Genomic DNA, 72,089 nt, shown 5'->3' with positions numbered 1-72,089 from the left:
CCCAAAAGGTAGAAATGAAGAAAAACCAAACGCAGGATCGCCAAAGTGTTAGCGCTTACTTCCCTAACAGTAACGCAGAGTAAAATACATAGCAAATTGTATACAACATAGCTTTACTGCACAACAAAAACCTACAGAACATTATTGACACAAATAAATTGTACTGTATTACTACAAATTTTGCATCATGTAAGCACACGCTACAGTCCCCTGCTGAATACAGTTCGACTCCTCTAAGTAGAGACGACTAATGACTCCTAACTGCCATGATGCACCAAGAAGTCACTTGCACGACTAAAAGCAATCCCACTTAAACTAACCATCATAGGTGTTAAAACACCGTTAGAGTTCAAAGGTCTAAACCTTGGTTACAAATAAAAAGTAAATAAACTACGACTAAAGCATCATGGTCTAACAACTGGAACAAAGCCCCAGATAGACAACAATTTTTACACTTTTTTCAATACTCAATCTTTTTGTGACACGTTTTAAGCCTGTGAGTCAAGTCAAAACTTAATTTTCCTAATGTTGGGATCGGAGAGCACACACACAGAGAGCCAACAAGAAGAAGGAGATAGACACAGTGTGTGGCAGGGCGGTCCTCACACTACAATGTGTAGTTATGAGTATAGTTATTATGAATGAGTAAATGAATGGCTGTACATGGGCGGCTGAACAACGGGCAGCCAGGCACACGGGCCTTTAACCCAACAATCTCCCACTTAAAGGCAGTGTGCCTTTAAAGTGGCCAAAGTATAGCAAAAGAAGTCAAGCCATACCCATCAGCGATCTGCAGTGTGCAAACCGCTGTGAGGCTAACGACTTCGTGAGTAGATCAGCAGGGTTATCGTCAGTGTGTACCTTGACAAGCTCTATGCGCTTGTCCTCTAGCACCTCTCGTATGAAGTGATACCTCACCTCAATGTGCTTTGTCTTCGCATGGAAGACAGGATTCCGTGCCAATGCTATGGCACTCTGGCTATCACAATGTAGAATCGGAGCATCACAAGCCATACCAAGATCTCCCACTAGTCGTGAGAGCCATACGGCCTCCTTGGCAGCCTAAGTGGCAGCCATATATTCAGCCTCTGTAGTGCTCAAAGCAACGCATGGCTGTAAACGTGATGCCCACGAAACCGGTCCACCTGCAACTGTGAACACATAGCCGCTAGTAGACTTCCTCGAGTCCACTGACCCTGCATAGTCTGAATCTGTATATCCGCAAACAGACATATCCTTCTCACCATAACATAGGGACAACTCTGAAGTCCCTCTCAAGTATCTGAGAATACCTCTCACTGCATCCCAATGACGCTTGCCCGGGTTAGACATGTATCTGCTAACCACACCAATTGCATGAGCAAGATCTGGACGCGTAGCCACCATGGCATACATCAAGGAACCAACAGCTGACGCATAGGGAATCTGAGACATCTCTGTAGTCTCCAAATCTGTCTGAGGGCAGTCATCATGGCTGAGTTTTACATATGGAGGCAACGGGGTACTAATGGCCTTCCCCCCTTCCATATGAAAACGCTCAAGCACCCTGTCAATGTACTCTTTCTGACTAAGAAAGAGCATCTTGCGCGAACGATCACGAGTGATCCGCATACCCAAAATATGACTGGCATCCCCAAGATCCTTCATGGAAAAGGTCTCATGTAGCCTATGTTTCAAGGCATCCACATCAGAAATACACTTCCCTGCGATCAGCATGTCATCCACATACAAAACCAAAACAATAAGACTACCATCTGCAGCCTTGCGAGTATAGAGGCATGGGTCCTCATAACTGCGTACATAACCCAATGAACTCATGAATGCATCAAACTTACGATACCATTCACGAGATGATTGCTTCAGCCCATACAAGGTCTTAAGAAGCCGGCATACCATCTTCTTTGAACCATGAATAACAAACCCACTTGGTTGCTCCATGTACAAATCCTCGTGCAAGTCCGGATGTAAGAAAGCTGTCTTTATATCCATTTGCTTCAACTCCATGTCTTCTGTAGCTACCAAGGCAAACAACATACGCAAAGTAGACATCTTCACCACTGGGGAGAAGATCTCGTCAAAATCAATGCCCTTCTGTTGCTTGAATCCTTTAGCCACAAGCCTTGCTTTGTACCTAGGCTTTGCATCCATTGAACACAATTTTATCTTGTAAACCCACTTGCATGGTAGTGACTTCTTACCCTTTGGCAAAGGAGTAAGCTCCCACGTTTTATTTTGGATCAACGAATCCATCTCTGACTGCATAGCCTGCTCCCACTTGAGCTTGTCAACACTAGACATGGCCTCATCATAACATGATGGCTCCCCGCAATCATTCAACAATACATAATCCATAGAAGGCACAAAACGCTGAGACTGTCTTGCACGCCGCTCTGAACGCCTCAAAGACTGTGCAGGAGGTGCATCTGGCTGTCCCACATCTACATGATCTCCCAACAAGGGCTGATCTGGCTGTCCCACATCTACATGATCTCCCAACAAGGGCTGATCTCCCACTTGAGGGTCAATGGGCTGCCCACGAGCAGCCATGGGACCATCATACCGATGACCATCCTCCTCAAATATCACACGCCGAACCTCAACCGTTCGCGGTGATGCTCTATACATAGAGTCCTCATGAAAAACAACATCATGGCTCCGCACAATCTTCCTGTCAATAGGATCCCACAATCGATAACCCATCTCACCAGAGCTACCATAACCCAAGAAGATGCATCTCTTGCTCTTTGGATCCAATTTGCTGCGTTTTGCCTTAGGTACATGTACATAAGCTTCACAACCAAAAACACGAAGGTGACCATACGAAGGTGGCAAACCTGTCCATACCTCTTCAGGCACTTTGAAGCCCAAAGGAACACTAGGTGAACGATTTATCAAATGCACAGAAGTGGCAACAGCTTCAGCCCAAAATCCATTTGACAAACCAGCCATAGAAAGCATACTACGGACTTTTTCCTGTATAGTCCTGTTCATGCGCTCTGCCACACCATTTTGAGGAGGTGTATAGGGAGCACTAAGCTCGCGCCGTATACCCTTCTCAACACATAATGTTGTGAAAGCATGAGACATAAATTCACCCCCATTGTCCGTACGTAAGCACTTCAACTTACAACCTGATTGGTTCTCAACAAGAGCCAACCATTGCTTAAATATATCAAACACCATATCCTTCTTACGAATGGGGTATGCCCATACCTTCCTGCTAGCATCATCAATGAACGTAACAAAGTACATAGCACCTCCAAGAGAAGCATTGGGCATCGGCCCACATACATCACTATGCACCAAAGCTAGCTTTTCCAAAGATCTGTGTGGAACACTTTTCTTATGAGAAGACCGAGCATGTCGACCATAAAGGCAATGCTCACAAAACTCAAAACCACCAAAATCTGAAACGGGAATGTAATCCGCACGTGCCAACAACTTCAAACCTTTTAGTGACATATGCCCCAAACGCTGATGCCATAAAGAAGCAGGAGGTTGCTCAGTGATCCCCACAATGTGATCAGCCACACTAGCTACACAAAGGGAATACAACGTATTCCTCTTAGCACCTTTAACCAAAACAAGGCTACCCTTAGTGATCTTCCAACCTCCATCACCAAAAGATACATTGAAACCAAGTGAATCCAACTGACCCACACTAATCAAGCTTTTTGCAAGAGCCGGCACATGACGCACACGCTGCAAGACAAACGAAGTAGAGTTTGGCATAGCCAAATGAATATCCCCAATGCCATGAATCTGCATAGAACGCCCATCGGCAATCCTGACAGTACCTGTGCTCGAAGCATCGTAGTCATGAAACCACGACCTATGAGGCGTAACGTGAAAAGAAGCACCACTGTCAATGACCCAATCCATAGGCATACTACGCTCATGAGTGAGAAGAAAAGCGTCATCAAAATAGGATGCAAGCAACACATCACCAAGCTCTTCACTAGTAGCACTAGTCGGAGCACATACATGGTCATCTTGAGAGCTACACTCTCCCTGTGTTGCATTTAACTCCTCAATCTTGACATTGGATTTAGGCTTGTCCTTAGCATCATGGTCTTTCTTCTTACCATCTCCATTTTCCCTTTTCCACTTGTAACAATCCTTTTTGAAATGGCCTTTTCTACCACAATGAAAACATTCCACATCCTTTTTACTTGTGCCTGCACGGGACTTGCTTCTAGATTTACCCCTGTTGGACTTATACTTGTCCATAGTCCTGCCTCTGACAACCATTGCACTAGAAGACTTACTACCTGCATTATTCTTTCGATTAATCTCTTCCGTGAGAAGACTAGACTCCACATTAGTACTTGTCAACTCATTCGCAGGAACCGAGTTACTTATGGCTGTCCTAAATGTGTCCCATGACTCAGGCAACGTGACAAGTAAAAACAAAGCTTTTACATTTTCCTCAAACGTAATTTCCTGCGTAGCAAGTTGGCTGAAAATTGTATTGAACTCATTCAAATGCGCATTCATGGAAGCACCTTCCTCCATTCGCAAATCAATAAGCTTTTTAATCCAATACACCATAGAAGCAACCGAATGCTTATCATACATATCGCAAATCCGCGGCCATAGCTCATAAGCTCCACCCTGTGCATCTTTCACATTGTAATAAACAGACTTTGAAAGGGAAAGCCTAATGGTAGACCTGCACATCTCATCCAACTCCTCCCAATCATCCCTCTCCATGTTCTCTGGCTTAACTCCCTGCAACTTTAGAGGTCGAATCTGTTTCTTCTGCACCAAGACATCCCAAATCTGATCTTTCCAATATGAGAAGTTAGCACCATCCAACTTCTCAATATTGAAAACTGTGTCCTCTTTAGTGCCCATTACAACAAGAATGCAACAATGAGAAACCTGTAACCAACCAACAAACTGCCACAACAAAGTAGTGTTGCAAATCTGACAATACCTGCTGCTCAATCAAAGAGCAAACGCATAGAGTATAAATCAGCCCATAATATGGTCAAAAAACGTACGTAGAAATCCACAAACAAATGCATAAACCCGTGACACCTGTAACTCAACCGGCCTAGGCAAACTGTGCCACAAAATGCATCAACAATGAGCTGTCATAGAGGCATAAACATACTCCATGTCTGAATAACCACAATAGAGACATAAGCTGACCAAGCTTACACAAATCCGTGAGCATAAATGGATCCAAGTGAGCATATAACCAATGCACAACCTCAACGAAGTCCAATCTCTACTGTCAACCAAGTACCCATCCGTACTCAAACCGCAACACTGCAAGCAAGAGCAAACCCGCTCTATGTATAAGTGAACCAAATCTCCACAATATCATGCATAAAGAGTGTCTGTCAAACTGCCATATCCACATCCATCAACATACATAGATGATGTAAACCTGTAGCTCAAGAACACGCATAAACAGACTGCCGAGAAGAGTAGAAGCTCCCACTCAAACCACAACCATATACATGGCTGTCCTACAGTCAAAATACATGTTTTGTAACCACAGAAGAGACCTGTATCCAAAGCTCCCTGTAACCTGTAACCTGTAACCTGTACCCGTACCTGTACCTGTAGTCGAAGAAGACAATGTCGCCAAAACTCCCACTCTTTCTGTGTGTATGAGGCCACTCCAAGAAGAGGCTACACACTCTCAAATGAGCTGTGGGCTCACGTAAGTGGAAGACACTACAACAATGGCACCTGTAATGGCTATGGAAGCTCTGGCAGCAGAAAACTACCAAAGAGAGCTGAAAAACGCAGCTCCTAGTCTGTAGCTCGGATGGGATTTCTGATGGCACGAATGGCTCCGAAAGGGGGGTTAAACCCCAGGACGCCTACTGAAAATCCTCGCGGAGTGCTAAACCTTCCAATGCCAAGCTCAGAAAAACCTTTTGCTCTTTAGAAATGCGCGCGTGCGTGCAACCGAAAAACGGCAATGAAACAGCAGCAAGTTTCAACACACTCAACAATGATGATGAAGCTCTCAATGCTCTCACTACCAAGCTCTGATACCACTTGTTGGGATCGGAGAGCACACACACAGAGAGCCAACACGAAGAAGGAGATAGACACAGTGTGTGGCGGGGCGGTACTCACACTACAATGTGTAGTTATGAGTATAGTTATTATGAATGAGTAAATGAATGGCTGTACATGGGCGGCTGAACAACGGGCAGCCGGGCACACGGGCCTTTAACCCAACACCTAAATTCTCAAGAAAATGTAAATAATATGAGTTTTTGCAAACTCTTAAAAATTTACCTCAAATGCATCCTTATGCTTACTCATTGGTTCATACAACTTTTATGAGCATAGTCTCCAGCCGGTTCAGTGGTTGACAGTCTTTTGGTGTTGTTTCAAGCTGTAGACCTGAAATTCTGTAACCTCACATAAACAACTCACAGATGATTCCTTTGGAGTGAACAATGATTTGAGATCTCACCTTGGATTCTACTTTGCTACTCCTAGGTTCTACTGCAACTACGTTGTGAAAAGTGTCCATGGACCACAAATACTTGTTTTCTCGTTTTTTATGGTTTTTTGAGTCTTGATCTTAAGACTTGTCTCATCCATCAATCATTCTCAAAATCCTAATCTAATCCTACAATCCTACAAATTACTTAGCAAGTACAATCTACTCCCAAGCTACCTCTACACAGCAAAAGACGACACTCTTAAGCTATGCGGTTTTTAAGAGAAATTTTAACTCTAGGTGAATGTAGAGGAAGTTAAGGGACAACTACACAAGATTCTCTTGTTTTTCCTAGTTTAAATCTACTCGTCCCCGGAGACGGCGCCAAATGCGAGATGGATTTCTAACCTCACTCCTATCTTATTGCAGACATAGCGAGAACCACGAACATAATTGTCAACCCATGGGACGAAGCTAACTCTACTAATGCATAGAGGCTACAAGAGGGTGTCAATCTCTTGAAAAACAATAGACAACTCACATCTAACACAAGCTACATTCAAATGACCTAAGTCATCAAAAGCTAATTGCTAATCGACAAACAAACCATAACCGTTACAGCATCAAACAACATCGGAATGTTACGAAACTTCTAGGACATGTATATAAGACCTAAGCACACATGCTTATGGTCTCAAATCGTACTTTTGATGAAGTGCAAAAATCGTGATAGTGAGTTTTTTACTTAGTCGTTTTTGACCATGAATGCATCTAAATGCTTAGCAATGATGCCCAAATACCCCGCTTATGCTTACTTTGTGATTTCCTAGCTTAAATTCCTACTTACGATGAAATTAGGCCACGGGTCGGCAACACCAAAAGCTACGGTTTACCATGATATGTTTAGGTCAATGCGTAGAACTCTTTCATGTGGTTGCAACGCAACAGGCAACATTGCAATGTGACAACCGAGAAGGGAGTAGGAAGCACAAGAAGGAGAGAAGTGAGCACCCTTAGCTCACACTTTGTTTCTATTATCCAAAACTTTACAGAGTTGGCTTTTATACTTTAGCCAAGGTCTAAAATATGCAATGTTTGGACACCCAAGCCATTTAGGACTTCACCACTTACTAAATCTGCAACCTAAACATGCTAACTAACTTGTTCTTTATAGCTTGGAACTCCCATTGATCCCGTAATACATTAAAACTATCAATGGCTTGAAATAAATTGGGAATTTACAATACATGACTATTTTGGGAAAATGTGAAAAATGTGTGACTTCAATCTTTACTGCTTATTTATGTTGATCTTTGATGTGCATCAGTAAGGCTCGGTCCTTTAGCAAATTTTGTTAATTGACGTCAGCTAGTTAACACTTTCCAACTATTCCATTTGCTCTTGGTTTTTTGACTAGGTGCGTTCATTTGTCTCTAGACTTACGTCAATTTTTGTTTTCTCTATCTTTGGATTCTTATCAACTTCCTTTCGAGCTTGCGCTCTCGTAACTACCTAAACTGGTATGATGGTTTCATTTTCCAATCTACTGGGTAGCCGAACAATTCCTAAGACATTTGTTGTGATCTTTCTGACTTGGTTTGAGTTTTTTGGATAGTTAGGGATCAAGTGAATGACTCCACAATCAAAACAATAGGAATATACTTGTGTGATATCCGTTTAAGAACATTTATTGACCAAGTGGCTACCATTGCTTTTGTGACAATTTGGTTGAGGAGCGTCTTCTTGCAATTCTTCTTGGTTGTAAACAGGCTCTGACCTAGCTAAGCCTCTATTCACAATGAACCACAATGTCCTTTCATCCATCTCATACCTTCTTTCTTCGGGTCAAAACGTAGGAGGTGGAGGTTGTAACAGCCTCACCACACTTTTTATTTCTCTTATCTTCTATCACTTTAAAGGGTAGTACCCACTGAGGTTGTTATAATACATTATAGCAGGTACAAGCGCTTGTTTGTTAGATGCTTCCATCATCAGTGTATATATCATGTCTACCGGCATTCTAGCACTTGGAAGTGGAGGTTGTTGTCCAAAGACAGGCTGTGGCCTTGAAACTCCTGTTGGTCCTTGGGAATTTTCTATAGTGTATCTAAGTGGAGTAGGTGCTACTAGAACAGGTCATAATACCTCTCCTTAGCATATTCCATGTCATAGGAACACTCTTCTCTCGTATGGTTTGTCCATTTTCTCTCAATTTCGCACAATTTAAGCTCCCTCACATCAGAATTTACAAGAGGAGCTAACCTCTTGACCATTTTGTCGACAAACTTTTCTTGATCGATAGGTGCCACTTGTTTTGCAATGGACTCACTCATATGTGAATCACTGTGCTGGGAGGATGCGTCATCCTCTTGACTCTTACAATCGTTTTCTTTATATTTCTCACAGTTATCCACCAGATAAAGAGCTTCTTTAATCAATTTGTTTAGCGTAAGGCTCCTTATCAAATGCAGATCCTTTTGAAGACTTGTATGTCTCATTCCCTGGATAAAGATCAACATCAATAGTGCTTGTGTAGAAAGTTTTGCTTTTGGATAGAACTTGATATATCTCTTGAGCCGTAATGCCGCTTTGCGTACTGATTCGCCCTCTTTTTGTTTAAATCTGTGAATTTGTGAGACCGTATTGTGAGCTATATCTTTCTACGAGAATTCTTCGATGATTTCCTCAAACATTCTAGAGTCTCAAAATCACATCTTTCCACTGAGTCGAACCATGTAGCCGTGTCATCTTCTAGAGTTAGTCCAAGTTCAGCAAACTATGTTGCAAAATCCAAAACTACCTTTGCTCTAATTACTCTTCTAAAAGCCGCTACGTGATCTCTCGAATCTTTCCCTTCGACGTATTTCTTGTTTACCCATTTCTAGATTTGGGATGGTCCAACTCGCCGATTGTCAACAAGTTCAACCATAGACTCTCCCAATCCTGCTCTCGGTTCAGGTCTTCTACTATGTCTAGGTTCTTCTTCAAAGAAATTAGTCGTTCTATTGAAGATTGGTCTTTTAGGCAGATTCACGTCATCTCTCGTTATCGCTCTAGAAGGGAATCCAGGTGGTTCCCTTTTTGGAATTCTCGTGTTTGGTGGAGGTATATGTGGTCCTTTATTGACCAAATATACACATATGTCTGATGAAGTCCATGGATTTGTGCTTTCTACAGCTCTATATTCTCGTCCGTACTTGTCAACAACTATAGACTTCTATTGATAGTCGACTCCGTATGTATAGACATATAAGATCTTGTAATCTGTCAACTCTTCTAGGTATGGCTCTGAGCACCTATATAGGTTGAACTCACTATTATCAATGTATCTATATATTCCTTCACTCTTGTGACCTTTCATCCAAAATCTCTCAACAAGATGGTCTTTATCAATTGCAAGTTTGGAAGATCCATTGTGGGCGGATGCTCCTCTATCGCTGGGATTTCAAAGCTTGTATAAGCTAAGTTTGACTCTAAAGAGAACATGGTCTCTGGGCTTAACAACTCTAGCTTGATGTAAGAAGGCTTATTCCAAACTGTTCAAGTGCTTTGGTTAGGCAAAAGTCGAAACTATGTCCAAAATCGCAACCGTTTTCTCACAATTTTCTCAAGTTGTTGGTTTTAGACACCCCTAACTTCCGGATGAATTTTGAGGCCTTAAACAATGTTGTTCAAGGTTGACACTGAAACTTGTAGAGCTACTCTGGAACTTCGTTTTGATTAAAAAAGTTTTTGAATCCGATGCCAAAAGCTCAGGTTAATAATTTTTTCTTACTCAACCTATGCCTAGAGACTTTATACGTGTATATTGTCTTCTCACTCAAATTTGCTCCAAAATTAAACTGTAGACTCCTTATATACTATGGCTACCTTAGGTTAACCAAAAATAGAGTTTTGAGGGGTCAAATAGCTTGGTATTTACAATCTGGAAGTGCCCTTGTACTCCGGCTTCTACAACTAGACTACCTACTTATTACAAATGATGTTTATATAACCATAGTTCTCAACATTTCATAACTCTCAAAAAATAAGGCCTTGTTGAGTTATGTCGCCTTGTTGACCCACGATCAACACCCTTCTTGTTGGAGAGAATGTTTACAGAGGAATTACCTGACCCTATCGAAGAAATGGAGATCCCATCTTCCCCATGTCAAGGGATTGAAGCCCAAAAAGTGACGTTAAATATTGCCAAATTGATGGATTTCATGGCTTCAAAAGTTAGAACCACCATCATGTCTAAACTATATGGAGACCCCAAGCTATTCTTAGCTCTTCAAGCTTTCCTCAATGGAGAACTAAGAGTTGGGCTACCGCAATTCGCACGGATGGATGGAGCTAGGGAGGTGCCAATAGAGGAGGAACACTTAGATCCACAACCCAACCTAGATGAGAACTATGTTGTTGAAATACCTGTTAACAAGTTGGGACAATACTTTGAAGGCAATGAATCCAATGTGACCGTACCAATCACTACCAAGAGATTAACTGTGAAGGGAATCATTGATGGTGGCACTAGGTTACCATTGTAACTAAAAACTGATGGGAAACTATGGGAAGACCTCACCTTGGGACTACAAGCATAGTGGTAAAGGTGACTATTGTTCAGATCAAGTCTTTTGACACAAAATAAGGCATATCTTCATTGTTATGGATTTTTCCAAGCACACTATGTCATCTGAGATTATATTAGGACGTTGGAAAGGGGGAAGTGGAAAAACCACCAGCCTATAAACTCGATGCCTCTATATAGCTCAGTGATCTCACAGCACCCCTATCCCCTAGCAAACACACATCCAGATACACAATCTGCAAACAGCTATTGTCCAAGCCCGATCCCGACCAACCCAGACTATATGCACTCGACTACAAAGCATACAATGACAGCTTCTACCTTTGAACCTTCAAAGCACTATATTTTGCATCTCAAAAGTGGTTGACACATAGACTCTTGTCCGATCTCTCACATGTGCAACACCCACAAATATGTTACCCTATATCACCAACACACATAGCCTTGCACAATCCCTTATACATAACACACTCGCACACAAACCAATCACATGTACTACAAACGGGAGGGATGCACTCAAATGCTATACACATAGAGACCAATCATAATTTTGATACAGTTGGTTTCATTTAGAGAATGTACAATGATGAATTGGCGTAGACACTGTACTCCTTGAGCGTAGGATCCGACTAGTCTTGCTCCCAGCTTGCTCACAGTTCCCCACTATCACACCTCGTGGCCCTTTTACTGCCTCCATGCCATCGTCTTTGACCTCCCCTTTATCTCTGCTCATGGCCTCCCTGATGTCCAGAGCTCCTACGAGCCCTCCCTTTTGGTCGCCTTCGTGACCCGCCCTTTGATACCACTGGCGGCCACCTCAGCACCTCGTCCCTGGCTCTTGGCGGCCTCTCCACTATGGCCAGCCCCTTGCAACCTCCTCGACCTGTTTCTCCCCTTACTCTCGGCCCTTGGATCCTCTTGCAATGGCGCCCACCTCCTCTTGATGACGCTGCCCTGCAGCTCCTCCCTTCATGAGTTTCAACTGCAACGCCCTTGTGTCATGCACCAGCCCGTCCCCTCAAGCCCTCACTGGCGAGGCCTCTCCTCAACTCCTGTCGTTGCAGCCATGCGAACCCCGGCTCTTACTGGCCGTCCCTTCTTGGCCCTCTCACTGAATATGGCCGCCCTCAACTGCAACTCCCCGCTTCATGCAGTCGGCCACCACCCTTCACCTCCTTGCAGCCGGCCAATAGCGACCTCGCTATTGATCGCCTTCCTCTCTATATACTGGCTTCCCTTTCACCACCTTCTGCCCACGTCTCCACTGGCGGCTCCCTAGTCGGCAACCTGTCGCCCTTTAAAAAAACTCCAGCCACCTTGGTCTTCTAAAACTGGCCCGCCTGTGGCTTCATGCAACTCCGTATGGCCTCACCCAGATGGCGCCACCACCCCCTTCATGCAATCTCCAAGTGTCGACCTTCCATCCCGCTCTGCTCGTCCACTGCCTCAGACGATTTTGCCTTCTTTTTTTCTCTTTTAAAAAAGTTGCACTTAAGCGGCCCTTCACACGGCCAAAAAAGTCCGCATTGGCACCCCGCACCAACTGCCATTGAGCAAAATCATTTCCACAACCTCTCTTCTTTGAGAAGTAGCTTCACAGCACTTACATAATCGATCGCCTATACCAAGCTTTGTTGCACATAGGACTCCATATAAGAATCATTCTTCATGTCAAAGATCACTCTATTGCATTTGGCCACAATTTAACAGAATCCCCTCTTAAAATAATGCTACTCAAGATTCTCTTCGAGAATAGTAAGATCGTTCCAATTGCTGACAAACTTGAGGTGTCATGGCTTCCAATTGAAAATTTGCTAGACTTCGTCCTTCAAGAATATAAAAAAACCCAATCTAGCTGAGCCTTGAAAATCATCTTTGACCTGACAAATGTCACACCTTGCATACACATCTTGGCAATTAGAGTCTCCTGCAGACATCTCGATCAAAATCCCATAGCATAAACTTCATGGCACCTGCATCCAGCATCCCTTGCCTCGTTCCCAACCTTGTGATATAAGCATATGTTCCTACCACTACAAGAGGTTGTGTGCTCTTGTGACGCTGTTAGCGACGGAAATACACTGGGTTTTTATAACCCCCGGCGTCGCTAAAACCGTCGCTACGAGCGTCGCTATATGCGTCGCTATAAATGTCGCTATAAGCGTCGCTATATAGAGACGCTCATAGCGACGCTTATAGCGACGTTTACACTGCAGACTATAGCGACGTTCATAGCGACACTACAGAGCCATAAATAGCGACGGTTATAGCGACGCCCGAGAGAATTTTTTTTTGGTGGTAGGGCATCCATCAACCATATTGTACTTGATTCACTTTTTAAAAAAAGTGCAAGGGTAGATAATAGACCCAAAATAGTCACCCACAAGACGCATTGTTTGCAAAATTGACAATTGTACACATCATAGGCAAAATGAATTGATTGGCAAATGTAATAATGACAATTGTACAACATCATAGGCATAAAGAATTGATTGGCAAAAGGAACTGCGGTGACAAATGTAATAATATACATGGTTCAAAAAGACGTATAAAATCCGTCTCATGATACATAAGCTATGAGAAACCCTAAACTAATGCTATCTAGCTACGGCTAAACTAACTTCGTCTAGTCAAACGTCTCATCGCGTCCAAGCGGCGTATCTGTCGGATTCTGCAAAAAAAAGACAATAAGACAGCTTTCAGTAAGTATAAACATATAACGACATTTATAAAACAATACAAAAAATAAAAAAGAGTAAACCCTAATACTAACCATGCGCCGCGAGAACTGAGAATGTCCATCAGTGCGTTTAAGCCCTTCCTGCCTGCGTACTCGTGCTCGTACGGTGTGGGATCACGTCCTGTCATCGACCACTGTCAAAACATACAAAGATTTCATTATGTTAGAATTAAAAAACTCATAAACCCTAAACTATCGAACATAAAGAGCAATGTGAAAACACTTATAAAATCGGCCTCAAATGATGCCCATCCACCGCTCCCCAAGTGGTGCGAGCTCCCTGCCTCTACTCGCGCTCTAGCTGCATCCTTTTGTTGCTTCCACTTGTCAGGATTCTCGCGCGCTGCTTTCTTCGCATTCTTCCAATCTTCTTTGGCCAGCCAATCTGGCCTGTTCCACCCATTCTTGATTGCTTTTTGCACTTCGGAACGCTTGTGTTTGCAGTATTCGCGCATTCGAATCTTCATCAGGTCTTCATTGAAGCGCTGATCCCGTGTTGGAACGGGAAACTCATCATGAAGTATGCTGATGACTCTGTTTTTTAAATCACTTGGTACTTCACTCCATTTGTTTAGTATGTAGTGTCTAAACAGCTGAGAGAAAAGACCACGCATGCGCGAGATCACCTTCTTGCCGTCATCATCCATGATGATGCCGCCGCTGAAGTCGATGGAGTAAGACAAGCCCTCTGGCCGGTGATGTGTGAACCTGGGTGTCCCGGCGGGGTCTCTAGCGGCGTGTCGATGGGGGTACGGACGTCAGGTGTCTCCACCGGCGTCTGGGCCCCGAAGCGAGGAGTGTCGAGAGGGGTGGCTCCTGGCGGAGTAGGTAGAGGTGTGTAGCTTCTAGGAACAGTTAGCCGTGCAAAACCTGGCGTAGATGGCGATGCTGTGGCTGGTGTGGGGGCGGGCAAAGAAGGGGAGGGTAAAGAGCCTCGTCGAACACGAGGCGGTGTGGAGGCATCGGTGGCGGAATCCCCACAACAACCGCCACCGCCACCACTAGAGCGCCGGTGTCTAGACGAGTGTGAAGCTCGTCTCGTCGACGCCGAAGCTTCGGAGCGCGCCGAATGCTCCGAAAGAGAGGGAGATGCGGATGGAGTAGGAACACGCGATGATGCGCCAGAGCGATGACGCTCCACGTACCACTGTCTCTGTTGTGGTGACAAAGAAGAAAGAAACTCCTCATCATCCATACTTGCATTAAACACACGAATATTTAAACTTAATATTGAATGAATAGAGTAGACAATGACGCAAAGACCATTAAATACAATGACGTAATGACGCATATAAATACAATGATGCAATGAATTGAGTGATAGAAGAGGCAAGTCGAAAACTCAGAATTTTCAATCAAAAGATGTGAGCGCGAGTAGAAAAGAGCGTTATACACCATGGAAGGTACTTAGAGAGCCAGAGCTTTTACAACACGGAGCAAAATTGTTCAAATACAATATTTGTGGCTTTAAGAGATCTCTCTCTCATCCTCGCATAACTCAGCATAACTTCCTATATCTATATAGAGCTCTCCGTTTAAACACATATCCTCTGTTTCATTTTGTAGCTCCTCTGCATGCACCCCATATAGAGTAGTAGCATCTTGATGCTCGTCTGGCACCACCGCAGCGGCTTCTGATTGAGCATCTTCTCTGATCTCCTCCATTGCTGCCGTTGTGATTGGCACATGGTAGCCTTCATACGTCCTTGCACTACAAGGGGCTACCTCTATGACGTACCACCAGTTTGATGTAGTCTTTGTAGGATGAAATATTACCTGCCAGAGCCACATAACTTACATGAGAGCTTTCAAGCACATAACTTGTAAAAGGGGGATGTTAACTATTTACATACTTACTTGTTCACAATGCTCGGGTAGTACGAAAGCGTCTCTTAGGTCAGTCCATTTCTTAGTAGAATCCACCTCAAGAAAACCAGACTCTCCTCTACGCACAGTAGCGTTGCGACCCTCCATGATTATCTTGAACCATTGCACGTCGAACAAGTTGACAAAAAATCCTCTGTAATCGATCCTCAAAATCTCTTGCAGCGTGCCGAAGTAAGTGAGTTCCGCCACCACAGGATCTGCATCAGAGGAACGTCGTCGACTAGACTGTTCAAATTTTGCCATGATTCCACAATCTTGAGTAAAACGCTTTTTGTCGATTCGTTCCACCCTAAAATGTCGACCTTTACACCATGCTGCTGTGTATGACTTATACTACAACGAACAAAGATTATGAGTGGCCGTTCAAACGTTTAGAAATAAAGTCACTAGCTAGTCGTACATTGCAAACTTACCTTGGTCGCGCAACCCCGAGAGTACTCCCACTCTTCCTCAGTCACTTCGTCACCGCATTGTTGTGCGCTTTTCAATTGGTTGTGCAACCATCTTAAGCTCATGAAGGTTGGTAGGCTCTCCAGAACCACTGGATAGTGCATCGGTGGTCGTCTTCCCCGTCTCCACTCGATTCGTGCCCTTTGTCGCTCTTGCTTTGCATCCTCATATTGTGAAATCCACTTTTGCATCACTGGATTGTGAAGCATGCAAAATCGGTTGATTTTAGCCTCTAGATCTTCCGTCATCTTCTTCTCAACACCGAGATTGCACATGACAATCCCAGATATGCGCTCATCATCTATGGTTCGCCATAGCGTGTCCCGGGATTTATCAAATCCGTCTAGCCACTCTCCAATGTACACTAGGGACTCTGATACCAACCAACCTTCTGCCATGCTACCCTCCGGACGTGCCTTTTGACGCACATATCCCTTAAGCGTTTTCATGAAACGTTCTAAGAAGAACATCCATCTGGAATGAACTGTGCCAGCTATTTCCACCTCATCAACTATGTGAACAAGAAGATGCACCTGAATGGTTAGCATTGTAGTAGGAAAATGTTTCTCAAACATACACACAAGCTCCGCAGCATTTAGTTTGGCGAATGGTATGGAGTCTACGTTGATCTCCTTTTGTGAGATCCATTGCACCAGCTTTGCAAGTTTGTAGATTGTGTTACGGATGTCGAGAGACAAACATCCCTCAATGGCAACCGGTAAAATAAACTGTAAAGTATGTGCAGCAATGATATTAAAGTCCACATTTTATGCAATGATATTAAAGTCCACTATGAACGTACCTGACACATTTTATGCCAATCGTGTGACTTCAAACCGGTAAGCTTTCCTTCTTTAGTAAAACACGTTCGGAGCGAGTGCATTACGCCAGTGGGGGTCCGCAAAGATCGAATGGTCTCTTTTACTTTGCGTTCTTTGGCTCCTGTGAAAATCCATGGTGCTTTAGGGAGTTTTATCGATCCATCAGACCCTGTTTGCGGCCAATATTGCTCCATACGATCCACATTTCTAAGGTCAACTCCGGCTCCCAAAGTATCTTTCTTGCCGGTCAGATGGTCCCATAGTAGATTACCCACATTCTTGAATATGTGCATTGGATCGAGCAAGTGATTGATCATGAGTCGGGGCCAGTATGGTAACTCGTACACTAGAGATAGTCTCTTCATCCCTGGAGGCAATCCGTCATCGTACATCTCCTTCTGCTCTAACCATGCTTGTGCAGACATCCTTGGTGGCTCTCTTCCCAAAAAGCCGTCGCGTAACACATGATTCTCTGGAAGATACGCTTGATGACCTTCGTAGATTTGCTTCTTCAGTGAGGATGCCCTACGTGCATTCAGTCTAGGTCCACATGTGACACATACTCTGTATCCGTTTGTTTGAAGCCCTGCATGTATACACATGATAATAGATCAACTATGGGAAAAAACAAGAGTTACAATGTCTGAGTGAGGAGTGTCAATAGATCACCTGAGCATTCTGTTAGCCCGGGATAGTCATGCATGGTCCACATTAGAATGCCTCTGATCAAAGCATTCCGTCGTCATGTGTGTCGGCTCATATCCACCACCTCTATGCCAATCCACAATTGTTGTAGCTCTTCCAATAGTGGACGAAGATACACATCCATATTCCCCACTTTATATCGCCCTGGCACAATCAAGCTTAGCCATAGGTGCCCCTTCTTCGTAGTCAACCATGGGGGAATGTTGTAGTTGACGATGACAACGGGCCATACACTGTAAGATGTTGATCTTTGACCAAATGGATTTACGCCATCCATAGCCAGGCCTAAGCGCAAATTTCGAGCTTCCCTGGCAAAATCCGACCATGTTCCATCTATATGTTTCCACGCTACGCAATCTGCAGGAATTCGTAGCACACCATCCGAAGATTTATTCTCCTCATGCCATGATGCTAGGGCGGCCATGGACTTACATTCGAAGAAATGCTTGATGCGAGGAAGCAGAGGGAAACCTTTTGTGGAATTTTTGTCCCGTGGAGATCTACTCGATATCTTTCGGAATCACATTTCGGACACTTCTCCATGTCTATGTATTCCCCTCTGAAAAGAATGCAGTCATTAGGACAAGCGTGGATAGAATTGTAATCCATCCCCAAGTTTCGCAAAATCTTTCTTGCTTCATCTCGGGAATCTGGCATCACATTGTCAGCTGGTAGTATGTGCTCTTTCAGCAATCTACACAACATAAAAATATGATACAGTCGTGTAAAAATCTATCAGATCATTATACATTTAGAGTTTTATTAAAGTAAACTAATTGTAATAGATCACCTGAAAAGCGCTGTGACGCTAGTGTCACTCCATCCAAACTTTGCCTGCATGTTGAGAAGAACCAGGAGTGCTTTCAATCTAGACATATGTGCTCCATTATACAATGGCGTATCGGCTTCACTTTTCATATCATCATAGATAAGCCTTTCTGAATCCATGATCGTCTCGATCATTTCATCAATCTCGGGCTCAAACATTAACTCGTTGGGAATGTGCTCTGCATGATCATCCCCCGAGCTGTCAGAGGCTACATCTTGTGGCCTCACATATGCTGCTTGACCAAAGCGCCTGCGAACACGTCTATTGGATTGCAAGATTGTTGCTTGTTGGCCAGCGTCAGAGTCCGACGAGTTATAATTGGCAACAACTCGATCTATAATAGATGGATCGAAATCGCCAAATTCGCGAACGTGCTGCAAAGAAACACGTCTTGTCCGTCGCACAGCATGCTTGCATTGATTACAAGGACATAAGACCCTCGTTGAGAGATAGGTGTTTCGGTTGGACGGTCCCACATCCTCGTCACTACTCATAATGAGGATAAAAAACTTATAACCTGGACAACAAATTTAATATTCTATTGGCATTCTTCGTCTTATCTCTCTCTCTCTCTCTCTCTCTCTCTCTCTCTCTCTCTCTCTCTCTCTCTCTCTCTCTCTCTCTCTTTACCTCACATTCTCTAGTCATGTCCAATCCCCGCACACCTCGGTCTAGAGGTGCACGGAGATCAGAACCACCGGGTTATAATCTCGTCTTTATTGGTCAATACCTATATTTGTGGGTACAAGAAATCTACACACCCACGTCTACATGATACTGCATGTAGTGGACAAAACCCCTTTGCCTCTTCTCTAGTTGTAGCACTTCACAGCATCTTAACATCTTTTCACAGTAGATCTTTTCACTGTTCGTCTAACTCTAAACCCTAAACCGTAAGTAATTCTTGCGTGGACTCGATCTAACGTAAATAAGCGTAAATCTAAATAAACATAAATCTAACTAAAAATAAACCTAAATCTAATTTAACGTAAGTCTACATCTAACCTAATCTTTAACGTCTTTTGGGATAGTTTCCTACGACGTTAAAACTCTCTTCTTCTTGTGTGTGTGTGTGTGTGTGTGTATGGGTAAACCTAAATAAACCTAAGTCTAATCTAATATAACATAAATCTAAATCTAACGTAAATTATGTTATATTAAAAACAAAGAACTAAACTAACAGGGATTATAAGAACCTTAAAACTGATTTAACTCATAATTTTTCACATAACTCGGCAAGAGTTGGCATTCTCATCACTAAAGATGTGAGAGTTAACTTCCAGTGGTGACGCTGCCTCATCTCCATCCACATCTGACGACAGCAATTGGCCCTTTAGACCGTTCTTGCTCTTGTTACTAACTTTGATGTTGCTGTTGAATGACTAGAGGTTGTCTAGATGGTCATTGTGTCGGGGATGTAGTGACTCTTGCCGCCCTGAAGATCCACCTTCTTCCCTATCTTCTGAAGACATTTCACCAGTACTTTTGGATCGACGGAGCCCACCATGAGTGAAGGCATCAATACCCTATATTCCATTGAGGGCTTTCTTCACCCGCTTCATGCAGGCATCGCAGTCTATGGAGACCTAAATCTAATCTAATATAACATAAATCTAAATCTAGCGTAAATAAACGTAAATCTAGTTAAAAATAAACCTAAATCTAATTTAATGTAAGTCTACATATAACCTAATCTTTAACGTCTTTTAAGATAGTTTCCTACGACGTTATAACTCTCTTCTTCTTGTGTGTGTGCGCGTGTGTGGATGTGTGTGCCAATAAAAAGAGATAAATGGTATAGCCTTTCTATCACCCATGCCAAGTATGATAGATTGATTATGCCATTTCCCTCTTGAATAATAGGTCTTGAGTTCAACTCCTCATCGGCTAGATCTCTAGGTCTTTTAATTTTAATTAGTTTCCTACGACGTTAAATTAGTTTCTCTCTCTTTCTCTCTCAATGTGTGTGCGTTTTTTTGGATCGTATGCATGTTTTCTCTCTCTTTTACTCTCTCAATGTGTGCGTTTTTTGTTTATGCATGTTCTCTCTCTCTTTTCCTCTCTCAATGCGTGCGTTTTTTGTTTATGCATGCTCTCTCTCTCTTTTCCTCTCTCAATGTGTGTGTGCATTCTTTGTTTATGTATGTGTGTGTGCGTTTTTGTTTATGTTTGTACTCTCTCTCTCTCTCTCTCTCTCTCTCTCAAAAACACTATGTGTGTGTGTGTATGTGTGCGTGTGAGAGAGAGAGAGAGGGAGAGAGAAAGAGGGGAAGGGAACATGAGAATGAGGAGAGGGAAGGAGCATACCTGGCTCTCCTTCCTCTCCTCGTGTGTGTGTGTGTGTGTGTGTGGAGAAGAAAAAGAGAGACAGAGAGAGAGAGAGAGAGAGAGAGAGAGAGAGGGAGAGCGTTACCTGCTCCTTGCTTGAGGGCGCCGAAAAACTCAGATAAACTCAGATCTGAGATCTGAGTTTTTGGGCGCGCTCGGTTATTTTTTTAGCCCAGCCGGCGTCGCTATGAGCGTCGCAAATTCACAAAGAAATTTGCGACGCTCATAGCGACTCCGGGAATTTTTTTTTGGAGCGTCGCTGTGTGAGCGTCGCTAATATGAATAACCTCTTGTAGTGTACCACCTGTGATAGCAAAAAAACACTTGCAGTTTTGACTAGCGATTGCTCCAACTCTGTGTACCTGGCTCCCGGCTCCATCAGATATCTGCTCAAGGTCTTTACCATTTGCCTATAAACTACCATGCCTCAACTTCCTACACTTCCATAGATCGGCACAGTTTGGCTGTACCATCATTGCCCACCCCCTCGTTGAGCATTCATGCTCAACCACAGTATTATTTAGGTAAAATAACTATGTATAGATAGAATGATCTAACATAGAGCTATAGATTGCATAAGAAAAATGATAATATAGCGGCTATATAGATAGGATAGAGATAGATAGAATAGCATCAGCCACTGCATCCCCCGCCATCACTATAACATATGCGCGGTATTATCGCTCACATTACCGCAAAAAAACAAACAAACTTGAAATATAAAAATTTTCGTACGCGGCAAATACTGCGGCAAAGCTGGCGGTAATGGTCTAGCGGTAACTGATGCGGTAATGGATGCGGCAATATTTTCGCCAATATTACCGCGGACTTTGCTGCAACAGTACCCTCACATATTACCGCGTCAGGCTTATCGCGAGCATTACCGCGAAGGGATTTATTATAAAAAAACAGATGACCGTTTGGATTGTATTTTTTTATTTATTTTAGTTATTTTTACAATAAAATACCACAATTGGACAATACATTGAGCCAAAAAAAGATTGATAATTTCATTTACATAAGTGGAATTACAATTGGGGGAGGTATTGAGCCAAAAAATGATAGGTATTGCATTTACATAAAGGGCAAAAAAAGCCCGCGTGTACAAAATAGAGTATGGTCATGTGGGATAGGGCAAATGGGGCCCGCGTATACAAAATAGAGGATGCTCATGGGGGAGTTGGCGGCATTTCATGTGGAACTCCTTGACTCTGCAAAACCATAAAAAAGAAACAATTAACACTTTGTTATTTAATATTTGATATAAAATCAACAATTTGATTATTTAGATAAGATTAAACTTACATGTTGCAGACTTCTGCACGTATTTTCGAACTCCTCTCGAGAGATCATTTGATTTTCAAACAACCAACACCAAGTTTGATACTCGGTATGGTTCTCTCTATATCTCTGCACTTCTCTGGTCGGGCAACTCATGGTAATGTTATACTGACAAAAAATAGCAACCAATTAATTAAATGAAAAACATTAGACTTTTTACAATAAAACTAGTATTTTTACTTACATATTTGTCTTTCCAAGCCGTTTTTCCTCCCGAACCATAATGCGTAGGAGTCTGATGGGATCTGGCCTCAACTTGACGCGTATACATCCTCGCACCGGTTGCCCTTTCGTCCTCTTTCTCGCCCATAGCGGTCTCCCACTCCACATCATGGACATTTCCTGGCTGATAGCTATGCTCTGGAGACTCCATTGTCTTCTTTGCCACTCTCCTCACACTAGATTTTTTGTTCTTCAGAAATGTTTTGACATGCTCTTGCAACCATTGCCTTGAGAATTGTTGCCCCTCAGGGTTGGGGAAACGCATGTGCATGGTTGTCTCTATATATGTGAGGTTGTAGGGATCTTGATGATCAAATTTGAGAAGACAATTGATATATGTGGAGTGGATTAATTGGTTGACGTGTGTGCGGAATCTCCTGCCCTGTGCTATCCCGAGATCCATCAGACCTCCTCTATGAACCTGGTAGTATAACCCACGAGCATCTGGTGAAGTCATGTCATGGTCCTCATCTTCTGCTGGAGCAGGGAGCGGTGACTGTGGAGGAGAATCTGTAGTACTTCCCCCCCCTCCCCAAAACAACAACTAGCTCCGCTCCCTCGTCGAGATCGACCGGCGCTAGCGCGCGAGCTGCCCTGACACTGACTGCCAGAAGAGCGCCGACGTGAATCTGGGATAGAAGGTGGGATAGGTGATGGATAGGTGGACGCCCGTGGCGTCTCACCCAACGGCGTCGGACCCTGGGGCATTGGACCCTGTGAAGGAAAAGTTGAACCTGGAGCTGTAGCTGGAAAACTCTTCAGGTATGGAGTGCCACCAGTCAGAGTAGAGACCTCTGATAATCCAAAAGCTGCTAGCTGCGCCGGTGAATAGTGTTGTGTAAGGGTCTGCTGTGAACCTAACCACTCAGCCCGAAGACGCAATGCCCTCTCCACATCTGGATCGGTCACAGGTACGGTGGTGGACCCACCTAGAGCGTCCCGAAACCAGTCGAACCCTGATGATGACTGTTGAGGCGACGGCTGTGAATGATAGGCAGAGAGAGCGTCGGGATATGACCTATAAAAGAGTCTTGCAAAGCCTCGAGTGCTAATAAGATATTAGTGTGTGTATTGACTAATAAGAGATTATTGTGTTTATGATTAGTGTGATCGATTGCGTGATCACTTGGACGGTCATTGGGGCCTAATACGTCACCTACGACTTAATCATGGAGGTATGTTTTTGTTTTTGTGTTGATTGTTGTTTAATTTAACATAATTAGTGTATGTTTTAGTGTTGGCTTGTGCACACACTAATTAGTGTGTGTTAACATACACTAATTAGTGTGTGCATTGGATTGTGTAATTGACTTGTGCACACACTAATTAGTGTGTTTTAACATACACTAATTAGTGTGTGCATTAGATTGTGCACACACTAATTAGTGTGTGTTAACATACACTAATTAGTGTGTGCATTGGCTTGTGTAATTGGACTAATCACACACTAATTAGTGTGTGCATTGGCCAATTCCATTGGTCAATGCACACACTAATCACACACTAAATAGTGTGTGTATTGACCAATTACATTGGCCAATGCACACACTAATCACATACACTAAATAATGTGTGTATTGGCCAATCCAATTGACCAATGCACACACTAATCCAAAATTAATTAATGTGTGCATTGACCAATCACATTGGCCAATGCACACACTAATAGCACACTGATTAGTGTGTACATTGACCAATCACATTGGTCAATGCACACACTAATCACACAAAAATTAGTGTGTGTTAATGAGCACTAATTAGTGTGTGCATTGACCAATCACATTGGCCAATGCACACACTAATAACACACTAATCACACACTCATTAGTGTGTGTTAACACACACTAATAAGTGTGTGTTAACACACACTAATTAGTGTGTGCATGGCCAATCCCAAATTTAACATATTAGGTTATGCAAGTAATAAAATCTAACAAGTTTAGATTTTGCAAGTAATTAATAATTAACAAATTTAAGTTTTGGTGTGTTTTTACTTACACTAATTAGTGTGTGCATTAGAATAATGCACACACTAATTAGTGTGTGTAAAGAACACATGCACTAATTAGTGTGTGTAATTAGTGTGTAAAGAATGTACACATGCACTAATTAGGGTGTATAATTAGCGTGTAAAGAACGTACACATGCACTAATTAGTGTGTGTAATTAGTGTGTGTGTGTGTGTATGCATGTGTGTGCATGCGTGTGTATGCATGTGTGTATGCGTGTGTGTGTGTGTGTGTGTATGCATGTGTGTGTATGCGTGTGAAAAAATCAAAAAACATAACAACAAAACTTACATGGAATTGAAGCGCTTGTTGGGAGAGGGTAGGAGAGTGGAAGAGTAGAAATGGTGGAGAGTAGAAGAGTAGAGATGGAGGTAGAGCTCAAGGCTGTGAGGTTCGCGCTCTCGGCTTTTGTGGAGAAGACGATGAAATTCGAATTTTAGGGCTTTGAACTTCACGAGGCACGCGGGTGCCCCTATTTATAAAAATATTTGAAATTTGATTTTCCGCTCCTATTACCGCGAGCATTACCGCGTCTCTAACCGCAAACATTACCGCGTATATTACCGCGGTGCAAATTCGGGCCAAATAAACAAATGACCACGTTCTGACATTATTTCTATTGATCCTCACAATCTATTGGTACTATGTTTTTTATAAAATATATATAAAATGAAAGAATTTCTAGTACTTTGAAATTGACATTTTTACCTAAATGGTTAATTTTTACTTTTTACTGATATTTTATTAACATTCTTTGGTAATTAGTGTATGTAATTTATTAATGTAGGTTGCTTGGGATGATTTTGGCCCGTCCACTAAACCGGATAGATCATGGTGGTTGGCCGAGCGATTACCATGCCCATGCGTGCGGTGCAAATGCGCCATTGCTCGACTTCGACGGATATACTTGAGCCATGTAGAAGATTATGGACTATGGGACGATCCTCGCAAGCGTGCACGGATGGAAACAAACGATCCGCGAATTGTAGCCGCTATTGACGTCACCCCTCATTGGCGTGTGGTTGGTGGAGGAGGGGAAAGGAGGGTGGAAGAGCGCATGCGCCAAGAATCCATTAGAGAGGGAGGAAGCACATCAAATTAGCCAAGTACTGCTGCTCCCTCTTATCCGAGTGACCACATCCCATCTCCTTACGTGGATGTAGAAGGTGACCATTTGCATAGAATGGTTGAGGATCTCTTTGCACGAGAGAAGGAGCATGAACCAGAGTGTGCATGCAAAGAAGCTTTTGAGCGAACGAGGAGTGAGCTACTCAAGTCAGCCTACACCGCACTATATGATAGATGCTCTTACTCCATTTCAAGGGCATCTCTCGAAGTCCTTAACCTTCAGACGATGTTTGGATGGAGCAATGCTAGTGTCGATGCACTTTTGAGGTATGTATATAGATTGTGAAGGATGCTTGTGGAGTGCATAAATTAGCTTCTAATGTACTTTCTTCTTGTGATAGATTGCTAGGAAAGATGTTGCCAGCTGGCAATCACATGCCAGAGAACAGACGAAAAGCCCGCGAAGTGGTGACTGCATTAGGGATGGATTATGATCGCATTCATGGTTGCATGAACGATTGTGTGCTCTTTCGTAATGAGCATGCCGATTGTGACACATGTCCATCGTGCGGGGAGCCTAGGTTCAAAGAAGGAATGCAGAGCAATAGAATTCTACGTAAAGTTTTGAGGCATTTTCCACTCATCCCTCGTATCCAACACATGTTTAGATCGAAGGGTACGAGCGAGCTTTTGAGTTGGCATGCAAAAAATCGCTCCACAGATGGTATTATGAGAGTGCCAGCTGACTCACCAGCATGGAAGCACATAGAGGACACATGGCCAGAGTTCAGGGATGAGCCTCGCTACTTGAGGATTGGGTTAGCTAGTGATGGAGTGAATCCATTTGGGCATAGCTCTACTTCATGGAGCACTTGGCCGGTGGTTGTTGTAAACTACAATATTCCGCCTTGGGAGGCAACAAAAAAGGGAAACATTTTACTATCACTTCTCATTCAAGGAAAGCACAAGGTAAAAAACATGGATGTATATCTGCATCCTCTTATTGATGAGCTTCAAGAACTATAGAGAGGCATAGATGTCATTGACATTTCACGGCCACCACGAGACCGCAAAGCCGTCATCAAGTGCATCCTCATGTGGACCATGCATGATTACCCAGGATTTGGAGAGGTATCTGGTAAGTATGCACATGTTAATTGTACTCTTTGCTTTAGGTTTATCGTCTCATGTGTAACGTTTGTTTACCTCTTGGCAGGATTGGCAACATCTGGACATAGTGCGTGTCCCACTTGTGGCCCTTCCCTTGTGACAGAGAGACCTCCTCTTCTTGGGAAGGTGATCTATCCCAACAACCATCGCTTCCTACCTCCTTCACATCGTAGATATGCTCCTCCTATCAATGGAGTGCAGCCGTTCCATTGGAACATGGCTGATTGGGCGAAGCATTGGGAGGAGCATCATGGTACCTCACCGCCTCCCAATGGGTTGCCAAAGGGTATGTCGAGGTACTCAATCTTCATGTCGCTCCCCTATCGGGCTTCGTTGAAAATTCAGCACTTATTGGACCCTATGCATGTATTCAAAAATGTTGGGCAAGCTATATGGGATCACATAATTGGCAAGAAGGATTCATTGGGTGCTAGGGAAGATTTAAGAGCCATTAGACGTCTCCCCCCTTCAGCCATGCCCCGCATGGGGGAGCGGGGAAAGATGATTCTCCCAAAACACTACAAGAGGCTCTTCACATTAGCGACGCTCACACAGCGACGCTCAAAAAATAAATTCCCGGCGTCGCTATGAGCGTCGCTATAAGCGTCGCTATGAGCGTCGCAAATTTCTTTGTAAATTTGCGACGCTCATAGCGACGCTTATAGCGACGCTCATAGCGACGCCAGCTGGGGTAAAAAAAATAACCGAGCGCGCCCAAAAACTCAGATCTCAGATCTGAGTTTTTCGGCGCCCTCAAGCAAAGAGCAGGTAACGCTCTCCCTCACTCTCTCTCTCTCTCTCTCTCTCTCTTTTTCTTTTACACACACACACACACACACACACACGCACGAGGAGAAGAAGGAGAGACAGGTATGCTCCTTCCCTCTCCTCATTCTCATGTTCCCTTCCTTTCTTTCTCTCTCCCTCGCTCTCTCTCTCACACACACACACATACACACACACATATAGTGTTTTTGAGAGAGAGAGAGAGAGAGAGAGAGAGAGAGAGAGAGAGAGAGAGAGTGCAAAAACGCACACACATACATAAACAAAGAATGCACACACACATTGAGAGAGAAAAAGAGAGAGAGAGCATGCATAAACAAAAAACGCACGCATTGAGAGAGGAAAAGAGAGAGAGAACATGCATAAACAAAAAACGCACACATTGAGAGAGGAAAAGAGAAAGAAAACATGCATACGATCCAAAAAAACGCACACACATTGAAAGAGAAAGAAAGAGAAACTAAGGGAGCGTCGTAGGAAACTAATTAAAATTAAAAGACCTAAAGATCTAACCGACAAGGAGTTGAACTGAAGACCTATTATTCAAGAGAGAAATGGCATAATCAATATATCATACTTGGCATGGGTGATAGAAAGGTTATACCATTTATCTCTTTTTATTGGCACACACATCCACACACGCGCACACACACAGGAAGAAGAGAGTTATAACGTCGTAGGAAACTATTTTAAAAAACGTTAAAGATTAGGTTATATGTAGACTTACATTAAATTAGATTTAGGTTTATTTTTAACTAGATTTACATTTATTTAAGCTAGATTTAGATTTATGTTATATTAGATTAGATGCGGGTCTCCATAGACTGCGATGCCTGCATGAAGCGGGTGAAGAAAGCCCTCAATGGAATATAGGGTATTGCTGCCTTCTCTCATAGTGGGCTCCGTCGAACCAAAAGTACTGGTGAAATGTCTTCAGAAGATAGGGAAGAAGGTGGATCTTCAGGGCGGCAAGAGTCACTACATCCCCGACACAATGACCATCTAGACAACCTCTAGTCATTAGACTTACGTTAAATTAGATTTAGCTTTATTTTTAGTTAGATTTACGTTTATTTAGATTTACGCTTATTTACGTTAGATCGAGTCCACGCAAGAATTACTTACGGTTTAGGGTTTAGAGTTAGACGAACAGTGAAAAGATCTACTGTGAAAAGATGTTAAGATGAAGTGAAGTGCTACAGCTAGAGAAGAGGCAAAGGGATTTTGTCCACTACATGCAGTATCATGTAGACGTGGGTGTCTAGATTTCTTGTACCCACAAATATAGGTATTGACCAATAAAGACGAGATTATAACCCGGTGGTTCTGATCTCCGTGCACCTCTAGACCGAGGTGTGCGGGGATTGGACATGACTAGAGAATGTGAGGTAAAGAGAGAGAGAGAGAGAGAGAGAGAGAGAGAGAGAGAGAGAGAGAGAGAGAGATAAGACGAAGAATGCCAATAGAATATTAAATTTGTTGTCTAGGTTATAAGTTTTTTATCCTCATTATGAGTAGCGACGAGGATGTGGGACCGTCCAACCGAAACACCTATCTCTCAACGAGGGTCTTATGTCCTTGTAATCAATGCAAGCATGCTGTGCGACGGACAAGACGTGTTTCTTTGCAGCACGTTCGTGAATTTGGCGAGTTCGATCCATCTATTATAGATCGAGTTGTTGCCAATTATAACTCGTCGGACTCTGACGCTGGCCAACAAGCAGCAATCTTGCAACCCAATAGACGTATTCGCAGGCGCTTTGGTCAAGCAGCATATGTGAGGCCACAAGATGTAGCCTCTGACAGCTCGGGGGATGATCATGCAGAGCACATTCCCAACGAGGCAATGTTTGAGCCCGAGATTGATGAAATGATCGAGACGATCATGGATTCAGAAAGGCTTATCTATGATGATATGAAAAGTGAAGCCGATACATCATTGTATAATGGAGCACGTATGTCTAGATTGAAAGCACTCCTGGTTCTTCTCAACATGCAGGCAAAGTTTGGATGGAGTGACACTAGCGTCACAGCGCTTTTCAGGTGATCTATTACAATTAGTTTACTTTAATAGAACTCATGGTGTATAATGATCTGATAGATTTTTACACGACTGTATCATATTTTTATGTTGTGTAGATTGCTGAAAGAGCACATTCTACCAGCTGACAATGTGATGCCAGATTCCCGAGATGAAGCAAGAAAGATTTTGCGAAACTTGGGGATGGATTACAATTCTATCCACGCTTGTCCTAATGACTGCATTCTTTTCAGAGGGGAATACACAGACATGGAGAAGTGTCCAAAATGTGATTCCGAAAGATATCGAGTAGATCTCCACGGGACAAAAATTCCACAAAAGGTTTTGCGACATTTTCCTTTGCTTCCTCGCATCAAGCATTTCTTCGAATGTAAGTCCATGGCCGCCCTAGCATCATGGCATGAGGAGAATAAATCTTCGGATGGTGTGCTACGAATTCCTGCAGATTGCGCAGCCTGGAAACATATAGATGGAACATGGTCGGATTTTGCCAGGGAAGCTCGAAATTTGCGCTTAGGCCTGGCTATGGATGGCGTAAATCCATTTGGTCAAAGATCAACATCTTACAGTGTATGGCCCGTTGTCATCGTCAACTACAACATTCCCCCGTGGTTGACTACGAAGAAGGGGCACCTATGGCTAAGCTTGATTGTGCCAGGGCGATATAAAGTGGGGAATATGGATGTGTATCTTCGTCCACTATTGGAAGAGCTACAACAATTGTGGATTGGCATAGAGGTGGTGGATATGAGCCGACACACAGGACGACGGAATGCTTTGATCAGAGGTATTCTAATGTGGACCATGCATGACTATCCCGGGCTAACAGAATGCTCAGGTGATCTATTGACACTCCTCTCTCAGACACTGTAAATCTGGTTTTTCCCCATAGTTGATCTATTATCATGTGTATACATGCAGGGCTTCAAACAAGCGGATACAGAGCATGTGTCACATGTGGACCTAGACTGAATGCACGTAGGGCACCCTCACTGAAGAAGCAAATCTACGAAGGTCATCAAGCGTATCTTCCGGAGAATCATGTGTTACGCGACGGCTTTTTGGGAAGAGAGCCACCAAGGATGTCTGCACAAGCATGGTTAGAGCAGAAGGAGATGTGCGATGACGGATTGCCTCCAGGGATGAAGAGACTATCTCTATGGTACGAGTTACCATACTGGCCTCGACTCGTGATCAATCACTTGCTCGATCCAATGCACATATTCAAGAATGTGGGTAATCTACTATGGGACCATTTGACCGGCAAGAAAGATACTTTGGGAGCCAGAGTTGACCTTAGAAATGTGGATCGTATGGAGCAATATTGGCCGCAAACAGCGTCTGATGGATCGATAAAACTTCCTAAAGCACCATGGATTTTCACAGGAGCCCAAGAACGCAAAGTAAAAGAGGCCATTCGATCTTTGCGGACCCCCACTGGCGTAATGCACTCGCTCCGAACGTGTTTTACTAAAGAAGGAAAGCTTACCGGTTTGAAGTCACACGATTGGCATAAAATGTGTCAGGTACGTTCATAGTGGACTTTAATATCATTGCATAAAATGTGGACTTTAATATCATTGCTGCACATACTTTACAGTTTATTTTACCGGTTGCCATTGAGGGATGTTTGTCTCTCGACATCCGTAACACAATCTACAAACTTGCAAAGCTGGTGCAATGGATCTCACAAAAGGAGATCGACGTAGACTCCATACCATTCGCCAAACTAAATGCTGCGGAGCTTGTGTGCATGTTTGAGAAACATTTTCCTACTACAATGCTAACCATTCAGGTGCATCTTCTTATTCACATAGTTGATGAGGTGGAAATAGCTGGCACAGTTCATTCCAGATGGATGTTCTTCTTAGAGCGTTTCATGAAAACGCTTAAGGGATATGTGCGTCAAAAGGCACGTCCGGAGGGTAGCATGGCAGAAGGTTGGTTGGTATCAGAGTCCCTAGTGTACATTGGAGAGTGGCTAGACGGATTTGATAAATCCCGGGACACGCTATGGCGAACCATAGATGATGAGCGCATATCTGGGATTGTCATGTGCAATCTCGGTGTTGAGAAGAAGATGACGGAAGATCTAGAGGCTAAAATCAACCGATTTTGCATGCTTCACAATCCAGTGATGCAAAAGTGGATTTCACAATATGAGGATGCAAAGCAAGAGCGACAAAGGGCACGAATCGAGTGGAGACGGGGAAGACGACCACCGATGCACTATCCAGCGGTTCTGGAGAGCCTACCAACCTTCATGAGCTTAAGATGGTTGCACAACCAATTGAAAAGCGCACAAAATGCGGTGACGAAGTGACTGAAGAAGAGTGGGAGTACTCTCGGGGTTGCGCGACCAAGGTAAGTTTGCAATGTACGACTAGCAAGTGACTTTATTTATAAACGTTTGAACGGCCACTCATAATCTTTGTTCGTTGTAGTATAAGTCATACACAGCAGCATGGTGTAAAGGTCGACATTTTAGGGTGGAACGAATCGACAAAAAGCGTTTTACTCAAGATTGTGGAATCATGGCAAAATTTGAACAGTCTAGTCGACGACGTTCCTCTGATGCAGATCCCGTGGTGGCGGAACTCACTTACTTCGGCACGCTGCAAGAGATTTTGAGGATCGATTACAGAGGATTTTTTGTCGACTTGTTCGACGTGCAATGGTTCAAGATAATCATGGAGGGTCGAAACGCTACTGTGCGTAGAGGAGAGTCTGGTTTTCTTGAGGTGGATTCTACTAAGAAATGGACTGACCTAAGAGACACTTTCGTACTACCCGAGCATTGTGAACAAGTAAGTATATAAATAGTTAACATCCCCCTTTTACAAGTTATGTGCTTGAAAGCTCTCATGTAAGTTATGTGGCTTTGGCAGGTAGTATTTCATCCTACAAAGTCTACATCAAACTGGTGGTACGTCATAGAGTTAGCCCCTCGTAGTGCAAGGACGTATGAAGGCTACCATGTGCCAATCACAACGACATCAATGGAGGAGATCAGAGAAGATGCTCAATCAGAAGCCGCTGCGGTGGTGCCAGACGAGCATCAAGATGCTACTGCTCTATATGGGGTGCATGCAGAGGAGCTACAAAATGAAACAGAGGATATGTGTTTAAACGGAGAGCTCTATATAGATATAGGAAGTTATGCTGAGTTATGCGAGGATGAGAGAGAGATCTCTTAAAGCCACAAATATTGTATTTGAACAATTTTGCTCCGTGCTGTAAAAGCTCTAGCTCTCTAAGTAGCTTCCATGGTGTGTAACGCTCTTTTCTACTCGCGCTCACATCTTTTGATTGAAAATTCTGAGTTTTCGACTTGCCTCTTCTACCACTCGATTCATTGCGTCATTGTATTTATATGCGTCATTACGTCATTGTATTTAATGGTCTTTGCGTCATTGTCTACTCTATTCATTCAATATTAAGTTTAAATATTCGTGTGTTTAATGCAGGTATGGATGATGAGGAGTTTCTTTCTTCTTTGTCACCGCAGCAGAGACAGTGGTACGTGGAGCGTCATCGCTCTGGCGCATCATCGCGCGTTCCTACACCATCCGCATCTCCCTCTCTTTCGGAGCATTCGGCGCGCTCCGAAGCTTCGGCGTCGACGAGACGAGCGTCACACTCTTCTAGACACCGGCGCTCTAGTGGTGGCGGTGGCGGTTGTTGTGGGGATTCCGCCACCGATGCCTCCACACCGCCTCGTGTTCGACGAGGCTCTTTACCCTCCCCTTCTTTGCCCGCCCCCACACCAGCCACAGCATCGCCGTCTACGCCAGGTTTTGCACGGCTGACTGTTCCTAGAAGCTACACACCTCTACCTACTCCGCCAGGAGCCACCCCACTCGACACTCCTCGCTTCGGGTCCCAGACGCCGGTGGAGACACCTGACGTCCGTACCCCCATCGACACGCCGCTAGAGACCCCTGCCGGGACACCCAGGTTCACGCGTCACCGGCCAGAGGGCTTGCCTTACTCCGTCGACATCAGCGGCGGCATCATCATGGATGATGACGGCAAGAAGGTGATCTCGCGCATGCGTGGTCTTTGCTCTCAGCTGTTTAGACACTATATACTAAACAAATGGAGTGAAGTACCAAGTGATTTAAAAAACAGAGTCATCAGCATACTTCATGATGAGTTTCCCGTTCCAACACGGGATCAGCGCTTCAATGAAGACCTGATGAAGATTCGAATGCGCGAATACTGCAAACACAAGCGTTCCGAAGTGCAAAAAGCAATCAAGAATGGGTGGAATAGGCCAGATTGGCTGGCCAAAGAAGATTGGAAGAATGCGAAGAAAGCAGCGCGCGAGAATCCCGACAAGTGGAAGCAACAAAAGGATGCAGCCAGAGCGCGAGTAGAGGCAGGGAGCTCGCACCACTTGGGGAGCGGTGGATGGGCATCATTTGAGGCCGATTTTGTAAGTCTTTTCACATTGCTCTTTATGCATGTTCGATAGTTTAGGGTTTATGAGTTTTTTAGTTCTAACATAATGAAATCTTTGTATGTTTTGACAGTGGTCGATGACAGGACGTGATCCCACACCGTACGAGCGCGAGTACGCAGGCAGGAAGGGCTTAAACGCCCTGATGGACATTCTCAGTTCTCGCAGCGGCATGGTTAGTATTAGGGTTTACTCTTTTTTATTTTTTGTATTGTTTTATAAATGTCGTTATATGTTTATACTTACTGAAAACTGTCTTATTGTCTTTTTTTGCAGAATCCGACAGATACGCCGCTTGGACGCGATGAGACGTCTGATTAGACGACGTCAGTTTAGCCGTATCTAGATAGCATTAGTTTAGGGTTTCTCATAGCTTATGTATCATGAGACGGATTTTATACGTCTTTTTGAACCATGTATATTATTACATTTGTCACCGCAATTCCTTTTGCCAATCAATTCTTTATGCCTATGATGTTGTACAATTGTCATTATTACATTTGCCAATCAATTCAGTTTGTCTATGATGTGTACAATTGTCAATTTTGCAAACAATGCGTCTTGTGGGTGACTATTTTGGGTCTATTATTTACCTTTGCACTTTTTTTAAAAAGTGAATCAAGTACAATATGGTTGATGGGTGGCAGGCATTCAATGCCCTGCCACCAAAAAAAAATTCTCTCAGGCGTCGCTATATGCGTCGCTATTTATGGCTCTGTAGCGTCGCTATATGCGTCGCTATACTCTTCTGTGAGAGCGTCGCCGGGGGTTATAAAAACCCAGTGTATTTCCGTCGCTAAGAGCGTCACAAGAGCACATAACCTCTTGTAGTGAAAGCACCGTGGATAATGGAAAAGGCAGACCAAGAGCGGACAAAGCAAGTTATTGCATCCATCAGAACTCCAACGGGATATATGCGGTCACTCAAAGGTGCTTTCACAAAAACCAAAAAGGGTGGCTCCACTCAATTGTATGGATTGAAATCCTATGATTGGCATAAAATCCTTCAGGTAAGAGTAGAACAGTTTGTGGTGTCTATGTGTCCTTATATATAGGTTGACATTCACTAAGATGTTTTATTGCTTGTAGTTTGTACTTCCCATAACTATTAGTGGTTATGGGGACACTAAGGTGAAGGCTGCAATATTCAAAGTGGGTGAGATTGTGAGGTAATGGGTTTTTTTCAAGTACTATATCATGTTGTGCATGCATGAACTTTGGAATTTTTTTTCATCTACTATATAACGTTTTGCCTTGTAGATTTGTGAGCTCCAAGGAGATAGAAGTAGAAGCCATTCCAGTGCCCATCAGCTTGCAGTAGAGGCAGTGTGTGCTATTGAGGATGCATTCCCACGTACAATCCTTGTTAGCCAAATACACCTATTGCTTCACCTTGTTGAGGAGATTGCCATTTGTGGGGTGGTTCACTCTAGATGGATGTTCTTCTTGGAGAGATTCTTGAAGACTTTAAAGGATTTTGTTAGATTGAGGTCACAACCGGAGGTATGCTAAATACAATATAGATAGCATTTATACGCTATGGAGTTACCAATAAAAATATGTGGTTTTAATGTTTTCAGGTGAGCATGGCAGAAGGTTGGGTGGTGCAAGAGGCATTTGTGTATGTCTCACAGTATCTCATCACAGTGGATCCATCATTGCCTCGTCTGTGGAGTGAAGAAGAGGATCCTAGGAAGCACTCAACCATTCCCAGTGGAAAAGGCTCACTCTTGGTCATGGATAGAGAGTTTCATGCCATAGTCAACAACTACTCTTTACTTAATGCCACTATCATGACCAAATGGGTCAATATGTACTTGGAAGCCCGCGCAGCTAGAGAAAGGGATAGAGATGCATGGAAGAGGTCCCATGGAGGTAGACGTGCACCTCCTTTTCCTAAAGAGCTTGCAAAAGATCCTGACTTGATTCAAGTAGAGTGGATCCATAATGCCATGACCAATGCCAAAGCACAAGGAGAACAAATAAGCCATAAAGAATGGGAGTATGCGTGAGGATGCTTGCGCAAGGTGAGTGTGTATATGTTATGTATGCATGTATGCAAATCACTTAATAAAATGCGATGTAACCTCTTATGCATTGTGATTGTAGGGTCTCATTTTCAACTCCATTTGGTCCGAAGGCCGACATTTTCGCACCCGCAAGATAGATGAGCGTCGGACCACTAATGATTGTGGCATGATGGGAAACTTTGACACAACAACAGATGAGGTCAGATATTGTGGTACTATAGAGAGAATAATCAAATTGGATTTCAGATCTTTTTACAAAATCCTCTTTGAGTGTCGATGGTTTGCGGGTGAGGTCAAAAGACATGAAAATGGGCTTATTATGGTGGATTCCACCCAATTCCATCGGGGAAAAACTGACAACTTGGTGTATCCTAGTAGTTGCGAGCAGGTAATTTAGGCTATGTGAAATTAACTTGAATTAAACATTTAAGTTATGTATATCAGCTTATTCTTAGTGTGTGACGTACAGGTCTTTTATGTGCCATGTATATTTGAAAGAAGACTTTGGTATGTTATTCCAGTCACGCGGCGGGGTAGATCTATCTTTGCAGAGACGGGCATTGAGCCAGTAATTGATCCCATCATGCCATCACCACAAGATGAAGAGGAAGATCATGTAGTAGAAGTTGAAGAAGGTCAGCCAAGCCTTGCAAATAGTCATCTTGAGGAGGAGGAAGAGGGAGAAAGCGATGATGATTCTACAGGAGGTGATGGAGAGGAGGAAGAATCTCTAAATTTGTTTATTGATTTGAATACTATGGGTCTAAATAAGGATCCCAGTGCTTGTAGAGATCTTATACAAGATGAGAATTAAAAAAACTCTCCACTCTTTCACTTGGTGTAGTATATGATTAATTTGCAAATGTTTCGTTATGTGCTTATGAATAGTATTTGTAATGGTTTTGTTGTGAGTTCAATGATTTATGTATAGAATTTTTAGAGTGAAAGAGAAATAAAGTGAAGTGAGCAAGCATTCTGGAGAGTGTAGGAGTTGTATTGGATTTAAATGGAAACCCGCGGGAGAGGAAGGGGGAAGGGGGTCCAGCCTGTCTTAGCGGTAATGTTTGCGGCAATAATCGCGGATATTTGCACGGTAATATGTGCGATAAAGTGTCGCTTCTGCATCAAAACGATTCTCTCTCCTCATTTTGCATTCCTCTCTCTTGTTTTGCGGTAATGGCCCGCGGTAAACACCACGATCTCTCATAGTGCAGGGTCAAATGGAAAGCTCGAAGCCTCCCCAAGCATGGTGTAGAGTCCACCTGGATCAAATATAAGGCACTGGCCTTGGCCATCCACCTGTAAAGCATGCATCTTCACATCTTTCTTTGCCCTTGTAGGCCAATAGACAGGCCATCCTAACTGCTCTTCATAACATGCAGCTTTGTCCCCCCGTATCCATAAGTCTCTCTGCCAACCATAAGCATACCTTCGATACCTCGAAGCACCTGTACCATAAACCGCTATCATGCCATCTGCTATAGAACCCTCCATATCATTATCTTCATCACATGAGCATTGAAACCTGCATAGTACACCTTGCAAAGCAACTTGCAACAACATGGCTATCAATAGCACCTTACAACAACATGGCTATCAATAGCACCGCACAAAAAAGAAAAACCCTGCAATTTGCCTCCACCTGTTGCATAGCCAAGTAAACCTGATCCCTTTGCAAACCTGCATCCAGACCCTCTGTAAATGGCACCAAGGCCCCCTTCTCATACTCAAGAACATGACCTGATAGAGATATAACCTGTTTTTCAAACACCTCATCACCTGCAAGGTTGGTGGCACCTTCCTCATTGCATGGAGCCTCTTACTCATAGGCTGCACCTGGATCAGCTTCCATAGAATCATCTGCCGGAGCTAACTCTCAATGGCCACCCACAAACTCTGGAACTTCAAAGCACACCTCGACATGCTCACCAAGGCAAGGTTGCCCCACCCCCTGCATAGACAAATCCACTTGACCTACCACTGTTTCTGCTTCTAGCTCCTGCAAGTCATCCTCGAAAACCTGCTCTTCAATTAAGTCTGATACACAATCAAACCATACCTCTTCCGCTAGCAAGGAATCACCATCATAAGACACAAGAGATGGTTGCTCGACTGGCCTGTTCACACAAGACATTTCCACACTTGCACTATGCTTTTCTTCGATCTTCAGCTGGCTGGCAGGCAACTCGCATACATCTTTCTCAGCTTCATCTACATGAAAGACATCATAAGTTTCATACCTAGAAGACAGGGATTCTGTCTCCCACATGCTATCTGTGTCCAAACTGCTGCTAGAGCTATGAGAACTGATGGACTCCTCTTTTGCACTTGTCAATTCTTGGACCACTGCTACCTTCCTTGTTGCTGGCTCTAGAACTGGCACCTCTTCTTGAAAAACTTTTACGACCTCGCTCTCTTGATGAAGCAAACTGTGTGGCACTCAATATACCTCGCTGTATTCTTTGAGACCTGGTTGGCACTTCTTCTACCTCTTCTAGCCTGGAATTAGCTTCATGTGCTTTGATCAAATGCATATCAAGAAAATGAGCTTTTACCAGCTTTTGATGCTCCTCAATCTGTTTGGGCTTCGGTCCAGTGGCTACCATGATTGCCGAATGTAGCAAACCTGCCTCCATCTTCTTCTTCATCTTTCGACTCTTTGCTTTGGCAAATCTGATGGCTTCATCATAAGTGCTTGGATCTTCATAATCGACTCTCTCACGAACATAGGGATGCAAGCATGATAGAAACCTTTCGAGCTTCAAATATTCCGCATTGGTTGCTTGGGAAGCAGCCGCCAAATTCCCCCAATAAGCTTCAAATTTATCAACAAAAGCATTGAAATTCGCACTTACGTCCTGGTGCAAACCTTTGATCTTCGCATCTGCCTCCGAAGCTGACACCACCTTTCGATACCTTTGTAAGAATTGCTCGCAAAATCCGATCCAATTCTGCTTGTGCAGATCTTCTAAGCCATCGAACCAAACCTTTGCTTTTCTTCGCAGCACCAAAGGTAGAGTTTGGAGCTTTGCTTCATCACCTAGCATCCGTAGTACTGTCAACATGAATAGCTCAAAATCGGCAAGCCAATCATCGGCATCCTCATCTCCTTTGAACACTGGCCCAAACTCCTGCTTCATCTTGACTCAAGAACACCTTGTTAGGAAGCAATCAGTGGATCCTCAGTGGGGGCACCACAATATGGAAAGGGGGAAGTGGGAAAACCACCAGCACATAAACTCGATTCCTCTATATAGCTCAGTGATCTCACAGCACCCCTATCCCCTAGCAAACACACATCCAGATACACAATCTGCAAACAGCTATTGTCCAAGCCCGATCCCGATCAACCCAGACTATATGCACTCGACTACAAAGCATACAATGACAGCTTCTACCTTTGAACCTTCAAAGCACTATATTCTGCATCTCAAAAGTGGTTGACACATAGACTCTTGTCCGATCTCTCACATGTGCAACACCCACAAATATGTAACCCTATATCACCAACACACATAGCCTTGCACAATCCCTTATACATAACACACTCGCACACAAACCAATCACATGTACTACAAACGGGAGGGATGCACTCAAATGCTATACACATAGAGACCAATCATAATTTTGATACACTTGGTTTCATTTAGAGAATGTACAATGATGAATTGGCGTAGACACTGTACTCCTTGAGCGTAGGATCCGACAAGTCTTGCTCCCAGCTTGCTCACAGTTCCCCACTATCACACCTCGTGGCCCTTTTACTGCCTCCATGTCATCGTCTTTGACCTCCCCTTTATCTCTGCTCACGGCCTCCCTGATGTCCAGAGCTCCTACGAGCCCTCCCTTTTGGTCGCCTTCGTGACCCGCCCTTTGATACCACTGGCGGCCACCTCAGCACCTCGTCCCTAGCTCTTGGCGGCCTCTCCACTATGGCCAGCCCCTTGCAGCCTCCTCGACCTGTTTCTCCCCTTACTCTCGGCCCTTGGCTCCTCTTGCAATGGCGCCCACCTCCTCTTGCTGACGCTGCTCTGCAGCTCCTCCCTTCATGAGTTTCAACTGCAACGCCCCTATGTCATGCACCAGCCCGTCCCCTCAAGCCCTCACTGGCGAGGCCTCTCCTCAACTCCTGTCGTTGCCGCCACGCGAACCCCGACTCTTAGTGGCCGTCCCTTCTTGGCCCTCTCACTGAATATGGCAGCCCTCAACTTCAACTCCCCGCTTCATGCAGTCGGCCACCACCCTTCACCTCCTTGCAGCCGGCCAATAGCGACCTCGCTATTGGTCGCCTTCCTCTCTATATACTGGCTTCCCTTTCACCACCTTCTGCCCACGTCTCCACTGGCGGCTCCCTAGTCGACAACCTGTCGCCCTTTAAAAAAACTCCAGCCACCTTGGTCTTCTAAAACTGACCCGCCTCTGGCTTCATGCAACTCCGTATGGCCTCACCCAGATGGCGCCACCACCCCCCTTCATGCAATCTCCAAGTGTCGACCTTCCATCCCACTCTGCTCGTCCACTGCCTCGTCCACTGCAGACGATTTTGCCTTCTTTTTTTTTCTTTTAAAAAAATTGCACTTAAGCGGCCCTTCACACGGCCAAAAAAGTCCGCATTGGCACCCCGCACCAACTGCCATTGAGCAAAATCATTTCCACAACCTCTCTTCTTTGAGAAGTAGCTTCGCAGCACTTACATAATCGGTCGCCTATACCAAGCTTTGTTGCACATAGGACTCCATATAAGAATCATTCTTCATGTCAAAGATCACTCTGTTGCATCTGGCCACAATTGAACATAACCCCCTCTTAAAATAATGCTACTCAAGATTCTCTTCGAGAATAGTAAGATCGTTCCAATTGCTGACAAACTTGAGGTGTCATGGCTTCCAATTGAAAATTTGCTAGACTTCGTCCTTCAAGCTTATAAAAAAACCCGATCTAGCTGAGCCTTGAAAATCATCTTTGACCTGACAAATGTCACACCTTGCATACACATCTTGGCAATTAGAGTCTCCTGCAGACATCTCGATCAAAATCCCATAGCATAAACTTCATGGCACCTGCATCCAGCACCCCTTGCCTCGTTCCCAACCTTGTCATATAAGCATATGTTCCTGCCACCTGTGATAGCAAAAAAACACTTGCAGTTTTGACTAGCGACTGCTCCAACTCGGTGTACTTGGCTCCCGGCTCTATCAGATATCTACTCAAGGTCTTTATCATTTGCTTGTAAACTGCCATGCCTCAACTTCCTACACTTCCATAGATCGACACAGTTTGGCTGTACCAACGTTCTTTCATGGAAGCAGAAATGGTGCATGACTGGTCTAAAAACCATGTCTACTTGCAGTTTCAAGACTTTGTTATTCGAGTTGATCTTGAAACTGGTTGAGAACATCCTCTAGGAAACATATTTATAATTGATCATAGATCTGACACCGCAATTCACTCGGTCCCATTGCAATATTGTTACACGCGTAAAAAGGACACTGATGTTGGGGAAGATTCCCCTTATATGGATGTTCTACCTGGGATGACTGAGTCTGACAATGTGGATTGGGTCAACCTAGCAACAACCATAGACACTTGGGGAAATAGGGGGACGACCTGGGTAACACCTGAGGGGGATGAAATGCCACCACTCGTACCTTTAAATATGATATTAACAATGCATAATGCTTCTAATGACCTACTAGATGAAGGCTTGATTGACATTGGAACTAGTAGCGTCTCAAAAGACTGTAGCCCACACGATTCAGAGTCATAATCATCAATTGAAATTGACTCTGAGGATGAAGAATCTGAGTTAAATCTTGGTGCAAATGTGGAGACAAACCATTCAGGGCACAATGGTACCCTAGATGACAATCTATCCGGGAGAGGAGAAGACATGAGTAGCAATTTATCTAGTGACTCTTCAATGGAAATCGGTCATAATCCAAAATTAAACAAGAACAGTAAGAGATATAAGAGGCGACGATATCGAGCAAATATGCGTGCTAGAATAAATAAAAAGGAATCAATCGTAAAATGGCTTAATTATCTGGGGCATCTGATGCTCATCGAAATTTGGTAGATAATTGGGGAGAATACCTTCAAAGTGTCGTGTGGTGCAGTCCACAACCAATTGACATCGCACAGCTAGAAGCTACAGAGAAGCCAAAGTTGAGCTGTATTATAAGGAGACGACAAAATCGAGAGTTAGCTCAACAATAAAAGGAAGCAGAAGAGAAATCACGGTCCACAAAACAACAAGACCTCACAGACTTACATCCTGCACTTGAGCATTTCAAATCCTACACCATGGAGGAACGTAAGGTTGTGTATACAAAGGCCCAGAGAACACCTATCGATGGAATTAATGGAGTCTATAATGGTCCAACAACAGTTAAGGAAAAAGAATTAGCAAACCTAGGTGAGGAGTCCAAACCTTTTTTTTTGCCCAAGATCTGACAGAGACTGAGGAATATGTACTCAAGCAACTTCTCAAGGAATTCAAGGATATATTTGCTTGGACATATCATAATATGAAAGGTGTTCCACTTTTCGTGGTGCAACACACAATCTCCATGAATAGCATCGCTAAATCAGTCCAGCAACGACCCTACCCAATGAATCCTAAGTATGCAAAGATTTTTCAAGAAGAGATTAAAAATCTTGTTAGATGTGGATTCATATACCCTATTGATCACTTAGAATGGGTGTCTCCAATAGTTATTGTGCCAAAAAATAATGGGAAACTCAGAGTGTGCGTGGATCTCAAGAAGGTCAATGCCGCCACTAGGAGGGACCATTACCCCTTTCCATATTTACAACATGTGCTTCAAAGAGTCATAGAGGGAAGGAAGCTTATAGCTTTTTAGATGGGTACTTTGGATACAATCAAATCACAATTGCACTAGAGGACCAAGCTAAAATTGCTTTTATAACAAGAAATTTACGTAGTGAAGAAATTTTGCTACTACCTTCTTGCCAACAAGTTTGTTTTCTACATTGATCATCAAGCATTGTTGTATCTAGTAAATAAACCTTGTTCCACGGGAAGCCTATTACACGATGGTTGTTAATTCTTCTTGAGTTTGATTTTATTGTTGTGGTGAGACCCGACAAAAAACATGTCATGGCGGATCATTTGTCTTGCATACCCAATGGTGAAGCCCCTACTAGAACCGATCGTGAATTGACCGATACTTCCCTGTTCCTAGTAGAGACCATGCCTGAATGGAGTGAGAACATTTGAACTCACTATGAGAGATCGTGGTGTTTACCGCGGGCCATTACCGCAAAACAAGAGAGAGGAATTCAAAATGAGGAGAGAGAATCCTTTTGATGTTGAAGAGGCACTTTACCGCAAATATTACCGCGTAAATTTCCGTGATTATTGCCGCTCACATTACCGCTAAGACAGGCTGGACTCCCTTCTCCCTCCCTCTCCCGTGGGTTTCAATTTAAATCCAATACAACACCTACACTCTCCAGAATGCTTGCTCACTTCACTTAATCTCTCTTTCACTCTAAAAATTCTATACATAAATCATTGAACTCACAACAAAACCATTACAAATACTATTCATAAGCACATAACGAAACATTTGCAAATTAATCGTATACTACACCAAGTGAAAGAATGGAGAGTTTTATTAATTCTCATCTTGTATAAGATCTCTACAAGCACTAGGATCCATATTTAGACCCATAGTATTCAAATCAATAAACAAATTTAGAGGTTCTTCCTCCTCTCCATCACCTCCTGTAGAATCATCATCGCTTTCTCCCTCTTCCTCCTCCTCAAGATGACTATTTGCAAGGCTTGGCTGACCTTCTTCAACTTCTACTACATCTTCCTCGGCATCTTGTGGTGATGGTATGATGGGATCAATTACTGGCTCAATGTCCGTCTCTGCAAAGATATATCTACCCCGCGGCGTGACTGGAATGACATACCAAAGTCTTCTTTCAAATATACATGGCACATAAAAGACCTGTACGTCACACACTAAGAATAAGCTGATATACATAACTTAAATTTTTAATTTAAGTTAATTGCACATAGCCTAAATTACCTGCTCGCAACTACTAGGATACACTAATTTGTCAGTTTTTCCCGGATGGAATTAGGTGGAATCCACCATAATGAGCCCATTTTCATGTCTTTTGACCTCACCCGCAAACCATCGACACTCAAAGAGGAATTTGTGAAAAGACCTCAAATCCACTTTGATCATTCTCTCTATAGTACCACAATATCTGACCTCATCTGTTGTTGTGTCAAAGTTTCCCATCACGCCACAATCATTAGTGGTCCGACGCTCATCTATCTTGCGGGTGCGAAAATGTCGGCCTTCGGACCAAATGGAGTTGAAAATGAGACCCTACAATCACAATGCATAAGAGGTTACATCGCATTTCATTAAGTGATTTGCATACATGCATACATAACATATACACACTCACCTTGCACAAGCATCCTCGCGCATACTCCCATTCTTTATGACTTATTTGTTCTCCTTGTGCTTTAGCATTGGTCATGGCATTATGGATCCACTCTACTTGAATCAAGTCAGGATCTTTTGCAAGCTCTTTTGGAAAAGGAGGTGCACGTCTACCTCCATGGGACCTCTTCCATGCATCTCTATTCCTTTCTCTAGCTGCGCGGGCTTCCAAGTACATATTGACCCATTTGGTCATGATAGTGGCATTGAGTAAAGAGTAGTTGTTGGCTATGGCATGAAACTCTCTATCCATGACCAAGAGTGAGCCTTTTCCACTGGGAATGGTTGAGTGCTTCCTAGGATCCTCTTCTTCACTCCACAGACGAGGCAATGATGGATCCACTGTGATGAGATACTGTGAGACATACACAAATGCCTCTTGCACCACCCAACCTTCTGCCATGCTCGCCTGAAAACATTAAAACCACATATTTTTATTGGTAACTCCATAGCGTATAAATGCTATCTATATTGTATTTAGCATACCTCCGGTTGTGACCTCAATCTAACAAAATCCTTTAAAGTCTTCAAGAATCTCTCCAAGAAGAACATCCATCTAGAGTGAACCACCCCACAAATGGCAATCTCCTCAACAAGGTGAAGCAATAGGTGTATTTGGCTAACAAGGATTGTACGTGGGAATGCATCCTCAATAGCACACACTGCCTCTACTGCAAGCTGATGGGCACTGGAATGGCTTCTTCTTCTATCTCCTTGGAGCTCACAAATCTACAAGGCAAAACGTTATATAGTAGATGAAAAAAAATTCCAAAGTTCATGCATGCACAACATGATATAGTACTTGAAAAAAACCCATTACCTCACAATCTCACCCACTTTGAATATTGCAGCCTTCACCTTAGTGTCCCCATAACCACTAATAGTTATGGGAAGTACAAACTACAAGCAATAAAACATCTTAGTGAATGTCAACCTATATATAAGGACACATAGACACCACAAACTGTTCTACTCTTACCTGAAGGATTTTATGCCAATCATAGGATTTCAATCCATACAATTGAGTGGAGCCACCCTTTTTGGTTTTTGTGAAAGCACCTTTGAGTGACCGCATATATCCCGTTGGAGTTCTGATGGATGCAATAACTTGCTTTGTCCGCTCTTGGTCTGCCTTTTCCATTATCCACGGTGCTTTTGGGAGAATCATCTTTCCCCGCTCCCCCATGCGGGGCATGGCTGAAGGGGGGAGACGTCTAATGGCTCTTAAATCTTCCCTAGCACCCAATGAATCCTTCTTGCCAATTATGTGATCCCATATAGCTTGCCCAACATTTTTGAATACATGCATAGGGTCCAATAAGTGCTGAATTTTCAACGAAGCCCGATAGGGGAGCGACATGAAGATTGAGTACCTCGACATACCCTTTGGCAACCCATTGGGAGGCGGTGAGGTACCATGATGCTCCTCCCAATGCTTCGCCCAATCAGCCATGTTCCAATGGAACGGCTGCACTCCATTGATAGGAGGAGCATATCTACGATGTGAAGGAGGTAGGAAGCGATGGTTGTTGGGATAGATCACCTTCCCAAGAAGAGGAGGTCTCTCTGTCACAAGGGAAGGGCCACAAGTGGGACACGCACTATGTCCAGATGTTGCCAATCCTGCCAAGAGGTAAACAAACGTTACACATGAGACGATAAACCTAAAGCAAAGAGTACAATTAACATGTGCATACTTACCAGATACCTCTCCAAATCCTGGGTAATCATGCATGGTCCACATGAGGATGCACTTGATGACGGCTTTGCGGTCTCGTGGTGGCCGTGAAATGTCAATGACATCTATGCCTCTCTATAGTTCTTGAAGCTCATCAATAAGAGGATGCAGATATACATCCATGTTTTTTACCTTGTGCTTTCCTTGAATGAGAAGTGATAGTAAAATGTTTCCCTTTTTTGTTGCCTCCCAAGGCGGAATATTGTAGTTTACAACAACCACCGGCCAAGTGCTCCATGGAGTAGAGCTATGCCCAAATGGATTCACTCCATCACTAGCTAACCCAATCCTCAAGTAGCGAGGCTCATCCCTGAACTCTGGCCATGTGTCCTCTATGTGCTTCCATGCTGGTGAGTCAGCTGGCACTCTCATAATACCATCTGTGGAGCGATTTTTTGCATGCCAACTCAAAAGCTCGCTCGTACCCTTCGATCTAAACATGTGTTGGATGCGAGGGATGAGTGGAAAATGCCTCAAAACTTTACGTAGAATTCTATTGCTCTGCATTCCTTCTTTGAACCTAGGCTCCCCGCACGATGGACATGTGTCACAATCGGCATGCTCATTACGAAAGAGCACACAATCGTTCATGCAACCATGAATGCGATCATAATCCATCCCTAATGCAGTCACCACTTCGCGGGCTTTTCGTCTGTTCTCTGGCATGTGATTGCCAGCTGGCAGCATTTTTCCTAGCAATCTATCACAAGAAGAAAGTACATTAGAAGCTAATTTATGCACTCCACAAGCATCCTTCACAATCTGTATACATACCTCAAAAGTGCGTCGACACTAGCGTTGCTCCATCCAAACATCGCCTGAAGGTTAAGGTCTTCGAGAGATGCCCTTAAAATGGAGTAAGAGCATCTATCATATAGTGCGGTGTGTGCCGACTCGAGTAGCTCACTCCTCGTTCTCTCGGAAGCTTCTTCGCATGCACACTTTGGTTCATGCTCCTCCTCTCGTGCAAAGAGATCCTCAACCATTCTATGCAAATGGTCATCTTCTGCATCCACGTAAGGAGATGGGATGTGGTCACTCGGATAAGAGGGAGCAGCAGTACTTGGCTGATTTGATGTGCTTCCTCCGTCTCTAATGGATTCTTGGCGCATGCGCTCTTCCACCCTCCTTTCCCCTCCTCCACCAACCACACGCCAATGAGGGGTGACGTCAATAGCGGCTACAATTCGCGGATCGTTTGTTTCCATCCGTGCACGCTTGTGAGGATCGTCCCATAGTCCATAATCTTCTACATGGCTCAAGCATATCCGTCGAAGTCGAGCAATGGCGCATTTGCACCGCACGCATGGGCATGGTAATCGCTCGGCCAACCACCGTGATCTACCCGGTTCAGTGGACGGGCCAAAATCATCCCAAGCAACCTACATTAATAAATTACATACACTAATTAAAATCAAATTACCAAATAATGTTAATAAAATATCAGTAAAAAGTAAAAATTAAACTTTTAGGTAAAAATATCATTTTCAAAGTCCTATGAATACTTTCATTTTATATATATTTTATAAAAAACATAGTACCAATAGATTTTGAGGATCAATAGTAGTAATGTCAGAACGTGGCCATCTGTTTATATGGCCCGAATTTGCGCCGCGGTAATAGACGCGGTAATGATTGCGGTAATCCACGCGGTAATACTCGCGGTAATAGGAGCGAAAAATCAAATTTCAAATTTTTTTATAAATAGGGGCACCCGCGTGCCCTGCGAAGATCAAAGCCCTGAAATTCGAATTTCATCGTCTTCTCCACAGAAGCCGAGAGCGCGAACCTCGCAACCTTGAGCTCTTCCTCCATCTCTACTCTTCTACTCTCCACCATCTCTACTCTTCCACTCTCCTACCCTCTCCCAACAAGCGCTTCAATTCCATGTAAGTTCTGTTGTTATGTTTTTTGAGTTTTTCACACGCATACACACACATGCATACACACACACACATACACACATGCATACACTCATACACACGCATGCACACACATGCATACACACACACTAATTACACACACTAATTAGTGCACGTGTACGTTCTTTACACACTAATTACACACACTAATTAGTGCATGTGTTCTTTACACACACTAATTAGTGTGTGCATTATTCTAATGCACACACTAATTAGTGTAAGTAAAGACACACCAAAACTTAAATTTGTTAATTATTAGTTACTTGCAAAATCTAAAATTGTTAGATTTGTCAAATTTGTTAAATTTATTACTTGCATAACCTAATATGTTAAATTTGGGATTGGCCATGCACACACTAATTAGTGTGTGTTAACACACATTAATTAGTGTGTGATTAGTGTGTGCATTGGCCAATGTGATTGGTCAATGCACACACTAATTAGTGTGTTATTAGTGTGTGCATTGGCCAATGTGATTGGTCACTGCACACACTAATTAGTGTGTTATTAGTGTGTGCATTGGCCCACTAATTAGTGTGTGCATTGACCAATCACATTGACCAATGCACACACTAATTAGTGTGTTATTAGTGTGTGCATTGGCCAATGTGATTGGTCAATGTACACACTAACTAGTGTGTGATTAGTGTGTGCATTGGTCAATGGGATTGGCCAATTCACACACTAATTGTGTGTGATTAGTGTGTGCATTGGCCAATGTGATTGGTCAATGTACACACTAACTAGTGTGTGATTAGTGTGTGCATTGGTCAATGGGATTGGCCAATTCACACACTAATTAGTGCTCATTAACACACACTAATTTATGTGTGATTAGTGTGTGCATTGGCCAATGTGATTGATCAATGTACACACTAACTAGTGTGTGATTAGTGTGTGCATTGGTCAATGGGATTGGCCAATTCACACACTAATTAGTGCTCATTAACACATACTAATTTGTGTGTGATTAGTGTGTGCATTGGCCAATGTGATTGGTCAATGTACACACTAATTAGTGTGTGATTAGTGTGTGCATTGGTCAATGGGATTGGCCAATTCACACACTAATTAATGTGTGCATTAGTTTGGGATTAGTGTATGCATTGGTCAATTGGATTGGCCAATACACACATTATTTAGTGTGTGATTAGTGTGTGTACAAGCCAATTGGATTGGTCAATACACACACTATTTAGTGTGTGATTAGTGTGTGCATTGACCAATGGAATTGGCCAATGCATAGTCCAATTACACAAGCCAATGCACACACTAATTAGTGTGTGCACACACTAATGCACACACTAATTACTGTATGTTAACACACACTAATTAGTGTGTGCACAATCTAATGCACACACTAATTAGTGTATGTTAAAACACACTAATTAGTGTGTGCACAAGCCAATTACACAAGCCAATGCACACACTAATTAGTGTATGTTAACACACACTAATTAGTTTGTGCACAAGCCAATTACACAAGGCAATGCACACACTAATTAGTGTGTGCACGCACTAATTAGTGTATGTTAACACACACTAATTAGTGTGTGCACAATTCAATGCACACACTAATTAGTTTATGTTAAAACACACTAATTAGTGTGTGCACAAGCCAATGCACATACTAATTAGTGTATGTTAACACACACTAACTAGTGTGTGCACAAGCCAATTAAACAAGCCAATGCACATACTAATTAGTGTATGTTAACACACACTAATTAGTGTGTGCACAAGCCAATTAAACAAGCCAACACTAAAACACACACTAATTATGTTAAATTAAACAACAATCAACACAAAAACAGAAACATACCTCCATGATTAAGTCGTAGGTGACGTATTAGGCCCCAATGACCGTCCAAGTGATCGCACAATCGGTCCACCTATCCCACCTTCTACCCCAGATTCACGTCGGCGCTCTTCTGGCAGTCAGCGTCAGGGCAGCTCGCGCGCTAGCGCCAGTCGATCTCGACGAGGGAGCGGAGCTAGTTGTTGTTTTGGAGGGGGGGGGGGGAAGTACTACAGATTCTCCTCCACATTCACCGCTCCTTGCTCTAGCAGAAGATGAGGACCATGACATGCCTTCACCAAATGCTCGCGGGTTATACTACCAGGTTTATAGAGGAGGTATGGTGGATCTTGGGACAGCGCAGGGCAGGAGATTCCGCACACACGTCAACCAATTAATCCACTCCACATATATCAATTATTTTCTCAAATTTGATCAGCAAGATCCCTACAACCTCACATATATAGAGACAACCATGCACATGCGTTTCCCCAACCCTGAGGGGCAACAATTCTCAAGGAAATGGTTGCAAGAGCATGTCAAAACATTTCTGAAGAACAAAAAATCTAGTGTGAGGAGAGCGGCAAAGAAGACAATGGAGTCTCCAGAGCATAGCTATCGGCCAGGAAATGTCCATGATGTGGAGTGGGAGACCGCTATGGGCGAGAAAGAGGACGAAAGGGCAATGGGTGCGAGGATGTATACGTGTCAAGTTGAGGCCAGATCCCATCAGACTCCTACGCATTATGGTTCGGGAGGAAAAACGGCTTGGAAAGACAAATATGTAAGTAAAAATATTAGTTTTATTGTAAAAAATCTAATGTTTTTCATTTAATTAATTGGTTGCTATTTTTTGTCAGTATAACATTACCATGAGTCGCTCGACCAGAGATGTGCAGAGATATAGAGAGAACCATACTGAGTATCAAACTTGGTGTTGGTTGTTTGAAAATCAAATGATCTCTCGAGAGGAGTTCGAAAATGCGTGCAGAAGTCTGCAACATGTAAGTTTAATCTTATCTAAATAATCAAATTGTTGATTTTATATCAAATATTAAATAACAAAGTGTTAATTGTTTCTTTTTTATGGTTTTGCAGAGTCAAGGAGTTCCACGTGAAATGCCGCCAACTCCCCCATGAGCATCCTCTATTTTGTATACGCGGGCCCCGTTTGCCCTATCCCACATGACCATACTCTATTTTGTACACGCAGGCTTTTTTTGCCCTTTATGTAAATGCAATACCTATCATTTTTGGCTCAATACCTCCCCCAATTGTAATTCCACTTATCTAAATGAAATTATCAATCTTTTTTTGGCTCAATGTATTGTCCAATTGTGATATTTTGTTATAATTAATAATAATTTTATAAAATAACTAAAATAAATAAAAAAATAGATGACCTTTTGGATGGTCCTGCAAAGGACAATCCAAACGGTCATCTGGTTTTTTATAATAAATCCCGTCGCGGTAATGCTCGCGATAACTCTGTCGCGGTAATGTTTGCGGGTATCTGTGCAGCAAAAGGCGCGGTAATGTTCGCGGAAATATTGCCGCAGCCATTACCGCAGAAGTTACCGCTAGACCATTACCGCAAACTTTGCTGCAGTATTTTCCACATACGGGAATTTTTATATTTCAAGTTTGTTTATTTTTTTGCGGTAATGTGAGCGATAATACCGCGCATATGTTATAGTGACTTTTTAGTTAACGATTTTCCACCCGAAGAGCTTCGTAAAGGTATAGCTTGAGAAGTGTTAAAGGAATGTGAACCTTATTCTCTAATTGTAGGAACTCTCTACAAGAAGGTAGGGAAGGACGATATTCTTAAACATTGTGCTCGTGAGGATGAGTATTTATACATACTGCAAGAAGCCCACATGGATATAGCCGGAGGAAATTTTTCAGGGGAACTAATTGCTAGAAAGGTGTTGCAATCAGGCTATTGTTGGCCTACCTTATTCAAGGATGCATCACTTTTTGCAAAAGGGTGTGATGAATGCCAATGTTACAAGATCACACAATGAAAGGATAAGATGCCCTTACATCCTATTAATGTGACTCGACCATTTCAAAAATGGGGTTTAGACTTTATAGGCCCCATTAGTCTGACAGCTCGTAACACTCAATCTCTCTATATTATTGTTGCTGACTATGTGACAAAGTGGGTGGAAGCCAAGGCTGATGCAAGGTCAACTGCTAAGTTTCTCTTTGAGAACATTATTACAAGATTTGGTTGTCCCTTTGAGATTGTGAGTGACAATGGTACTCATTTTATGAATGGAGTGATAAAAGAACTCATGACAAACTTCATGATAGCCCACCATAAGTCCACGCCTTATTATCTACAAGAAAATGGCCAAGCTAAGAGCACTAACAAGACCTTAATTTCTACCTTGACAAAAACAGTGAAAGCTCATTGCACAGATCCGGATTGGAAGCTGACATCAGCTCTATGGGCTTATCATACTGCTTACAAAGTGGCTATTAATTGTACAGCATTCAAAATGGTATCTGACCAAGAAGGAGTTATGCCATGGGAGTTTGTAATTCCTAGTCTGCGGGTAGCTTCACAAGAAGATTGGGATGGTAATTCTTTAGTTGAGCATTTATATATTCTTGAGAGGTTAGACGAAGAAAGGCAATTGGCTATGCAAAATGCACTTGTGGAGAAAGATGGAAGAAAGAAATGGTTTGACCGTCATCTAAAGAACAAAGATATCAAGGTTGGGGATAAAGTCCTTATGTATGGAGTGCATAACAAGAAGAAAAAGTTGAAATATGCCGGAAAAGGACCATATAGAGTATATGAAATCACCCCAAAAGGTACCATTCGTGTGGAAACTCTTGATGGAGTTGAAACCATTGGATTCCTCAATGGGAGTAAATTTAAAAGATACTTTGATCCTGTACGCCAAGAGGATCTACGTGCCATCCATTAGAAAAAAGGCAACCAAGGCACAAGCAAAATTGAAAAAGATACAAACTCAAGTTGAGGCTAAGGAGCAACATCAACGTATTAGATGCCAACTAGAGGCCAACCTTGAAGTTACACATGCATTTCACGTTGAAACAGAGGATGATTGGTTGGACTCTGACACACCTCTACGATACCCTATTGAGTTAAATAGCACCTATGGAAAAGTGCTATATAACGTCTTATTGGACAGAGGTGCGAAATATAATTTGCTATCATATGGAGTGTGATGTCAGTTAAGAAAGCTATCTCTAGCTAAGAGTACTATCAAAGTCAAGGGTATCAACAAGAAAAAAACTACAGTTTTTGGAGCCTGGCACACTTATGTCAGTTATGACAACGGGGTCATAGCTCAAGAATTTTTGGTCATGCCTATTGGAACTATGGAAGGCAATTAAACCTAGGACACGGGTGGATGATAGCGACCAAATGCACTATTGATTGGGGGACTGGGAGTGTCACAACATAGAAACCAACTCTTAGCCCAACCACTTAAGCGATAGTCCCTGCGATATCAGCTCCTGAGGAAATACAACCCAAAACATTTCATGCCTAAGATTTGAACCATCTGTACCTATAACCCAACTCTCTAGAGCTTCAACTTCTGTCAAACCATGAGACACCCAAGACTCATCATAATATAACAAATAAAACATACACATGGGTCCCTAAAGCTTCTTTAGTGACCATTTCTGACTCTAAAAAACAGAAGCCTTGTAAGAGATGCACCACTCACTCCAAGAAATTTAAGAAAATGTTGCATTGGATTCCTAAGAAGCCCAAGGCTACTATGAAGGAAATGATCAAATCTGGGTGCCAAAACCTAAATTGTATTCTAACCTATCACCTATAGACCCATGTGAGTCAAATCCTATAACGGTAAAGCCGATTGAAGATCGTGGGAAAGGAAAGATCGCAGAACACTATACACCTCATCTGGAGCTAGTTTGGGTACCCAAGCGAGAACAACTTGTTTTACTTGGCTCAAACATAGAAAAAACAAATGAAGCTTCCACCTCTTGATGTAGTTCATATATGGAATTACAAGCTTCTTCACAACCTCCACCTACCATTGTAAATATCCATACAAACAAGAAAGAATTTTCACCTCCCGTTGTAAGTTCATCACCTACAACAACGTTGCAAGTAAAATCATGGGAGAGTACCTTACCACCCTTACAACTAGATGAAACACCTAGGAAAATGAAAAACTATTGATCAAAGTCTTCACCCATTACAACTTGGAACAATTGGTTTCAAAAGGTGACGACATCGTTCCAAAAGGTATGATCTACCCAAGGAACGGGGGAGTGTTTGTTGACATCCATCATTCACTTGCTCCCCTCTTAACCTTTCTCCTTGACCTTTTGATCTCCCAATCTCAGGGAATGTATATAAATATTCCTATCCTCAAGAAAACAAAAATAGCAAGAGCCACCAAAAAAAAAAAGCTGGAAACCTACAAATTCTACTACATGACCCAAAATCATAAAAACACATTATGCACAAGGACATGACCTTTTGATATGACCCTTATAATATTTGCACGCTAACCATCATCTATTTGTCTGTATAGATATGGCTAGTATTCTAGAGTCATCCACTCCTACCTTGGGTGAGAGGTACCCTCTTTACTTTTCACAAGTCTTTCACGTTGTCTGCCCGGTGCTTGCCTGTGAATGGGATTTGGTAGATACACTAGTGTGTGAGAGAATTTTGAGAAATTAGAATGGCTAATACGTCTCTTGACCACGACTGATCCCTACTTAATAGAGAGCGTCTCTCCGATTGCACAAGCCCCTTTTGACCAAGATGACTATAGACGCCTAGTGACATTCTTAGTGAACATATGTGCATCTAATGATGAGGAAGATTTACATGATTACACGGATGGCACGTATGATCTCACGGGTGATGAATTTATTTTCCTTGATGATGACAAGGATAGGGGTTTAGACTTAGGGCTATCTGCCCATCCATTCATTATCTTGTTCCCTTGACCCTCTACGGGGGTGCAAATAATTAGGTTAGGGTTCTTATGTTGTTTTGATTGTGCTCAATAAAGGTTGGTTCCTCTTCTCACTGATGTGCCTCCTAGAGGTATTCCTTGTGTTTTCTAGTGTGTACAAGAATGCATTGTAGTTGTTGAGCTTTTGAATCTTTGTCTAGTCACACTTTGAATCGAGTACGATCATCAACCCAAGCAGGTGTTTCTTGTCCATCATTGCCTCTTGTTTCTTTTAGCATCCATGTTGGTCTGCTTTAACTGTGATTGGTAGCATAATATTCAACACATTTGGTTATATAAAACATTAGATTCAACATAATTTTTTATCATAATCCCTTGTCTAAGTTTATGAATCAAGCAGTCTGACTAAGCTAGTTTGACCAAGATAGGCGTTAGAGATCTTCTCTTAATACCATGGGAAATGCCCTCCTAATTGTCAATGGTTACTTTAGGTTCTTAATTAGATTTAGGCAGCATTGTATGCAATGTACTAGTACTTTCTAGTGGGCTTAATCCCTCTTGACCTTTAGTTTAACTATTATAAAGGGAGTTTATTATTGTGATGAGCCTCGGGAGGGTAAGAGTGTCAATATGACCCCCCAAAGCTACAAGATTGAAAGGCAATGAAAAACAAACAAACTAAAAACAAAAGTGCCAAGAATGTAAATCTTAATTTGGTACTTCACACATATGTATTGCCTATGGTACTAGAGTCCTAGAGGTTCCCAGTGTGGGTGATTTTCTTTGGAAAGCAAAAAGCCCAAGGCATACAAAATAAGTACACACATAAAAAATTGAATCAATGTGAAAACACTTTGGGGGGTCAAACAAAGGGAATAATTCAGGTGATGGTTTCATAAGCAATTCCTTTTATCGTAGCTTAACTAGAAGGTCTTCTAGGTATAGCCTCTAGTGAGCCCTCGAAGATGAAATACTTTGCTCTCGTGATTAAATAGCTTAATTGACCAGAGAAAATTGAGAAGCTTGCCCGTGGTATTAATAGTTGACCTTTCGTGCCTCTCCACCGTTAGCTTAGCAACCCCAAACTTGTTTATTTTTTGACCTTTACAACTGCTTATGCGTTTGATTATATTACAATTTAATGTTCACTGTTGGAAAATTGTGTAATATTCTGTTACCAATCCATCTATGTGCCTATTCACTGCATATGTTTTTTAATTATATATGGAATCCAATTATTGTGCCATTTTTGGTTGATTTTGCAGTGTTTGAAGAAAGCTCAAAACTACAAACTCAGATGCTCTTCCACCTCGACGAACAAACTTCATCTCACTAGCTTTCGAGGACGGAATCTACATCAGGAAGGGGGCATGCTAACCCTTACGGACACCCTATCACCTTGACGGACATCTTATTACTTATTTGAGTCATGGACCGGGCTTGTAGGTCCTATAGGTGTGTAGGTGATCGCCAATGAGAGGTGCTCCACTTATCTTATTTTTACAGTATTTTTGCAAATGACTGACCACTGTGGGAACCTATATGTGAATAGGTCACAATCTTACAAAAGGTCCATTTTGACCTAAAATCCTCGTTCTTTGAGGTACATGCTAAGAAGTGTTGTTTCTCTACCTCTATCTCCTTCTCCTTCATGTGCTCACGGGTGTGTGTGTGTGTGTGTGTGTGTGTGTGTGTGTGTGTGTGTGTGTGTGTGTGTGTGTGTGTGTGTGTGTGTGTGTGTGTGCATGCTTGAGAGAGAGAGAGAGAGAGAGAGAGAGTGAGTGATCGAGCATTGCGGCGGCATTGAAAATAGTGAGGTGGTTGAGCGCGGCGGCTCCTTCTTCTTCACGGCATGGGATCCTTCACGACGGAAAGCATTGAACGATGAGTGACACACCATTGCCTCTTTGAGCTTGCTAGGACTGTCTAGTTGTGTGCTTGCAGCCATTCGTAGCTCGCACATGGTATCTGGCAAGTTTCCTGTCTTCAACACGTGCAGCAAAGCGCACAGTACTCTGCTCAGTAGGGGTATTAGTGCTAGCTGGGTTTTGAGTTTCCATTTCCTCATCAAATGAGTCTAAATCTATTTTGTTGCTCTGGAAGTAGCTACTTTATCCCAAATTTCTTGAATCACCACATGTACAGCAGGTAGGTGTGCCCCATAGACAAACTTCTAGACATACCAAGCCTTGGAAGTCTACTGTATGACACTGTTATACAAAAAATATGTGATGTTTATATTGGCTTCTAGGTTCAGGACCTTGACCATTAGCATCACAAACAAATTTTCATGGGGTTATTTATCAAGCCGATGGTCTCATCAATGAATCTGTACATTGCAATGTGTTCAAGTGTTGCTACTAGATTACCATGAGCACCATTTTTACGCTTCTTTCTAGCTTGGTCGTTTTCTTTCAAGAATTGGCTGACTTCCTTAGCCATTGTTGGTGTGGCTTTCTGCACATTGTGGAGTTTGAAGACATGTTCCAACTCACCAACGGTCAACTCAAGCGTGCGACCATTAATGATAACAATACTCTTCTTTGCCTTGTATGAAGCAAGTACCTACTGTGTGATTTTCCCATCAAAGGGAAGTGTTGTAGCTTCCACTACGACTTCTAACCATACTTTGAACAAAACCTGCTTCCTTTCTTGAAATACATACTTTGTTATCTTGCTGTGTGGAACCATACCTAAAGACTCCTTAATGCTCTATGTCTTTGCAGTCGTCTTGTCCAAGGTTTATTGCATGCACTATGACTTTGATTTTTTGCCCATGCACAACTCAGACAAAGAAGTGTGGGTTGAAGATGACTTACTTGTTGTCTCCATCGTAAACGAGTCGTTGAAAGAGTAGTGAGGTGTGTCAAGGATGGTAATTGTTGAAGGAGTTTGGCTACGAAAAGAAGAAGTAGATTGTTGTGGACCCGAAGCATGCTCTTCATGTTGAGAAGAAAGTGGTGCGAGAGGCTGCAAGTAAGCTATAGATGGGGGAACCCATCACATAGTTATACTTATCCTTGCCATGAATGCTCCACTAGCTACCCACCCTTGATCTCTGCTTGTGATGTGTCAAACATGCATTGGCTTGTCCTATTAATCATTACTAGTGAGATTTGGTTCGGGATTTGTTGCCTTTTCCACTTGCAACTTGCCAGCACTATGAATGGTTCGGTGGTCTCTAACTAAACTGATTGAATGATTGGAATTCACATTGGTACTGGAACTGTTGAATCTTGTTGAAATGCCAAAATTGGTGTTGGTGCTGACTCCTAGACTTGTTGCATAATTGAACTAACATAGAACAAATCTAGTAGTTCCCCTTTAGGTTGTGATTCTTGTTCTGGTTCTGGTTCAATTGGAGCCTCCTCTGCTCTGGAATAATATAACTTAATCTAGCCCCATTGTCACTCTTGAAAATAGTAGACCCAACAAATCTCTGAGTCTCGCTGTCTTGTTCAAGAATACCCAATCTACCTCATAGGACATAAACAATCTATTTTCAGATTCAACTTTCTTGGTCCCAGTTTGGACTGGTATAGCACTACTAAGTCACCTCGTTGGAACTCTCTGACTTTGATCCTACTGTCATGCCAATTCTTCCTTCTTTGTTTCACCGGTTCTTGTTCCAATAAAGCCCTCTATCTAATTTCATCATGCACACACACACCGGTTCTTGTTCCAATAAAGCCCTCTATCTAGTTCCAGGTGTTTGATATGGTCATTTCAAGCATATCGTTGTATACAAAGCAAAATATGTTTCTGATGTATTTGTGAGTTTTAGAAAGTGATACATTGCTTGCCCTTTCCATTGAGCACTCAAGGTGGCAAGTAGAAGGGCTTTGGTATGCAATAATTATTGGATCATTTTAAATATTTAAAACTGCATAAGAGAAAACTTTTGTATTTTTATTCTTGAGACATAAGCATTCAAAACCTCAAATAATATCAAACTTTCCATGTAGATCAACTAAATGTATCAAAGTACGTGGTACATACACAATTGGGGTGCTAAAACCTTGGTTTCAATGTTATTATGGAGAACTCAAGATTCTCAAGAGTTTTTGCACAATAAAAAATTCAAGATAGAGTTCAAGCAACGAGATTTAATTGAATTAGGGAGCCCAAAAAATACGTAGTTTCTTGGTTTAAAGATATGAAGTCATTTGTAGTTTTCAATTTGCACTAGAATAGTATCAATTTCATGAGGGGACCTTTGGAAGACCAAAATTATGCTCTTATTCAGAACGTGCTCAAGTATGAAATTATGTGCATAGGTTCCATGTGACTTGAAAACTTATCTTTGAAGTGCATTCCATTTTTTTGTAACACTAAGTGCCAACACTTGGCTTTTGTAAACATAAAAAAGGCCATCTTGACAAAAAAGATATAATAATTTTATAATTTTTTTGGCAAAACAACTTGAAATTTTTCTAAAATTCATGTCTTAGATCTTACCAAAATTCTCTCCATACAGATCGTATTTTGATATGGAAAAAAATCCAATGTTTTCTTTCCCTCATAACCAATCTATGACAGAAGCAACGTGTAAAAACTTCTTTCTAGCTTGATAAATAAATTGCCAAACCTTGGTAGAAAAACAGGACACTTTAGTGTCTCAGGACACTTAAGTGTCCAATTACAGAACTAGTGTTAAAAATAAGACTTTTTTTTGTCTTAGATTTTCTGTATATATATATATATATATATATATATATATATATATATTTGAAAAAAACTTTTTTGTGGATAATGCTACACGTGGGCGCCGAGCTCACACACACACACACACACACACACAATTATCCCTAGCACCTCTGTCTAACTTGTCTACATCTAACAATACTAATTAACACTAATTAGCATTCCACACACACTTCCTAACACAACAAACTGCACACTCACAGAATACTCAACCTGCTCACTGTCTACTGCACATTACAGATCTACACTAACTACTAATAGTTATGCTAACACCTGCATATTATAGAACTTAACAGATCTAACAAAACATGTACACTGCAGCACTTAACAGAGCTGACAAATCATGCTAAAACCTGCACATTACAGCCACTTAACAGATCTAACACAACTTAGAGAAGAAGAAGGAGCCACCGACGCCGCTGCACTCAATCACCTTGCCATCACCGATGCCGCCGCAATGCTCTCTCTCTCTCTCTCTCTCTCTCTCTCTCTCTCTCTCTCTCTCTCTCTCTCTCGCACACACACACACACACACACGAGCACATGAAGGAGAAGGAGATAGAGGTAGAGCAAGAGCACTTCTTAGCATGCAGCTCAAGGAATGAGGATTTTAGGTCAAAATGGACTTTTTATAAAATTCTGATCCATTCACACATGCGCACCCACAGTGGTCGTTCGTTTGTAAAAATATTGTAAAAATAAGATAAGTGGTGCGCCTCTCATCGGCGATCACCTACACACCTATAGGACAGACAAGCCCAGTCCATGACTCAAATAAGTAATACGGCATCCATTGAAGGTGATAGGGTGTCTATAAGGATTAACAAGTACACAAGAAAAGAAGAAACCTGTTGATCAACCAGTCCATACAATCGAGCAACAAACAGCCACCCAAACTCAAGAGAACATCTAGGCATCTTGTAGTGGTTCATTACCAGAGACCAGCAATCTACCAATGGTGAGGTTGGACCGATTGCAAAGGTTGCAGACAACATTCCTTAAGGGAAGGTTAGTTGTAAAGAAACTGGATAGAGCTGCTTTGCCATATCCCTTCCCAATGATAGTCTGTGAGACATATCAGACTAATCCAGATGTCATCACTCAAGGGTGTGCAACAACTATTCAATCTAGTTGGAACACAATAGTGAATGTGTTAACCCTCACGGCTCACGGACACCATATCACCTACGACGGACGTTGTATTATTTACTTGGTAGAGTCAGGTACCCGGCTTGTCGGTCCAATAGGAAAAGAGTAAGAGTGATCGCCGATGAGAGGTGCACTCTAATTAGAACATTCAAGGGATTAGTTGACTAAGCATGGGCGCCCAAGTGTGAATGGGGTGAGCTCATATAAAAGTCAACTAAACCTAAAATTCACTTATTCTCTCCTTTGTGCAATTGAAGAGTGCTCTTGCTCCATCTCCATCTTCTTCTTCTTCATCTCCTTTTGTGTGTGTGTGTGTGTATGCGTGAGAGAGAGAGAGAGAGTGTGTGTGTGAGAGTGTGTGCGATCGAGCATTGCGACAGCACGACGGCGGCGAGGGGGTTGAGCGCGGCGTAGCGGCGTCTCCCTCTTCTTCGCAGCGAGGAATCTTCCACGACAGGAAGCGTAGAGCGGTGAGTGACACACCATCGCCATCTTTGAGCTTACTAGTTTAGGCTTGTTGTGTGCTTGGAGCCATTTTTGGCTTGCACACGGTGTATCGGCAAGTTCCTTACATTGACACGTGCGACATACGCGCACATTTTTGGCGCCATTGCCGGGGAATGCCATACACTAAGCTTGAATGGCACTCTGTGCTTCTTTTGTGGTGCAATTTCAATTGTAGGAAAGGTAAGGAAGAAGGGTGTGTGTGTTGAGAAGAAGGATTTTGTGTTACTACTATGTTTTTTTTTTTTTAATGGAGTTTTCAAAGGTACTGTGTTTTTTCTCTGTGTAAGGTGTTAGTATTAAGGTTGTTAGTTCTCTGTAATGTAATGTACAGTAAGTAGGAAGTAGATCTGTGAGAGCTAATATAGTATGTTAGTGTGTAACAGTAGGTGTATTACTTGGAAGTAGGTAGGTAGAGTGTGTGTGTGCTCTCGCGCAGGCCACAGCGACCTTATCCTTATATAGAAAAATAAAAACAATCTATAGGTAGAGTGTGTGTGTGCTCTCGCGCAGGCCGCAGCGACCTTATCCTTATATAGAAAAATAAAAACAATCTAAAGAAATTTAAAAAAATCTAAAAAATTAAAAAAATTAAAAAAATTAAAGGCAGGACCGGGATTGGGAATATCTCCCAGACCCAAGCCTAGACTCAAGCCCAAGCTCACACTCAGGCTTAGGCATCTATCGCCTTTTAAAATTACAAATTTTAGCTTCACACGTATTTTAGCCTTTTAAAATTATGAATTTTAGCTTTAGGTGTCCGAACATTGTGCTGTAAAGCACACCGCGACCCTCTGAGTGGTACGCTCGTTTTGAGCTATAACACACTTTAATCAAAAAATTGATCATTCAAAAACATTAAAAACGTAAAAAACACGAGTGAAAACGAACGCTTAAAAAAGTAAGCGGTTAACCTTCGAGGTTATTCGCCGATGCTTGTAGGGTGCCAAAGGCACATGCATCTGCGCTCTGGTCGTGTGCTAGAGACGAAGCAACTAGAGAGAATTTCGACTTACGCGAGTTCTCAATATCCACCTACTTTAGGTTCCGGGCCCTCGGCGGGGACCCAAGGTAGTACAAACCAAGACCCAAACATAGCGGCTAGTGACTCTTCCTCTGACTACGACGTCATGGAGGGTTTCCCAATGCCTAATCTCGATAGCTCAAGCCAATACATGCATGCCATGGGCCCACAGTCCGGGCCGAGAGTGCTTAGCCGCTTGAAGGAAACCTTTAGTAGAGCCACTCGCTCCAAACATGGAGCTAATGATGTAAATGAGGGGGGTGGGGAAGTAAATTCTCCATTCGTGACCAACGTAGACCCTATACCCTTAGAGAATGTGCACGTGAATACTTCATTCACTGCACCTCCTGACTCTTCAGAGTTATTTCCCTCCAGGTCATATTACCCGATGTCAGAAGCCTTGCCGAAGTGCAAGAGGTTGAGCGATATATCCTTGCAGCAAGGGAAAAGAAAATTGAAAGCTTACGCAAGGCGGAGCAACGAAGAGAGTTAAAAGCGAAAGCCCCTATGTCAATATCCTTGCTAAGAGAGCAATCGAGTGCTCCTGACTTAGCAATCGCTAAGGACCAACCCCTAGAAAGCAACATTGCATCTAGCTCAAAGGACACCCCTAGCACCTCAATCCTAGATGGAGTGTTGTTAAATGAGAACTGGAAGTACGAACTACAAACGGAAACTCTGACCGACCTATACACATGTCACACCTATCATGTGGGTTGGTTAGATGTCCTACAATCCACAATGGGCGCTACTAGTGTGGAGGATCAACAACAAAGAGTTTGTGAGGTCATCCATAGGGTCATTGAGTTAGAGAGACAAAACAAGGGGATCAACATGCCTTCAACGGGTCTCATGAGATTCTTAGATACAGGAAAGGCTAAACAACCGACCTTATCGCAAATGGAGACTCCCTCGGTAAGTCCGATGGATCCTCCATATGTTGTTTCGCCAGGGGTCTCAGTGCAATCTGAGCCCACAAGTGATAGTTTTACCTTTCCAAGTCTAGCTCATCTTTCCCTTGATGACACCACGGCTACCATGCCTACCCCAATGATGGGCATGCCAAGAAACACACCATGGACCTCATTTGTTAGTAAAGCACCGCTACATGGTAGCTCAATGCCTGCAACAGTACCTACAAGTGTGTACCAATCGTATACACCTATGGATCATCGCACTCATGTAGTCCCTACCCCTCCCATTGTTTCAACAACCTATGCTCCACAACCACAACACCCAAGTTCTTATTTCCATGGGACTATACCGGCTAGCATTAGCATGTCACATCCAACGTCTGCTATGCCTAGGGCCACACATATGAACTTTGGGCCACCACATGGCACAACATCGTACCCAACGTGGAACCCAAGGGCTTCCTACGCGCCAAGCCCAATGCCAATACCTACTCCACATGTAGTCTCTGGAGCACCTTCACCCATGGTGCCTGCTCACTTAGGTGACTTGGCAACATTTGCTCAAGCTATTGGTCGATCTATTGCGGAGAATATGCGTAACACGCCTAATAAAGAGCCTAGAAGTAAGGCAGTACAAATAGCCAAGCTCACACAAAAATTTAGTGGAGACGGGGATGTGAAAAAGCATATCGAAGTGTTTGAACAAATATGCGATTCTCTAGGAGAACATAATGACCTGCATAAGAGTAATGTTTTAAGCCTAACCTTAAGTGGGAAGGCAGGGGATTGGTATAGAACCCAAGGGTGGAAGAAAAAATGATTTACCCTACTCTTAGGAGACTGTTCATGAAAGAATACATACGAGAGGGAGTACTTTGGGGTGTAGCCTCTCAGCTCCAGAAAGCCCAACGAGAGGAAGGAGAGTCGGTGAGAGACTTTATTAGTCGACTGAAGCATTTGAATTCTCATTGTAATCCAAATGAGCGCTTCAATAATAATCAATTGCTTGATAGATTCATTAGGGGATTACGACATGGGGATATCTACAATCGCCTAGTCATTAGAGGTATCACCACTTGGGAAGCAATCACCACCAATGCGATCCAACTAGAGGATAATTTAATGATTCAAGGAGAAAGAGTGTCTGTTGAGCCTAATCTATTAGCTCGCAAGCATCAGGGCATCAGCCAATGACCCTAAAGCCTATTTCTAAGGAGCCAAAGATATCTGAGATGACTTTAGCAGATCTCACCAAGGGTATTCAAGAGTCTTAGAGACAATCGTGCTCCACAAAACAATCATATATGTCCAAGAAGGGAGCAGCAATGGTGCTCAATATGCTATGGACCGCATAGTACCAGTGAGAATGCCCTACTTTTAAAGTGAAATTCAATGGGAACTGTAATGCATGTGGGAGGCATGGTCATCAAGCTAAGGATTGCATAGTATTTAAGCGTGCGATGGCCAATAGACCAACCTTAGCATGGACAGACACACCTCAAGTGCCTGCATTGATGCCGGCCCCACCTCTTGAACAAACAACACAACACATGGTCTCTAGGGCCCAAAATGTTGTTCAAACAACACCCTTACCACCCCCAGTGCTAGGATCGCAACCACCACATCCGAGAATCACTTCTGTGAATCAAGTGGGTTGTGAGTCATCTATTGCTTGTTTGGAAGGTTGTGAGGAAGATATAGATCATAATATCGCCTATGGATGGATGTGCTTGAAGAAAGTCCACAATACTACATGGAGGACTATTGGGGACAAGTCAAACCTGTATATCAAGTAGCTGCTCTTGCGGCAAGAGGCCAAAATATCAATTACACTGCTAAGAGACCACCTCTTCAATGTAATTAGTGTGGAGGTCCACATCGTGTAGCCGAGTGTCCTATTAGGCTACAAAAAAACGTCGCACTAATCCAAACCAATCAAGCGAGCATGTCTACAATGCCGATACTCATGTGTAATCGATGTGGCATAGATCATTTGATTGCCCAATGTCCAAATAATCCAAATGCACTGAAGATCACGCCATTAAACTTGATTGAAGTTACCAAGGAACCATCACAAAGTACACCTGTGGTATCAGTAAACGTACTCACACGATCGATGCTCCAAAAAAAATATTATATTCTTGAGGAAAGAGACACGGCATCAATTGCCCAATCTCAGAAAAAGAAGAAAACACAAAGGAAGAGATCGCAAAAAGCAGCGAAGTCAGACCCCAGTTGAAAGACCAACATAGGGACTGGTGACGACCCCGTATATATGAATGACGCTGAAGAGGATTCTGATTCAGGAGAAACCATGGAGACCAAAACAACCACTAAGATAGAAACCAACAAGGAAGATCTTCATGAGCCACAATGGCAGGGATCCAAGAAGAAGATAGGAACTTATCCAAACCCTACAGAGGAGATTGAGCGAGTCAAGCAATTAAGGATTTTGGTAGAAGATACCCAAAGGGATCTAGAACCAGCACCTAGGCAGATCCAGATTACAGACACAGTGTTCCTTACGCAACATCAGCCTCACCAAGTCCATGGATCCTTAGCCATACCTAGTGTCATCCAAGAAGAAAGTGACTTAAAGTCATGGGAAAGTGGGCGTACTCACTTCTTGATGGAAAGAATGTTTACAGAGGGACTACTTGATCCTACCGAAGAAATGGAGATCCCATCTTCCCCACGTCAAGGGACTGAAGTCCAAAAGGTGCCGTTAAACATTGCCAAATTGATGGATTTCATGTCTTCAGAAGTTAGAACCACCATCACACACCTGCTCCAGAGCTAGTTTGGGTACCAAAGAAAGAACAATTTGTTCCACCTAGCTCCGGAACAGGAAAATCAAATGAAGCTTCTTTCTCTTCGTGTAGTTCCTATACAAAAAATAGAAGCTTCAATACAACCTCCACCTACCATTGTACATATCCATACAAGCAAGAAAGAGTTTGCACCTCCCGTTGTAAGTTCACCACTACAACAATGTTGTAAATAAAATCATGGGAGAGTACCTTACCACCCTTGCAACTCGACGAGGCACCTAAGGTAATAGAAAACTACTGGCAATAATCCTCACCTATTACCAACTGGAACAATTGGTTTCAAAAGGTGATGACATCATTCCAAAAGGTATGATCTACCCAAGGAAGGGGGGAGTGTTTGCTGACATCCATCATTCACTTGCTTCCCTCTCAACCTTCCTCCCTGACCTCTTAATCTCAAATCTTAGGGAATATATATATAAAGCCTTATACTCACAAAAACAAGATAAAAAAGTAAAAGAGCAAGAGCCATAACACAAAATCATAAAAACACATTATGCACAAGAACAGGACCCTTGTAATATTTCACTCTAACCATCATCTATTTGCATGTACAGATATGGCTAGTACGCTAGAGTCATCCACTCCTACCTTGGGTGGGAGGTACCCTCCTTACTTTTCACAAATGTTCCACATGGTCTTTCCGATGCTTGCATGTGAATGGGATTTGGTAGGTACGCTAGCATGTGAGAGGAATTTCGAGGGGTTAGAATGGTTGATACGTCTCTTGACCACGACTGACCCATACTTAGTAGAGAGCGTTTCTCCCATTGCACAAGCCTACCCTTTTGACCAAGATGACTATATGCGTCTGGTGACCTTCTTAGTAAACATGGGTACCTATGATGAAGAAGAAGATTTACATGACTACACGGATGGCACATATGGTCTCATGGAAGATGACTTTGTTTATCTCGACGACGAGGATAGGGGTTTAGCCTTAGGGTTTCCCCCCAATCTCTACAATATCCTATTCCCTTGACTCTCTACGGGGAGTGCAAATAATTAGGTTAGGGTTCCTTATGGTTTTTTTGTTGTGTTCAATAACTGTTGGTACCTTTTCCCACTGATGTGCCTCCTAGAGGTATTCCTTGTGTTTCCTAGTGTGTACAGGACAGTGTTTCTGTTGTTAGGATTTGGACCTTCATGGAATCTTTATCTCGACTCACTCTTCAAATCAAGCGCGGCCATCAACACAAACAGGTGTTTCTTGTCCATTAGCATTGCCCCTTATCTTTTTTGCATCTATGATTATCTGCTTTGATTGTGATTGGTAGCATAATATCCAGCACATTTGCTTAGTATCGAACATTTAATTCAATGTAATTTTTTGTCATAATCACTTGTCTAGGTTTAAAAATCAAGCAGTCTGACTAAGCTAGTTTGACCAAGCTAGGTGTTAGAGATCTTCTCTTAATACCATGGGGAATGCCTTCCTAATTATCAATGGTTACTTAGGTTCTTAATCTGATTTAGGCAGCATTGTGTGAAATGTATTAGGGCTTTCTAGTGGGCTTAGTCCTTATTGACCTTTAGCTTAAGTATTATAAAGGGAGTTTACTAGTGTGATGAGCCTGGGGAGGGTAATGGTGTTATATGACCCCCCAAAGTTACAAAATTAAAATGATGAAAATGAACAAACAAAAAATCAAAGTGCCATAATGTAAAATCTTAAGCTGGAAGAGAAATCTTAGCTTGATTGGGTACTTCACTCACATGTATCGCCTATGGTACTAGAGCCCTAGAGGTTCCCAGTGTGGGCGCTTTTCCTTGAAAAGCAAAAAACCCAAGGCATACAAAATAAGCACACACATCAAAATTGAATCACTGTGAAAAGACTTTGGGGGGTCAAAGAAAAGGTAATCAGTCAGGCGATGATTTCATGAGAAATTCCTTTTATCGTAGCTTAACTACAAGGTCTTCTAGGTATAGCCTCTAGTCAGCCCTCGAACATGAAATACTTGGCTCTCGCGATTAAACAACTTAATGGACCAAAGAAAATTAAGAAGCTTACCCATGGTATTAATAGTCTATCTCTAGTGCCTTTCGATCGTTAAATTAGCAACCCGAGACTTGTTTAATTTTTTACCTTTACATCTGTTTATGCATTTGATTATATTGCAATTTAATGTTTATTGCTGACAAATGGTTTAAAATTCTGTTACCAATCACATTGTCTGCCTACAACTGCATATGCTTTTAATTCTATATGAGAATGCAATTATTGTGGCAATGTTCTTTGATTTTGCAGTGACTGAAGAAGGCTAACGACATTTATCTCAAATGCTCTTCCACCTCGACAAACAAGCTTCAACTCAATAGCTTCCGAGGACGGAATCTACATCAGGAAGGGGGGCATGTTAACCCTCATGGCTCACGGACACCATATCACCTACGATGGACGTTGTATTATTTACTTGGTAGAGTCAGGTACCGGGCTTGTCGGTCCAATAGGAAAAGGGTAAGAGTGATCGCCGATGAGAGGCACACTCTAACTGGAACATTCAAGGGATTAGTTGGCTAAGCATGGGCACCCAAATGTGAATGGGGTGAGCTCATATAAAAGTCAACTAAACCTAAAATTCACTTATTCTCTCCTTTGTGCAATTGAAGAGTGCTCTTGCTCCATCTCTATCTTCTTCTTCTTCATCTCCTTGTGTGTGTGTGTATGTGTGTGTGAGAGAGAGAGAGAGAGTGTGTGAGAGTGTGTGTGATCGAGCATTGCGGCGGCACGACGGCGGCGAGGCGGTTGAGCGCGGCGTAGCGGCGTCTCCCTCTTCTTCGCGGCGAGGAATCCTCCACGATAGGAAGCGTAGAGTGGTGAGTGACACACCATCGCCATCTTTGAGCTTACTAGTTTAGGCTTGTTTGTGTGCTTGGAGCCATTTGTGGCTCGCACACGGTGTATCGGCAAGTTCCTTGCATTGACACGTGCGACATACGCACACAGAATTCCATTGGTAAAATGATGGATCTTAGATCACTACCTCTAGTGCTAATACAACACAACTTCAAGAGGAAGTTCAGTAGCTATGAGAGAAAACGACTATCTGGACAGCTAGAAATCTAGCCATGCAAATACATGAACAACAGGACAAACGAGAGGAGAAAGGACTCGATAAGAAGATTCAAGAACTTACTAAGGAAAATCAAATAATGCAGGAGTCAAAACAGGATGCTCTGAGAGATGCTAATCGTTTCCAGACACTTCTAGAGACTAAGAAATCAAACTACAAGGAACTGTTCAAGAAACATCAAGTTACCAAGGAGGCTATATCCCAAAACTCTGATACAAATTGTAGATAAGAATGGGCCTCAACATGTCTGATCTTGAGACTTCCATTGAGACAATTCAATCAGAGCTCAGAGAAAAGGCAAGACAGTACAACACAACACTCGTCAATGAAGCCATTATGGAATACAAAATCAACAAAATCAGGATGAGGATTATGAGAAAGGTGATGATGACGACCAGACTCAGGATCACGACCTGCAAAACCAGAAGAAACCTGATGATGATGATGATGAGGATGAGGATGGCACATGTGGTCATAATATTGGTTCAGTGGTTGCTAGATCAGAACTTGGGAGTACACCTCCAAATTAGGCTTTAGATAAGCTAGCTAAAGACAACAACCCACCGCCTGGAGAAACTCAGGATCCACCTCAGCATACTAGAGCACAAGAAGAATAGGCATATCACAATCAAAATAAAGGGAAAGTTGTTTTGTTAATCATTGACTCTAAGTCTGACCATAATCACTTTACTGAGTTACTAGCATTGAACAAGAGTTTGCAAAGAGATAAAAATATTCAGATTGAGCAATTTTTGGACGACAACTCAGTCTGCTTGGATCTAGAACGGTTTTAGATGCTCTATGTGGGAGCAAGACGGATGGATTCAGGCTGGAAGTCAACCAATTACCACGATCAGAAACTTTTTCAGTTACTTACACATCCAGCATGTGTCCAAGTATTGGAAAGAACTCTAGAGTGGGACCTTACCAGCAGTGATATAGTAGTGCATCCAATGGCTAAAGACTTAACCATAGCAGACCTCAAGTCACCCACGCTTCAAGTGGAAATGCTGCTAGGTAACGAACCAACATACAAATGCATGACTGAGATTGGGGCAGCAACTGTAGGAGATGCTCGTACAGATGCAAAGTGCCCATGGTGTTCTGGATTTGGGGGTCAAGGACTTGTTAGAGCACAATGAAGCTAGCAATAGAAGGCCCAAGACCAAAATGACTCTAGGAGAATAGGAAACACATCTGAAGAGTCTGTTCCACCTGGTCAAGGTTACAAGGAAAATGATGCAGCAAGAGAATTAGATGGTGTTGAATTTTTTGGAGTCTATTCCTAACTCTCTAGCACTATTGTACGCCATTCCAATCAATGAAGCTAAATTACCTCCCTTCTTTCTAGTCCTTTATCCACCTCACATTGAGCCAGTAGACCAACAGAGATATCTTCAGATAGCTGATGGGCTCAAAACTTGGTATAAAGAAGAGACTATGGAATGGCTGGCATGGAATAAAGTACTGCAAGATGCATTGCAGAAGACTGTGGTCAGTGAGCTACTAGATGATCTTCGCAAATTTTAGTCGTTAATGGGCCAATGGAATATTCAGATTATTTGGCTCATTCGGATCACAAACTAGCTGTTACAACTGACAATTGAGGCTTGTAAAATTCCAGAGAAGGAACTGGCCAACAAAGCAATCTCTCAATCTCAATTTAGAGAAATGGCAAAGATCTTGTTTGAAGCTCGCATTAAATGAAATCATTGCCTCAGGGATGGATGCACATTGTATTTTATTGTCATAAACTGGCTAGGACTCACCTAACAAGAGGCAAACTCACCATGTATGATGCTGACACCATGACTTGGGATGCTATGACACCCTATGAAGTGGAAATGAAGACTGCCAGGAAGGACCAACTGGAGCAAGAGGCACTGTTTAGACTGATTTAGAAGTAAAATGCTGGAGTCACTACCTCGAAGGCATCCTAGACACCGTCTAAGAGGAAAAAGGCACCTCACAAGAAGAGGGTTCACAGGACATACAATGGGTGGGTTAATTGGTGTTTGACTACTAGCCTTTTTCAAGATGAAGTCGATCCAATGGAGTCAGCAGTAGGCACCTTTTGAGTCCTATGCTGACATAGGAGAGCTAGCTGCCCAAATATAAAAGAAACAACAAGCAATTGGGAATCATTAATGGAACCATTATTGGGCAATTCGGACACAGTCTGGGAATTGTCATCTGAAAATATTGGTATATACCAAAATTCAAGAAAGGAGAGGAGAAATGTAAAAGGTGGGAACTACCTCTAGGATTGGCGAACAATTGAAGCTTCCAGAAGTAGTAACAAACGAGTTACCACAGTAACTGACAGTGCACAATCAATCAACGGCCTATAAGTAGGACCTGTTACTCATTTTGTGGGACTTTTGATTCCCTAAGATCCCTAAGACGCCTAGATTCTGAGCTACTTGTTCTCTTTGTATCACTTTGTAATCATTTTTTAAGCTCTCTCTCTCTCTCTCTCTCTCTCTTTCTATAATCCCAAAGCCAACTACTAGTATACTTGATGCTCACCAGTTGTTGTAATCTGATTATTCTGAATGCAATCCCAGTTCCAGTCTCAGATACAGTGTCTCGTCTTTTCAGTTCTAATATTTTGTTTTTTCAGTTCCAGATCTATCTTCTAGTAGTTTGAAGTGCTCTCTGAATATTCTAAATCTGACATCTCTAGGTTCTAAGTACCAACCTGGAATAGTTATATGAACACATCCAGCTTCCACATGGTGTGATGTGGAAGATGGCATCCTCATCCAGCAACCTACGGGAAGAAATGTCACTGGTACTAGACATATAAACAAGAGGAATGCTAGAGTAAATGTGACATCAATGTCATTGGCATATGAAATTACCTCTCTAGCATGTGTCAAAATTGTCTCTACATCTTGCATGTTGCCACTGTCTCATACATTAGAAGCAATGATGTTTTATGTGCCTTGTGTGACCATAATGCCAACATCATATAAATTGCCAAGAGCAAGACCTCCATCCCTCACAAGCCATCTATGTAGACTCTGAAACATCACACATATAAGCTATATGGATGCTAAGAAACCAAAATCTGTAGATGCATCAAAATGTATGGGGATAAAATCAAAACT

At 42.7% G+C, this 72,089-nt stretch overlaps 1 protein-coding gene and 1 pseudogene across 1 annotated transcript; both read right to left on the bottom strand.

Annotated features, from left to right (window-relative positions):
- Positions 1-36,933: 36,933 nt before the first annotated feature.
- LOC147443503 (uncharacterized) lies at positions 36,934-37,455 on the bottom strand. Its single transcript, XM_086527672.1, has one exon. The coding sequence runs from the start codon at positions 37,438-37,440 to the stop codon at positions 37,081-37,083; it is 360 nt and encodes a 119-aa protein (XP_086383798.1). The 5' UTR covers positions 37,441-37,455; the 3' UTR covers positions 36,934-37,080.
- A 45-nt stretch (positions 37,456-37,500) lies between these two features.
- On the bottom strand, positions 37,501-40,218 carry LOC147443502 (uncharacterized; annotated as a pseudogene).
- Between the last annotated feature and the right edge of the window lie 31,871 nt (positions 40,219-72,089).

This window comes from Adiantum capillus-veneris, chromosome 13 (genome assembly GCF_014529385.1).
Source record: "Adiantum capillus-veneris isolate H3 chromosome 13, ASM1452938v2, whole genome shotgun sequence".
NCBI lineage: Eukaryota > Viridiplantae > Streptophyta > Polypodiopsida > Polypodiales > Pteridaceae > Adiantum > Adiantum capillus-veneris.
The sequence above is the reverse complement of the archived record's forward strand: the minus strand, read 5'-3'. Positions and strand labels throughout refer to the sequence as shown.

Excerpts from the sequence above, each read along its gene's own strand:
- LOC147443503 (XM_086527672.1), bottom strand. The coding sequence starts at position 37,440 with ATGTTGTTGCAAGTTGCTTTGCAAGGTGTACTATGCAGGTTTCAATGC.